Source organism: Coffea arabica, chromosome 2c (genome assembly GCF_036785885.1).
Source record: "Coffea arabica cultivar ET-39 chromosome 2c, Coffea Arabica ET-39 HiFi, whole genome shotgun sequence".
Lineage (NCBI taxonomy): Eukaryota > Viridiplantae > Streptophyta > Magnoliopsida > Gentianales > Rubiaceae > Coffea > Coffea arabica.
In genome coordinates, this window is record NC_092312.1 from 65,819,549 (window position 1) to 65,891,637 (window position 72,089).

General features: G+C 36.1%; 4 protein-coding genes across 11 annotated transcripts; 1 reads left to right on the forward strand and 3 right to left on the reverse strand.

Annotated features, from left to right (window-relative positions):
• The first annotated feature begins 12,010 nt into the window (after positions 1–12,010).
• Positions 12,011–19,204, forward strand: LOC113732683 (guanosine deaminase). Its single transcript, XM_072076149.1, has 5 exons — positions 12,011–12,171; positions 12,592–12,651; positions 13,922–14,112; positions 18,388–18,492; positions 18,590–19,204. The coding sequence occupies exons 1-5, from the start codon at positions 12,156–12,158 to the stop codon at positions 18,776–18,778; spliced, it is 561 nt and encodes a 186-aa protein (XP_071932250.1). The 5' UTR covers positions 12,011–12,155; the 3' UTR covers positions 18,779–19,204.
• A 4,669-nt stretch (positions 19,205–23,873) lies between these two features.
• On the reverse strand, positions 23,874–31,539 carry LOC113732682 (guanosine deaminase). 8 transcript variants are annotated; one of them, XR_003458856.2, is made up of 6 exons: positions 29,784–30,532; positions 29,289–29,363; positions 27,839–28,029; positions 24,720–24,824; positions 24,310–24,617; positions 23,874–24,197 (listed from the first exon to the last, which is right to left on the reverse strand). XR_003458856.2 is itself a non-coding variant. In XM_072076151.1 (5 exons), the coding sequence occupies exons 3-5, from the start codon at positions 27,995–27,997 to the stop codon at positions 24,429–24,431; spliced, it is 453 nt and encodes a 150-aa protein (XP_071932252.1). In that variant the 5' UTR covers positions 27,998–28,029; positions 29,289–29,363; positions 30,552–31,539; the 3' UTR covers positions 24,245–24,428. The 8 variants fall into 8 exon arrangements, 7 of the variants coding, with proteins under 7 accessions (XP_071932252.1, XP_071932251.1, XP_027114403.2 ...); XM_072076151.1 differs by lacking the exons at positions 23,874–24,197; positions 29,784–30,532 and adding an exon at positions 30,552–31,539 and having other exon boundaries at positions 24,245–24,617; XM_072076150.1 differs by lacking the exon at positions 23,874–24,197 and having other exon boundaries at positions 24,245–24,617; positions 30,052–30,532.
• Positions 31,540–31,641: 102 nt separating this feature from the next.
• LOC113732684 (probable transcription factor At5g28040) lies at positions 31,642–33,565 on the reverse strand. Its single transcript, XM_027258610.2, has one exon. It carries the CDS (start codon positions 33,353–33,355, stop codon positions 31,925–31,927), a length of 1,431 nt encoding a protein of 476 aa, XP_027114411.2. The 5' UTR covers positions 33,356–33,565; the 3' UTR covers positions 31,642–31,924.
• Positions 33,566–43,417: 9,852 nt separating this feature from the next.
• On the reverse strand, positions 43,418–44,976 carry LOC113729613 (stemmadenine O-acetyltransferase-like). The gene has a single exon (XM_027253883.2). It carries the CDS (start codon positions 44,826–44,828, stop codon positions 43,533–43,535), a length of 1,296 nt encoding a protein of 431 aa, XP_027109684.2. The 5' UTR covers positions 44,829–44,976; the 3' UTR covers positions 43,418–43,532.
• Between the last annotated feature and the right edge of the window lie 27,113 nt (positions 44,977–72,089).

Consider the following 72,089-nt stretch of genomic DNA (forward strand, 5'->3'; position numbering starts at 1 on the left):
TAGGAGAATTATTCTTCAAACATGGGAAATGAGTGATTATAACTTTTTAGTTTAAATAATCCATTAATCCCTGTAAAAGAAAATTATGCCACGAGTTTTTGCCTCCTGTACCCATTATGCTGCATCCCTATTCTTTGACCACTTATATCTAAATATATAATTTAAGTTTCTTTTCTTTTCTTCGAATTTCATCCATGCATGCTCGTGACCCCTTCAAAGAATTATTTTGGTTTTCGCAATTAATGCGATTGGTATCAATTAAACCTTTGAATGGATATTTTGTCCCTTTTGGATATTTTATAAATTTAGATTTGCATCCATGTAGGAAACATCCAAATGTGATAAAATTAAGGGTTGAATTAGAAAAATTTTGACTAAACTTCGCAACTAGTTTAGACTAGATTGAAAGAGTGCCTTAGAATTGAGTTAATCAAACCTTTTCTTTAACCGTGATTCTCGAACTCATTTTCTTTTGTTTTTCAAAGACATGGAGTTGTCGAAAAGGATTTTATTTTATTTTATTTTTGTCTAAAAACACTTTCGGGTGACTTGGTACACCAAAACTTAATATCAAGTGGCGACTCCTATTTTTCTTAAGAACCCTTTTAGATAAATTTTGGACCCAAACTGTCGCATTCTTTAAAGTTTCATTTTAGGTCCTTTTCACTTATTTTTAGATAAAAATCATATCTTTTGTAAATACCTTTTTTTTTCCATCGCAAAAAATTTGACACGACAAATGCAATAGTGTCACGTGTAATATGTACGTAGTATTAGAATAAAAATACGTCAACCCATTTCATCTTGAAATCCAACGCACACAAATATTTATGTTTACTTAGAGTCTAGATAGAAAATTTTGCCTAACTTTTTTGAGATTTTTTTATCAAGTAACATTCATTATTCTTGGGATTTCAATGCTTCTCTGTTGGTTTTGGTTTACTAATTTGATGAATGCAGATATTCTTCACTTCTTCACTAATATACTTATTTTACTTTATAATATGGATTATTGTCATTTTTTGATTTCATATGTTGGACTTCAAAAGTAGCATATATTCTACTTTTGATTTAGCCAAGAGGATTTGATTTGAACAAGTAACCTTTCAATTAGTTAAATACATTGTCCATGAGAATTTTTTTTTCTTTCTGTATAGGGAATGTTAATTTATTGTTATAAATTTCTTTGTTGCAATTGCTTCACATCACATAGGAACATCATTGCACATTTGCGAACATGGTCATGTTAGTGCTTGATGGAATTTTTTGTGCTAATTTTTTTTTTGTTTTCACCTTGTGGGATATTCATGTCACAGTACATTCATACCTTTTTTCTTTTTTTTTTAATATTTTTTTGGTTGTAAGAAGAATTTGATTCCTAAGATTAAAGGTAGGGTAAAAAATAAAAAAACTCCATGGGGTTAAACTAATACACAAAAAGCCCCTCATAGTTTTAAAACGTGCAAAATGGTACCCATATTTTAAACTAAATTGTAAAGGTGACGATATTCTATAAAATTAATAGAAATGACATAGTGGAACCTAAAAACAAATTTTTTATACCTAATTTTTAGCAAATATTTCCATTCTACTCCTTAGCACCCAATAAAATTCCCAATGAAGTCAAAATCCGACATTTGTGTAGAGAAATCCAAGTAGCTTCTTGAATGAGAGAAATCCAACTAGCCTTTTGGATAGATCAAATTACCACCCAATTAAAGAGGAAGATAATGCTTCTTGAGGGATAAAGTAAACCTCCGAATTGCTACACAATCTTGGCCAAGGTAAAAAGTTTTAATTTTGCATTTTTGCTAACAAACTGTTCTTATTAGGGTATAAAGTAAGAATATTGGAAATAAAATTGGGCTTCTGTCTACTGATGAAGGGAAACTGTACTAGGAAAAAATTTACTCATGTCTTCCTCAAGCTCTTGAGGAGGTAGCGGAGCTAGGGATCTACGATACCAATACAAGATTTGTGAGTGTCGAAGAAAGGCAAATGTGAAAATTGTCAAGTCCGAGAAGCCACGAAAGGGATGTTGTACTTTGTGTGTGAATGGGATGAATGTGACTTTTGGTCATGGTGTTATCCTATTTATAGAGATGAACCGACTAGGGAAAACTCTATTGGGAGGCCAACTATTGAAGAGCATTTGCTGTGCATGACATTGAATGATGAAGTCAAGAACTTAAAAGCACTAGTTAGCTATTGTCTAATGGTATCTGTTTTTTCACTTTTGCTTCTGATGATGATGATCAGATGATGTCTATAAAATAAGACAATGGTTTTCTTATGAATGAAAGTGAAGCAGGTTGGTGGTTTGTTTTGTCCATGAAAATCTTTTGGTTTTTGGGAAATGGCCTACCAAAAACATATGTATCTTAACAAGCAATTGAAAAGGTAATCTACGTCAAGATCTAAGCAAAAACACTTACAGCAACTAAATCCACCACCATTGTGGAATATATTTGGAGCCCTTAATCATATTTGTCTATTAAAATAGTCAATAAGTAGACAAAAGTTTCCTATCAACTATAACGTTTCCAAGTAAAATTGACAAATGCTTCCCAGGAAGCATAAATGTGAGGACTTATAATTTTATTATTTCAAAATATTATTAAATTGGTCATTTTAAAAATATTTCGTACTCGAGTTATCCAAAAAAAAAAATTACTAAAGTACATGAATTTCTCGAAAATAAATTTTACCAATTGGTTCTTTAAGCGCATATTATTTTAATGCCCAAATTTATTCAAGAAGAATTGCTTATCATGATTTTTATTGTTATAAATATTTGGATTATCATATTGTAGAGTTTTAGAATCGAATAAGTTAAATTTCCATGTTCAAACGAGAAAACCCTTAAATTTGACCTTTATACACGAGCGTGCCGAAAAGGCCCCGACAGGCACATTAATTTGATTAATTGGAGATTTTAAGAACATGAGACTACTAGTAATGTACTAGGGAAATTACCTCAGAGGTTTAGTGCACAAAAGTTGTAAACGAGCGCGAAAATTGGACACGCGAAGACCCTAAACGGACCTAGCATGAGTTGACACTTAGACTTAACCATTAAGTCACCAATTCTCTCTATGTTCATTACAAAATCTGATTTCACTCTCTCTCCTCTCTTCACTCTCTATTTGGCCGAAAATAGGAAGAAAAAAAAAGGAAGAAAAAAATCTAGTCAAAATCCTCACAAACTTGCTTCAATCCACTTCCAAGTTTCATCATCCATTAGAGGGCTTTGATCCTAGCTTGGAAGAGGGGGCTGTTCATCGGTTTTCTTGGAGGAATTTCGGTCAAAATTTCTGCCCTAAAGCTGTCCAACTAAGTTTTTGAGGTAACTCACTCACCCACACTTCAATCTTGCAAAATTATAGCTCAAATGGAGCAAAGGTAGCATGGGTTTGCAACCTATGGTAGAATTTGGGTTGATTGGTTGAGTAATTATTTTTTTGCAATTTCATGACATGCTTGAGGGCTTGAGGATGCTTATTGGTGGCTGATTTGATGAATTAACATGTTGTGGTTGCTGATATTGTGCTATGTTACATGTATATAGAATGATTGATGGAATGAAGTTGGAAGAAAGTTAGAAATTTGGAGAAGGTACTGTCCGAAATTTCAAGGACTTGCTGCCCTGTTTTGCTTTGATATTTTCGTGAATATTTTGGCTACAAATATGAGTGATATATGTTGTGTTATGTGTGTGGTGGTTGTCTACATAAAAAATTAGCCAATTTGGTTGGATAAATTTTGAGTTATGGGCAAAGAGGCAAAACTGGACTAGGTCCAGAAATTTTCTGACCAGTGATCTTGTGGAGATCATAACGTTTTTCTCGATGATCAAAATTGAGTGCCGTTTGCGGCATTTGAAAGTAGACACTTAGAGCTTTAAAATGGTACCAAGCTCATTTTCTAGTTCGTCCCAAGCGATTCGTGGCAAGTCTTGAAATTTGGTTGCCTGTTTATTACTGTTCATCCGAGACTATCCAGAAAATCCATTTTGTTGCTTGATTTTGAACCACTTATGTCTGGATTTTGGAAATGATTTCTTCTACACAAATATAGCCTTGTAAACCTAGTTTCTAAAGCCACAACCGTTTCCAATTTCACTGAGAATCGAGTGAGATATAGCCTAATTAGCGAAGGGCATTAAATCTGGAAAATTTCTGGAAAGGCCAACAGTCCAGGAATTTTAGCGAAACTTCAACTTTTATTTCTTGGGCTAGGAACATCGGAATCGAGTCCCCTTTTTTTTTATTTGAAACCTGGATTGGAACTTTACCTGCATATCAAATTTCAAAGGCTGGTTTTTATTCTATGATTTTGGCAAAATTCCAAAGTTATTGGAAAAACTTGGACTGTTTTGACCTATCTTCAATGAATAGTAAATTTTCTTGGAGAAATTGACTTATTTCTGATTTGATTCTTGGAAAGTGACCTTCTATAAAGTTGTTATGCTTCGAATGAAGTTTCTGACGGTGTAAAATTTTCGATTTTTAGACTTTCCGAACTTCCGGACTGATTTTTCCAAGAATGACTCGAAAAGTGAAAATTTTCAATTTGGACCTAAATGTTCTTTTAAGGGCTTATGTTACATTTTTACAACTCTTAGAGCATTTCAAACCTATTTTCATGGTGAACTTGAGTTCACCTATCACTTGAGACCTCATTTGAAAGTCGGTTCCTTATGAACTGAAATACTTTGGAAACTTGAATTTTGGAGTCAAAATTGATTATTTCTTTTCTTTACACGAATACTGTATGGCCTGGAATTTGATATACAATGCATTATTGCATACCTTCAGGATCGCAAGAGGACTTCGAGGGAACTCCCGGCGAAGCGTCTTAGAGCTAATTTCTCAAACTTTGACTTTTGATACTTGGTGAGTGTTAAGTGCATGTTTACTTGTACTTCACTTGAGATTTGTTGCCTACATGAACTCTACGTGAACTTGTTGTTACATGAACTATACTTGTTGAGGGAAGTGTGTACTTTACCGCACTTCATCTCATTTACTTGGATCAATACATGACTTGCTACATGAATTACATGAAATTACTAGATTTTACATGTACATAACCTGAAGTCGAATGCAGAGAAAATCTCATCGACTAAAACTTGATTTGTTTTTGAAAACCTGACCTGTGGAGACGCTCAAACCCAATGGTTAAACCTCGTAATCTCGCAGCCAATCGTGAGGTCTTGGTCGGAAAAACTTGGCAAATCTTGGGACCTGAAACTTGATCTTTTGAGATCTTGCTTGGCATACTTGTATAGTATCGCCTTTACATGTCTGTTGGTTACGGATCCGGGGTAAAATGATGGATGGAGGGAAGTAAGTGGAGATCTACAGATTGAATATTTATTCGGTTGACGGAGTGTCAACCCCTGGTTTGTGGATCGGGACTATGGCAAATAATTTGGAAATGAGCTCCGGAGAGCTCCAGTATCCTTGAATTGTTTGTATTTATGAGTACTTGCTGATACTTGAAACTACATGACAATTACTTTTAATCACTTGATTATGTTACTTGAACTACGTACGCATGTTATATATATATGTATTTTTTTTCCTGGCCTTACTGAGCGATTGCTCACCCCATTAGTTGTTTTCCTTAACAGGAATCCAGATCGGAGATGTTTTGAAGAGATCGACTTGTTTTTGATATTTTAGAACTTTGGAAATGAAATTTAAGGGCTGGTTATGGATTTGTATTTTGGAAATCTGAATGTATATATTGGATTCTTGTGTTGTAAGTTTGAATATATCGAAGCAAACGAATTTTATTTAATTTGTCCTTTTAGCCATTAATTGCTCGTTAGTTTAAGTATAAATGGACCTGAATCCTGGGGAGAACTAGGTAGGCGCTCTGCCGATATCCTTGGGTATGCCCTTGGGAGAAGTGGGGGCGTCACAATAAACAAGCCTTAAAAACTATCCAAAAGTTTTGGCATGGAAGCACAAGCTGCCTCAAAAAAGTACACAAAAGTTTTTTAACAAATAAAAAGTTTGTCCTAAACACAACCATAAAGCTTCTATGCTAAGTGAACTACAGCTGTTCAGATCTTGATTTCTTGGCCCTTAGGTTGTATAAAACATCAGAAATAGTAGGAAATCGGGCGCTTTTGCTGGTGTAGTTGTGTCAGCAACTTTGTTACATCCTTTCTTACTACCACCCATAGGCTGCAATTAAAGAGGAAAACAAAAAAGCAAGTTAAGATGCTGAATGAAAGATGCATCTATAATTTAGAAATCCAATGCACGTAATTGAACTGAGATACAGATTGTCTGCCAAGCATAGTTTTGCCACACTCGCAATTGTTGGTTGTGTATATTATTTTTTAGACCTACAGCTTGTTTTCTGAACAAGTTTAGTAGTACTAGTTCCCTCTTCTTGATGGACAACTAGTTATAGGGGCACTATTGCTGAGGAAAAAAATTGAATCAATTGCTAAATTTGATTCAGCTTTATTGGGTCTTATCATCCCATGTAGGAATACATAGCCAATTAAACTTTATATTTTTGGCAATCTTTTTTGCAATGTTAGGACAAAATTTTCCTTGAAAATTTTGCATTCTAGACTTCTTAACTTGAATTCTTTGCATCAGTCTTCTTCGGATCCACTCAATTATCCCTATGATAGTAGCTTTCTTGCTTCTAAAATTTAGTTATGAATGACTCGCATAGGTTATTCACCAGAATATCATATTTGCCACTTTGTCTAAAATGTGACTGGCTCCATAAAGTTGGGGGGCTTTTTTGCAGCCATTCAACTACATTCTTGCGAGATCTTTCAAGGGTATTCATTGCCGATTTCCAGTCCATTTCATTCCAAACACTTGCAGTTGACCAGAACAAGTCTTTCAGCTCCTTTTCTTTGAACTTTTGCTTGAAATTTTGGTACCTTTGCCTCAAGCAGAACTTGTGTTCAAAATTTGACAATAATTCGTTCACTACATGGACCAACTCTTTCTGTATATCTGAGATGAATGTCTAGAGCATGCTTTCCATACCCAATCCAAGATCAACCATTAGTAGTTCCAAGAATTACTTCCATGAGTCATACCTCTCTACTTCCACCACTGCTACTGCTATTGCAATCATGTTGTTGTTGCCATCTCTGCCAATTGCTGATAACAGCTGACCACCAAATGTAGACTTCAAAAAACTCCCATCAAGACCAATTATTGGTCTGCAGCCATTGAGAAATCCCTGCTTGCAGGTATGAAGGCAATAATACAATCTTTCAAATGTCCCATTTGTACCATCTGCAGGCATAAAAGCTTAAGTTTGACAGTGCTACCAGGATTTGTCTCTCGGATTGTTGCTACATAACTCCAAAGGTATTGATATTGCTCCATGTCTGTGCCAAACATGTTATTTTTTGCCTTTCTCTTAGCTCTGCATTTCTTCACAATGGAAACATTAATCATAAGTTTTTTCTAATATCATTCTGAAACCCAATTAGGCTACACTTTGGGTCACCTCTCATCTTGTCTTGGTATTTCATACTCAAATATTTGGCTGATGCATGCTTGTTGTTGTAATCTCTAGGACAAACATGCTTACTCAATGATTTGATCTGAAAGGTAGTTTCACCTTGGATTGATGTTGCACGAATCCTCCAAAAATAGCCCTTTGCACACTTGGCAATGACATTTTTCGAGTAGTTTTTTACCCAATTAATCTCATGTCCCTCTCTGACCAATCATTCTACCAACACATCTAAACACTTCAAAATTAGAAAACTTATGCCCAATCTTCAACTCAAAATGTGGCTTTCTAAACTCTACCTCAGGGTTAAAGCCAAGGCATTCTTGCTGGGTTTCACCATTAGATCCACACTTGCCCAGCAACTCTTCATCTAAAACCATTGGTTCCTGCCAATTCTCTTCTTGCATACCTGAAGCTCCACCTTCTACTTTTGATTTTTCATCAAGATTTTCACCCTCAGTTGCGATGGAATTTGCTAGTATGCAAATTGAGATAGATTCTAAGATGGAATCTGAGATGACGTGGAATTTCTCCAATAGCATCAAGCTTTTCAGACAGCTTGCTTTTATTGGACTTCTTTTTCTTAGCACTTCCACTTTTGGCAAGGCTCTTCACAGTTGGCTTTGCATGAAAAGAAAACACATGATAAGGTTAAAAATGCTTGGAATGTAAAGTGGACCTGCCTTTTGGTCTGTTGTATTTATCCACATCTTTCTTGGTTTCAAAAATATCCTCATGCTCTATTGTCTCCAACCCATCCTTCAGCCATTCAAGATCATCATCATTAGGAGTTGTTGTCTTTTTTGTTGCGGTGTTACTAACCCTATCATCAGTAGTAGTTGACTTCTTTTTAGCTGTTGTGGTGTTATGTACCCCACCATCATTGATGTCAAAAACTTTATTTTTTGATGTTGAGGCAATATTTGTTGAATTCGGCTCTAGCACGGTGGGCAGTATTTATTGAATTCGGCTCCAGCACAATGTCCCCACCATGTTTTGGTGATTTTTCAAAAGGCTCGTCCCCATTGCAAGTACAAATTATCCTTGTTGCCATTTCTCAATATGCTTTTATTCATCAATTTAACATCATTGCTGTCCCTAATTGGATGTAGGCCACCATTTAAGTCAACTATTGGGCACACAAAATCAAAAGGTCACTCTTGCATGCTTATCCAATTTTTTAAACATTCTACAAAAGCTAATTATGGAGATTTGGTCTTCAACTCTGTCTATAAAGATGGCCATATGGGTTTTTGTGTAGTGGAGGGTAGGAAATTCTCTAAATCTCCCATCAAAATACATATGTATGTTTACTTTTTTCTCAGAACTGTCTTTTTCTGTGGAATACTTTTCTCTCAGAATTGTCGTCTTCTGTGGAATATTTCAAGTAATATAATAAACATGTTTTAGTACCCCAATTAATATACAAATTCAGTCAATTTTAATAACAAGGGATTTTGGACCACTATCACCACTACTTCATATGACAGTTTTAGGTATAGAAATTTAGAACTTCTACACACAACTCTTTATTAAATATATACTTGTGACAATTATTTGAATCGTACTCAAATACATATAGATCCTATGAGAAAGGGAACTTTCACAAATTATTTACATGATTCATAGTCAACATAAACAATCAACCATTAGCAGAGTCATGCTCAAACACAAACAAATCTTCCTAAAAATGGAATAAAATTAAGATAATATCAACTTTAAATCCATCATAACAGTACCCAAACTCACAAAATCATGACTTCTGTGGTCAACACCCAAAGATCTTATCTCATTTAAGTAAATAAATTTTTAGTTTTAAATATTGAAAATCAAATCAGCAAATCACAATTACTAACTCCAAACCCTAACTAACATAAACGAATTATGATATGCATATCTATTTGCTTTCAATTTTATGGAAGAAATTTTCGCCTTGTCATCTTTTTCTTCGCTCTTCCTGATTGATTCAGATCGTAAGTTGTTCTTTCACTTGATTTGTGCTCTCTCTCTCTAGAAAGTCTCTCGCTCTCTCTCTCTCTCTTCGTTAGTTTTGAAAGAATGAAACAAATGATTTTCTTCAACTGAATTTGCTTAGTTTTATCGAGGCATTTTTCTCATTTCGTCCTTCCCATTAATTTTATCGAATTTCATCACTCTTACAATTTAGTTTAAAATATGAAATGTCGTACTGTACATTTTGAAATTACTTGAGGCTTTTCTATATGGGGGGGGGGGGTTTACCCTTAAATGTATTGCATAAATAGGAGGAAAATATAAGAAAAAAGAACATTATACTTGCATCTTATGACGTTTTCAAGGCTGATCTTTCACTTTTGCTTTCTTTGATGAGGAAATGTTTGGGATTTTGCTTTTCCTTACTGTTAACACAATAACTTCTTCATTAGTTTAGCTATTGGTCACCTGATGGGGCAGTGTAAACTATTTTGAAAATTGTTGGCATTTCAAGAATTGTCTTAAGTATTTTGGGTTGTTATTATACTTTTTCCCCTTCTTTTTTTTTTTTATACTTTTATAGCTTGAAAATATTGTTCTGTATAAGCAATAAGCCTATTTTCTTTTTTTTTTTTGGCCTACATCTACGCAAATTACAGTAATGACACAAAAAGCAAACGATTGTGCAAATGAACTATTTAAGAAGAATCTCTGTTTTCTTATTCAAGAAAATTGATTAATTAATCATTATATGCTTTTGTTTAGTATATTTGTCCAATGTATAAAACATCTGTAATTTTTAATTTTTGCATATCCTCTTCAATGTTGGAAACTACTTTTTGATAATTACACTCTTTGAAGAGATTATAAATTTTATCTACTAAATGAATATCATTTTTTTTGAGATTTAATTTGATTATATGTTAAACTAAAAAAATAACCTGTGCAAGTGCATGGGATAAAAACTACTTATAGTTGATTATAAAATATTGAAGTTGTACCATATTGGACTCATTGCCTATGAAATTCCATTTGAATTTGAACCATCAACATAATTCCATTTGAATTATAAGGAAGAATTGAAATTGAATGACTGTACTTTCTTCTAAATTACGTATATTAATTCGCATTATTAGAAGACAATTGCCAGGGGTCAAGATCAAAGCTATGAAATTTTTGAAATTGAAAATATATTTTCCATTATCAGTTAGTATACTAAGGAATATTTGTTTTTCCAAATTAGATTGAGTGGGACTGTGGATGATGTTATTCACACTCCTATTATGTTATATGTACTTTTAATATCCCATTTTCATTTTGACGAGACCATATTATCCCTACCTTAATTACTTTTCCTTACTCACGAGCTAACTTTACTAGAGTTGGTCATCCAATTGTGGTAGGATAAGAAGTTGGAGCAGGGATAATATGGTTTTATCAAAATGAAAATGGAGTAATTGGAGTATAAATGACATAATAGGAGTGTAAATAACGTCACTCTGAGACTTTTATACTACTTTTGATAGTATTTTCTGGTTTCTTTTGCCGTGGAAATCATGAAGTTTATGAAGTTGAAGGGCAATTGCCTGATCAATGTATTGTTTTGACTTTTGAGGTTTACTAAAGACAATATAAGATTTTTGTTGCCCTGCCTTGTGAGGGCTTAATTGGGTAAATGATTATTTTATGCCTTTTAAAGTAAAGATTTGAGTAGTTTGTGTGGCTTTTGTCTAATTCCATACAAAGTAACTATCGTTACACTAAGACCATATTTGATAAAATTGAAGTTTGAAAATTAAAATTTAAAGTTTCTGAAATTTAAATATATTAAGTTATTAAATTATTAAATATTAAATTTGATATATTTGAGTGTATACCATATTAATTAATTTAGATGTTCTATTTTTAGTTTCACACGCATCTGAATATGTTAAGATCTGAACTTGTTAAATTTAAATATTGAATTGGATTATCAAGTAGGGTCTAAATCGTAACTATAATTAACGTAATAACAACCTATAAATAACTTTTGAAGTTCAATAACAGACATGTTGTAGTGGGCAAAAGTTTGCTAATGTGCTTAATATAATCCCCCAAAAAATTTTAAAAAAAATTATTCCCCAAAAAAAAAAAAAAAGACAATTCCCCAAGAAAAAAAAATTCCATTTTCTATTTGTTTCAGCTCACCGCTTTGAATAATGAAATTATCCCAAATAATATTTCGTTTGCATCATAAATATATTTCTCAACCACTTTCTTATCTCACATATATCACATCATAAATAATGGTACAATAATTATTTCAAATAATACACTATCCAAACAAACCAACCAATAGCAAAGCTTGGAATCCTATCAAGATCCCATTTTGTCCACGTTTTCTTTTCGCAGAGTCCCTCCTCTTATCCCTTATTTTCTCAACCACTTACTTATCCCTTTCTCAGATCCTACTCAGCATTTATGTATTGAAATAAATATTCATAAATACGTGGCCGACCTTCTCTCCTCGTGCTCCTTTCCGTCCACGTTTATTCTGCTCTATTATGTTACCAAATCTTCCTTTACAAATGTCATCGCTTTCCTATATATTTTGTCTTCTCATTCGAACCTTTTCTTTAAATCACGAAAGGAAAGAACCCATTTCTTGAAGTCCATTGATTTTGAGTATATTCGTCTCAATTTTCATCTTCGCAATGGAAGAAGCCAAGGGTAAGCCACAGAATAGGCAATGAGATAAATTTCTTGGATTGACTGGTGGAATTACTGATGTTTTCGGTATTATGTTTGATTGGTTGTTTGGAGTTTGATGTAGCGAATGAACTGATGATTTAGTTGGTTCTATGAATATTAATGATACTTCTGTCTGTCGGTGCCATAATTGTCTGCAAGAATCTTGGATCTTATGTGCGAATTCCAGCAACGACGAAAAGTCAATTGGGGTCACTTAATTTTTTTTTTAAGTTGGCCGTTTTTCTATCATGGTTTACTAAGAGACCGTAGAAAACTCGACACGATCATTGGCTTTTACTATCTTGCTTATGATTTGTGATTTATCTGAATTTCTGATTGCTACCTGAAGTTTATTGACTTCAGTTTGTTCTTTGGGATTTTGGCCATTGTCACTTTCAGTTGTTGAGGCAAAGGATGGAACTATTTCTGTTGCTTCTGCATTTGCTGGCCATCAGGAAGGTAATAACATTGGCTCGTTTACTTTGATAATGTCCAAAATCAAGTCAATCTTTTTAGTACCAAAAGGTGTTTTTGATATAGATCTGTAGTTTTAGGCCATTGGAATATGGTAAAGAAACAGTTAAACAGGTTCTTTTTTTTTTTTCTTTTTTTTCCCTTGTATAGATATATCTCGTAATGTGATTTTGAAACTTTCAAGCTGTATCAGCTTTTCCTCTTCAATTTGTCAGTCATTATCCTGAATTAGTGCTTCTGGTCTCTTTTTGCTATTCTCTATAGTATCAGTTAATAGTGTGTCCGCTGCTTAAGCTCGAGCATTGTTTTGATAGGATTCAGGTCTTTACTTGCAAACTCCCCCTTTGAAATTTGTATCCAATATTTCACCAACCAGCTATTTGATAGGCTCAGTTCTGAACCAGTTTTAATTTTGTATCAGTTGTCTCTCCTTCTTTGTAGAAGTTTTGATATTGAACATTCATGATCTTTTCTTGCATAAACAAATGAGACGTTGGCTGTACATTGCTTATCCCAATTTTTCAGAAAATTGAAATAAATATGTTTGAACTAGTTCTTATTATTGAGGTAAGCAGATTTAACTACAACACCATCATCCATCCAAAACCTTTCAGAAGCATTCAACATTTAAGCTGCTTGAGATCTGTAATATGTAGCTTGAGTTTTCTATGTTGATATAACTTAGTGATTTGGATATCTTTGGAAACTTTTTCCAGAAATGTGTTCAGAAGCTGATCTGGATATGTAGGTTCAAGTGTTATTTAGTTAAAGATAAGTCTGAGCATCTTCTGACCACATTTAAGTTCCTTGAAGGGAAAAGAAAACATAGAATAGCATTAACACTGGATTCTTAATTTGATTACAAGGTGAATCTGTTGTGATTAAATAGGTTGACCCAGGCCGTGGAAGTGAAAACTGAACCTTGCCTTGTCAGTTTGCAATTCACATTTTCTTACAGATAATGCTACTCTAGTGAAGTTCAACCTTAATTAATTTTGACACTAACCTGTAAGACTAGTTCTGAGTTCATTCCAGACCACTTCGTAACTCCTATTCCTCCTGTTCTTGTTGAGCCACCTCTGATAACAAACTACAGATTTAATTGATCGTTATCTTTTCCATGTACATTTATTGTTGAAATGGTCAAATTCCATTTGAATCTACTAAGGTAGCTTAGATTTTGATTTCGAAACATGACTGTTATAGTAACTGGTGGGTAGGCTAGCTTCATGATGGGTATGTTATTTCTGATCAGCTGTACAGGATAGAGACCATAAATTCTTAACAAGAGCAGTGGAAGAAGCTTATAAAGGGGTAGAGTGTGGACATGGCGGACCATTTGGTGCAGTAGTTGTTCGCAATGATGAAATTGTTGTGCGCTGTCACAACATGGTTTTAGAAGGCACGGACCCTACTGCACATGCAGAGGTCACAGCAATCAGAGAGGTTAGATATAATTTCTGTGACATTTATCTTTGCTTTTGTACTCTTCCAATTCATTGAAGCACGAATGATCTCCCCAAGAAACAATCACCTAACATTGAGACAGGTGGAATTATTGCAGGAAGCAACCACAGCAGCATAAACTACAATCACACTACTTAATGCATTTCCTCTTTTTAATGCAACACACCTCTCTCTCCCTCTTTTTCAATCACTCACTCATGCCTCTAATTCTATTTCTTGATAAATAAAGAGAAGAAAAAGGGAATCAATTTTTAGCTAATTAAAATTTTCTCCAATGCAGTATACTTATAAGTCTCGATTTTAATTCAATAAAGAATAGGTAGAATGTTACTTTTGATCCTCTTATATGAAAAAAAACTAAGATAAAAAGAAGAAAGAAATGTGTGAAGTATGCATAAGACTTGGCTAGAAGCCTCATTGAAACATAAATTTGTATACATGTATGACGGTGTGTGACTATGTGGATGTGTTCCTAGTCCTCTAATGGTGGTGGATGATGGAGTCCCACCGCACGCACCATTTCTACTTGGGAAGCAGCAAAATGTGAAACAATTTGGCAAGGTTGCCAACCCCATGCACCACTTCTAAATTCTCACCAAAATGCCTTTTCTCTTAACGTCCTCCTTCTACTGTATGACACCTATTAATTGAAAAAATAACCAAATCCCAGACAAGACAAGTTAGTCGCCGCATCCAAAATTTTAAAAACTTTCATGGTCGCCGCATGCAGTGACGTTAGCTCTCTGCAGTCGCCTCATGCAACATTAAAAAAATTTACTTAAGTTTAAAAACCTACTGTTGATCACATTTGATCAATGGTCAATCATATTTCATCGCATCCATTTTGAATGCGGCGTTCTGACACTTCCAAAATTTTTTCTACGCCGATTTGTTATTTGCAGCATTCACAATTAAAAAAAATTTTTTTTTTGTGCAACTTTAAAAACCAACCACTGATCAAATTTGATCAACGGTCAATCATGTTTCGCCGCATCCATTTTCGGATGCTGCATTTTGACAGACTGGAAGCATTTTAAAAAAAAAAAATTTGTTAAGCTGCATTCTAGCATAAAAGAAAAAAGGCAAAAACAAATTGGATTTTTTGTATGCCGATTTTCTCAATTGCAGCGACCCTTATTTCAGAACACACTCCTACAGAACACCACTTTTCTGATGTTTTGGTATATTAACAATATTTGGAGAAATTCGCTGTCACTTGGAGTGTTGGAATTTCTTTTTTCAGATCAAATTTTCAGAGACTTTTGTGTTTCATGATAAAATTGTGTGGATTACTCTCAATTCTTTAGCTTACAATAGCCATGTGCTTTTACTGGATAGACTTAATTACTACTGTGAATTCTAGGCAGTGCTAGCAACTCAGCAAACATGAATAATTGGTTGGACATATGTGAAATTTTTTTGACACCTCTATCCTGTTTCCAATGATGAATACGCATGTTAGAAAGTCTCAGGAAAACAATCAACTGGCCTTGTACCAAAATGGACCCCCTACATTGAGTTTTGCATCAATGTGATGGCCATGGAATACAACCTGTATTAATGTGCCCAACCTGCAATTGAAATAGAAATATAAGTAGTTGTCTGATGATCAGTGAGTTATTGTGTACCAATTTAGATATAGAACTATGAAAGGGATTAGATCAAAGTGTATCACGTCAACAACCCCTCCCTTTCAACCAGAAGCAGAATTTTGAAGCGAGCATCTTGCAGATGTCCTTTTCTTGTAGAAAGATCCTTTTCTTGTAGAAAGATCCTTTTCTTGTAGAAAGATGCATCATGCTGGGAGTTGATAATCGTTTTCTTACCCTGGATGATTGATTTTGTTTTTAACACGTATAAGTTGCATTTAGGGTGTCAAGTATTTTATGCATTCTTTCAAAATATAATATGATCTGCAATCCTGGAAATTGCATGTAAAGATGGCCCATGAGCTTGTGAGACATTAAGTTGGTAAAAACTTTGCAAGTGGCAGATCCAGTAAATGCTGTCTATAGACTATGGATACGTAATCTGATGACAAGCTTACTCTTTGTTGTTGGTTAGAGCTTTAGGTCCTAAATATGGCCAAAAGTAGTGTTCCCTACAAACTTCCGCAGGGAGCTTGGATTCAAACTTTATCTCAAACTTCACTGAGGTAGAAGTTTTAAAAGCAAAGTCAGGCGATAAAGTTAAAACTGCCTATAAAGCTGAAGTAAGTACAGAACCCATTAAAGACTTAAGATTCGATCTAAGATAATAGAAGTATGTGGCAATGAAGTGTACTTACACGTCTATTACCTATTTATTATATGATTTAGGTATAGGAGAGTGCAGTCTGATAACACATGGTCAATTTACTCTCATTTGTTTCCTCTGAAAAGTAGGATAGGCCTGACCCATCAGAAACAGGTCATAACTGAGAAGCATCGGGAGCATCTGGGGAAATGATTTTAAACTGAGAAATGTTGGATAGTGACATATAACAATGTCCACGTGAATTTTGGTCTTTAAACTTCTTTTGCCAGAAAGATTTTAGTTCCCTGCCTAACATTTTTCTTCAGTGGCTCACAAACAATAACAATGAATCTTGAAGATTGAGATCTGTACAGAGCTAATAGTCTTTGAAATTTAGAATGCTTTCTGACCATTGTCCCAGATCCGATATCTTATCAATTCCTGAATGTTAAGCATTTCTGGTATTGTCTTTTATCAGAATTCTTATAATGTTTTTGAGTTAATGATGACAGCTTGGAAACTAAAGTATTAAAATATTAACCATACTTGAGCTTAGGCAGCTTGGATGAATGTGACCATTTATGTTTGACAATCTCAAATTTAAATTATAGGAATGCAGAGATAATATGATCTTTAAGCTAGGATGATTGGTAGAAATATTCATTTGCAATTTGGTAATTTTGCGTATTTTTTCTCCATTTGGCTTCCGAAAATAGTAATGTCATGATGATAATTTGCTCTTGCTGATGATGCAAAGGGACACGACCGGTGCATAGATAAACCTCTTTTCAGTAAATGTTTGCACTCACTATACGCTCCTATAATAACAAACATAGAATCGTAGAACTTCTGATTGAAGTCTTTGTTATGTTATTATATTTGGCGGACAATTTGTTCATTGAAGGTGGTCCCTTGCTGTCTTTTCTCCATCAATTATGGAATCCCTTTGCCTTTTTCTGTTTCTTTAGCTTTAGAGGGTGGAGGGGGGATGGCCTGTGTACTTAGCATGCAACTTTTCAAAATTAACATACTGCTGATCAAACGTGAAATTGTTGGAGTATTTTAGTCTTTTAGATTCAGCTTTGGCCATGCTTTGAGTGGTACATTTGGACAATGCTACATTTTACACAGGCATGCAATTTTGTCTATTTACTTTAAGATTTCAATGATAGAGTTTAATCTAGACTAGTCTTTTTACTTATTTGTAAGAGCACATGCATAGCATGCCATGCACATAATACGTGTTTGCAATTGCTTCCACTTCCCTGCAAATGGTATGGAAGAATGTACTAGTCAAGCATTAGATGCTTCAGTTAGATTGATTCTTCATTTCTTCTTTAAATGTTAATTTCGAATTGATTTTTCATGTTTTTCTTTTTATGTCATATTTCTTCTTGGAATTGCTGGAGTTCCATGGTTGCAATGGTATTTGTGTAGGAAAATGACCAATTTCATCGCTAAACTTTTTTACTAGTGCTGACTTAGTCCCTAACTTTTATTCTTAGCCAATTTGATACGTTAACTCATTTTGCAGTTCCAATTAAGGATCTCCGTGGCAGTGCCACCACCTAAAATCGATCTGGCTCCTAATTGACTAACTAAATAGGGGTATTTTGGGAACGCCACTAATGGTACTGTAATAAATCAACTAAATCGTATAAAAAACCACGAGTAAACTTTAAAAATGTTTATCTGGTGATTTTTTACACAATTTAAAAGTTTTATCTGGTGGTTTTTTATACGATTTACTTGTTTTATTAGTCTCGTAAGTGACGTTTCCATAATACCCCTATTTAATTAGTCAATTAGGAAAAAGATTGGTTTTAGGTAGTGGTGCCACTGCGAAGGTCCTTAATTGGAATTGCAAAATAAATTCAAGTATCAAATTGGTAAGAAACGAAAGTTAGGGACAACATTGGCATTAGCAAAAAAGTTTAGGGACGAAATTGGCCATTTTCCCTAAATATACTACTCAAAGCTGCTGCTTGGCCATTCTCATGTTGGATACTACTTGTTCAGGCATGCAAAAAGCTCAACAAAATTGAGCTCTCAGATTGCGAGATGTATGCTTCTTGTGAGCCTTGCCCCATGTGCTTTGGTGCAATCCATCTTTCTAGAATTAAGGTTCTTTTCTCTTTTCATGTCATCTTTCCTGGTGGGTTCATGATTTACATTTAGGCCCTTTTATTCTAATTCCTGTGTTTTGACACACTTTATGCAGAGACTGGTTTATGGTGCCAAAGCTGAAGCTGCCATTGCCATTGGGTTTGATGATTTTATCGCTGATGCCCTAAGAGGTACTGGTTTTTACCAAAAGGCACATTTGGAGATCAAGAGAATAGATGGTAATGCATCCCGTATTGCAGAGCAAGTCTTCGAGAAAACAAAGGCCAAATTTCCTATCTACTGAGGAAAATGTTGAAATCTGTGATCGCTGATATGGATGCTTTGGAACGATTCACGTTTGCTCATAAAGTAGCTTCTAGCGTTCATTGTTTCAATGATCTCTACATTGTTGAACAATGTCCACGGGAACTGCCGTTACCTTGTTATTTCCTTAACAAGTGTTTATATTTATATTTGTTTCTTCCTCAAGTTCGAGAGTCCCAGTTCGTTGATTTTTCATTATGTTAAATTGTGAAAGGTGGAGATGTTTATGATGAATGTCCTTCACTCTGTGTTCAGTAGATTGGTATCCCGGAAAGGTCCGTGTGTATGTGCTCAATTTCCTTTAAGGTATTCAGTTTTCATGATGAGATATGAGATTCAGTCTTGAAACTTCAGTAGATGACACTTCTGGAAAATACATAGAAATGTGGCAACTATTCCCATTTTACCAATGTACTTCATCTTCTTGACTCGTTAAAGTTTGTAAACCTTGTGCCTTTAACAATTCGTTTAAACTACTTTACAGACAAACAAGCAAAGGTAAGTTTGCTCGTAAGCTGTGGGTTGCATTGTGGCAAGTGGAACGGACGTCTTGAATACATGATACTTGCATGTAGTTAAAGGTCGAGGTACAATTGCTCAACCAATTAATGCAACTTGTGAGGTACAGCAATTATTAGGAAATGATCGCCACCTTGTTCTTCGGATACAATTCGATCCCTCTAAAATGAGGCATGGAAGAAAGCCACTATGAAGAAGTTTCGGGGGTCACAAAGGAAGTTTCTAGCTCATATTGGCCGTGTTGTGAATAGGAATTGAACTCTGAGTGCCTGAAACATCCAACAGTGATGGAAAATTTTATGTTGGGAGCGATTGCAAGGGCCCCGCGTGAATGGTCTAACAGTAGTGCTTCTCACCGGTGACCCTTAAGATCCCAAATTCGAGTCTCCGCTTCGCTGGGTTCCTCCGCGCACTTATCGCGTTCGGGTCGGGTTGGGGCGCCGGGTCCGGGCCGCAGGGAATTAGTCGGGTCCCGTAAGGATTGACCCGGACACCCCTGTGTCGACAAAAAAAAAAAAAGCGACTGCAAGGCATGTGTAGTAATTCTTGAACTAGTGAAAGTGTTTTAAGTGGACATATAAGGATTTCACTTGGTTTAATTTAACATGTCAAGGGACTTACTTAATATGTGAATTAGCAAGTGGGATCTTTATATGTGCGCGGAGCTTTTCTATTGATTCTAGATTAACTACTAGGTATGTTTAGTAGTTACTCCTGATTGAAATAAAACTTCTACAATAGTGATACAGATGAAATGCATGGTAAAAAGTTTAATTTGGGCAGCAAATCAAGTTGGATCAGGAAAAAAAAAAATCATATTTGAACCAGGAGCAAAAATAGCAATAGGAAGCTCGACGAACTGTAGTCTATTTCATGCTAACTTTTAGATGAACTCAAATCTTTGGGAAATCAGTACTTTCACAAAGAATAGTGACATCTTGAACCAAACTAATCAGTACATATTATTAGCCGCCAAAGAAATTTGGAGCTCGCGAAGACAGAAGCAATTTGCAGACAAATCACAGTTTAACAAGTCAGAAAGAGTTGTATTCGGAGCTTCTCAGGCACATATTGCAGAGAGGCATCTGAAGGACATGGTTATTTCACTCTGAGGCGCCATAGGAATAAATGCATTTTGATAAAAGCTGGCTCGTCATTACCCCTACCTATGTCATTTAATGTTATACCAAAAATTCCCTTTGAAGTTAGTTTTCAAAGTCCTCAAATTCCATCTTTTTCTTCATCAACTATCCACATCCAGAGCAGCAAATAAGTCGAGTCGAGTTTCGATTCAATCTTATCAAGTTCAAGTTCGAGTTTGACGATCTCTTAATGTAAAACTCGAACTCAAGTTTGACCTCAAATTCAAATTAAGTCAAGCCCGAAATCGAGCTTACTCGAGTTTAAAAAAATAAAAAATAATTACTCTCTCCATCCCATAAAATTTGTCATATTTGTCACTTTTTCTTGTCCCAAATTAATTATTATCTTACAAAAGTCAATCCATTTTGTTCAATGAAATTTTATCTTTACCTTTATGTGACCCACCACTTATTCCTCAGAATTATTAATACATCAAATAAAAGATGTCCCACTGCTAAGGTATAAAAAGAAAGTAAAACTGCTTTTTCCTATTAATATTACTATACATAAATTGCAAATTCTCCCAAAAATGACAAATTTTATGGGATGGAGGGAGTATTTTGTTTTAAAAAATGAACAAAATAGTAATTTTTCTAAAAATTAATAAAATGGTAGGATATATATGTTATTTTACTTAATTAAAATTAAAATAATATATATATATATATTTGTATATATGTATAATCAAGTGGTTTGCAAGCTCGAACTCAAGCTAGATGTTGGTTGAGTTCGAGTCGAATTTTGACCGAGTTGGCTCACGAGCACTCATAAGTGATTTGATTCGTTTGCAATCCAACCCATATCCTCTTTTTTCTTCTTTACCATGATTTTAACAAGTAATAACTTACTAAATAATGAAAAAAGAGTAGTTTTATAACTTTTGAAAAAAAAAAATACATGCTCTGACATGATTCCACATACAATAATTTATTGTAAAAATAATTAATTTTATAATTTTTTATAATAAACACACATAGGGTGTGTCAAAAGCACTAGCGCATATAAAGAGAGTCGGGTGAAAAAAAGATTGAAACATTAAGGAGTAGATTTAAATTTAATTCATTTCTTCCCAACATCTCACAAGGTTTAAAGTGCCACTCTGCGCTCTATGGCCATAGAACTTTACCAACTTCTCAAGATTCAGAGTGGCCATAGTTTTATAGCGTCCTCAAGATTTGGAGTGGCCATAGAACTTACCAAAATCTCACAAGGCCGAATTTTTATGACATTTTCGTAAGGATTAATTTTTTATACACTAACAGTGCAGTGATCTTTTTATACTAACTATATTTTTTTTTAAACTCATGTTATGTGATATAATTTAAATCTGATAGTGTAAAATATAATATACACTAACGGTGTATAAAAAAGTTATTCTTTTTTATTAATAACGTGGCAAAATTTATATGTCCAAAAAGAAAAGGCAATAACAACCTATAGACAACTTTTGAAATTCAATGACAAAGACATGTAATAGTGGGCAAAAGTTCGTTAATGTGCCTAATATATACTTCATAAAAAAGGAAAAATGCCCCAAAAAAAATTCCATTTTCTGCTTTTAATTAGTTATAGCTTTGGGTTTTTGGCTCTAACCATCAGCACTACTTTGCAGTTTGTATTAGGGATACAAACGAATCGAGTAGCTTGTGAGCTGATCAATCAAACAATTGACTCGACTCGGCATTGACCGAGTTTGAGTCAATCTTGAGCGATTCGTTTAGTCAAACAAGTTGAGTATGGATCGTTTTTAGTTAAGTTTGATAACTTGTCAAGTCTTATCGAGCAACACATGTTATATATGTAAAAAATATATTTATAATATATGTATATGTGTGTATATATACATATATATATATATAATAAATTACATATATAAGTACTAAGTTTTTGTAAATTTTGAAAATACCTCATTTTCAAATCGAGCTCGATTAAGCTAGAGGTTGATACTCGAGCATATAAAAAATCTTAACGAATCAAATTGAATCTGTAGAATTTCAAACTCGATTGAGTCGAACTCGATCTCAAACAGTGCTATATCAAGTTGAGCTCAAACTCGAACATAGTATTACTCGGAATCGACTCAACTCGTTTGCATCGTCACTTTTGATTATGAAAGCAAAACTTGGAATCACTTTTCCTTTGGGAAAATTGTTCAAAACATTCATTACATTTTGTAAAATAACTTTTTTCATCTCTCACTTTTAAAAGTATAATTTTACATTTTTTACAAATTTACATTGATCAAATTTGGTTTCTACCTGGGTTTTCAATTAGTTTTTTTGTCGGAGTCCACCACGCGCCTTGCATGTGATTATTTTTGAAAAGTAAAATTGTCAAATCAAATTTTACATATTTCGATTCATAGTCCCTTACATTTCACAAAATAAAATTTTTTGTCCCTAACATTTTACAAAATGAATTATTTAATTCTTCACATTTCACAAAATGAATTTTTTCATCTCTCACATTTTTCAAAATGAATTTTTTCATCCCTAATTGATCATATGTATGAATAGCTTTTTTTCTTTAAGCCCATATATATACCTATTTGATTTTATCTGAACAGTATGAATATCATGTTATAAGCTAATCGTAATTGTACACGTAACAATTTTATTTTAAACCTATATATATATATATATATATATCTATATGATTTCACCATATGAACCTATTCAATATTTGTGACATTTCTCTTTTGATAATAATTTATTTATTGAATTGTATAATAATGACATCTAATTAATGGGTCTTAACTAGAATTTTATAATCATGCTAATAAATTGCAATTTAAATTTGAAATTTCTACTCACCACTTTTAAGACGAACAGTTGAATTACTTGTCTTGTAATTATTTTAAAATTTAAAAGTGCCAATCACTTACTTTTTTTTATCATACTTTTCCGTTGTTTATTTTTTCTGTCCAAATTTAATTCGATATAAATACTTGATAATATTTAGGATAAAATGTCTTCTTTGTTTTCAATTTTCAAGTAAAAGGAAATGAATAAGAGTGAAAAATTAATAATTTTTTTAAATACATGTATATAGCTATTTGATTTCACTTGAGCAGTACAAATAACATGTAATATATTTCTATTTGATTTAGTCAGGCGAAATTAAGTAGAGATATATTATATGCTTTTGTACTGTTCAGATGAAATCAAATAGATATTTAAAAAAAAACTATTCACACATATGATTAATGAGGGATGAAAAAATCTATTTTGAAAAATGTGAATGACAAAAAAATTCATTTTGTGAAATGTGAGTGGCGAAAAAATTCATTTGTGAAATGTGAGGTACCATAAATTAAATTATATAAAATTTGATTTGACAATTTGATTCTTAAAAATGATCACGCATAAGGCACGTAATATATTCCGACTAAAAACTAGTAAAAAATCTAGATAGGGATCAAATTTTATCAATATGAATTTATAAAGGGTGTAAAATTATACTTTTAAAAATAATGAATAAAAAAAATTATTTTGTAAAATGCGCGAGATATTCTGAACGATTTTCCTTTTCCCTTTTATAAAATCCTTCGTCTTATCCTTTGTATTTTCCAGAACTGTCATCCGCTGAAGCTTCAAGACTGAATCTCATTTCTCATCATGCAAACTGAAATCCTCGAAGGAAATTGAGCACATGCACACCGATCTTTCTGGGATACCAATCTATAAATTTTCCAGCTGGACACAGGAGTGAAGGACATTCATCGAAAATATCTCCACCTTTCGCAATTTAACATATGAAAATCATCGAACTGGGACTCTCAAACTTGAGAAAGAAATAAATATAAATATAAATGCTTGTTAAAGAAATGACAAGGGAACTGCAACTCACATTGACATGTTCAACAATGTAGAGATCAATGAAACAATGAATGCTAGAAGCTGCTTTATGAGCAAATGTGAATCGTTCCAAAGCATCCATATCAGCAATCACAGATTTCAGCATTTTCCTCAGTGGATATGAAATTTGGCCTTTGATTTCTCAAAGACTTGCTCTGCGATATGGGATGCATTACCATCTGCTCTCTTGATCTCCAAATGACTCTTTTGGTAAAAACCAGTACCTCTTAGGGCATCGGCGATAAAAGCATTATACCCAATGGCAATGGCAGCTTCAGCTTTGGCACCATAAACCAGTCTCTGCATAAAGTGTTTCAAAACACAGGAATTAGAATAAAAGAGCCTAAATGTAAATCATGAACCTACCAGGCAAGATGACATGAAAAGAGAAAAGAAGAGAACCTTAATTTTGGAAAGGTAGATTGCACCAAAGCACATGGGGCAAGGCTCACAAGAAGCATACATTTCACAGTCTGAGAGCTCAATTTTGTTGAGCTTTTTGCATGCCTGAACAAGTAGTATCCAACATGAGAATGACAAAGCAGCAACTTTAAGAGGCATAAATACCATTGCAGCCATGGAACTCCACCAATTCAAAGAAGAAATACGACGTAAAAAGAAAAACATGAAAAATCAATTCAAAATTAACATAAAAGGAAATCACGAAGAATCAATCTAACTGCAGTATCTAATCCTCAGCTAGTACACTCCTCCCATATTCCATTGCAAAGAAGCAGAAGTAATTTCAAGCACATATTATGTGCATGGCATGCAAAACGTGCTTACAAATAAGTAAAAAGACTGCTCTAGATTAAACTCAATCACTGAAATCTGAAAGTAAATAGGCAAAATTGCATATTTGTGTAAAATGTAGGATTGCAGTCAGAATGTACCACTCAGAACCTGGCCAAAGCTGAATCTAAAAGACTAAAACACTACAACAATTCACGTTTGATAAGCAGTATGTTGATTTTGAAAAGTTGCATGCTAAGCACACAGGCCATCCCCCCTCCACCCTCTAAAGCTAAAGAAACAGAAAAAGGACAAGGGATTCCATAGTTGATGGAGAAAAGACAGCAATGGACCACCTTCAACGAAAAAATTGTCCACCAAATATAATAACATAACAAAGACTTCAATCAGAAGTTCGATGATTCTATGTTTGCTATTACATGACTGTATAGCAAAGTACAAATATCTACTGAAAAGATGTTTATCTAAGCACCAGTCATGTCCTTTTGCATCATCACCAAGAGCAAATTATCACCATGACATTTCTATTTTCCACAGCCAAATGAAGAAAATACAAAATCACTGAATTGCAAATGAATATTTCCATAGATCATCCTAGCTTAAAGATCATCCTATCTCTGCATCCCTATAATTTAAATTTGAGATCGTTAAACATAAATGGTTACATTCATCCGAGCTGTCATCATTGACTCGATATGGTTAATACCCTAGAATGAGTATGGTTAATATTTTAACACTTTACTCCAGTTTCCAAGCTGTCATCATTGACTCGATAGCATTTTTAAGAACTCTGCTAAATGACAATACCAGATTCTTAACATTCAGAAATCAATAAGATATGGGATCTGAGACAATGGTCAGAAAGCATTCTAAATTTCAAAAATTAATAGCTCATTACAGATCTCAATCTTCAAGGTTCATTGTTATTGTTTGGGATCCACTGAAGAAAAATGTTAGGCAGGGAACTAAAATCTTTCTGGTAAAAGAAGATTAAGACCAAATTTTATGCAGACATTGATATAAGTCACTATCCAACATTTCTTGGTTTAAAATCATTTCCCCAGATGCTCCCGATGCTTCTCAGTTATGACCTGTTTCTGATGGCTCAGGCCTATCCTACTTTTCAGAGGAAACAAGCGAGAGTAAATTGACCATGTGTTATCAGATTGACCTCTCCTATACCTAAATCATAAAAGAAATAGGTAATAGATGTGTCAATACACTTCCTTGCCCCATACTTCTAATCATCTTGGATCAAATCTGAAGTCTTCAATAGGTTCTGCACTTGCTTCAGCTTTATAGGCAGTTTTGACTTTATGGCCTGACTTTTCTTTTAAAACTTCTACTTTGGTGAAGTTTGAGATAAAGTTTGAATCCGACCTCCCTGCTGAAGGTGGTAGGGAACACTACCTTTGTCTCTATTTAGAACCTAAAGCTCTAACCAACAACGAACAGTAAGCTTGTCATCAGATTATGTATCCATAGTCCTTAGACAGTATTTTCAGAATCTGCCACTTGCAAAGTTTTTACCAACTTATGTCTCACAAGCTCATGTTCCATGGGCAATCTTTGCATGCAATTTCTAGGATTGCAGATCATCTTATATTTGGAAAGAATGTATAAGAAACTTGACACCCTAAATGACCGAACTCTTTACAATCGTCCAACAAAGAAAAAAGCAACTTATAAATGTTTAAAAAAATATCAAACATCCAGGGTAAGAAAACAATTATTAGCTCCTAGTATGATACAGCTTTCTACAAGAAAAGGACATCTGCAACATGCTCGCTTCAACATTTTGCTTCTCGTTAAAAAGGAGGGGTTGTTCACTTGATACACTTCGGTCTAATCACTTTCATACATCTATATATAAATTGGCACAAATTGACTTACTGACCATCAGACTACTACTTATATTTCTATTTCAACTGCAGGTTGGGAATACAGATTGTATTGCATGGCCATCATTACATTGATGGATAACTCAAAGTAGGGTGCCTATTTTTGTATGAGGTCAGTTGATTGTTTGCCTGCGACTTTCTAACATGCATATTCATCTTTGGAAAAAAAAAATTCACATATTTCCAACCAATTATTCACGTTTGCTGCATTGCAAGCACTGACTAGAATTCAAAATAGTAATTAAGTCTATCCAGTAAAAGCACATGGCTTGTTGTAAGCAAAGATCCAAAAATGTCAGGGAAGAAGATGATAATGATGATGATGGTGGTGGTGGTGGTGGTGGTGGTGATGACAAGAGACATCAGAAGACACAACTTAGCAGTCCTTGGCACTGAGAAATTAACTTCAATACCACCAACCAAGCACATTATATTTTTTTTCAATCAACAAAGAATGAAGGAAAAGTAAACTTAGGGTCCAAGTCTGAACAAATTTCCATTACTACCAACACAACAAGCAGAATGTTGTCTTCCACATGTTTTATGGTTATTGTTATTGGGAACATGTATTGGGAACGTGTAATCAATAAGTTTCTTCTATCACATACTGACAAGAAAATACTTCCAGCCAGTTCAGTTGCAAGACCACTAAATGCAGCACCACAACTAGTGCAGCGCCAGACTGCATGGAAGAGATACAGGTGCTACACATCATTTATGTCTGCATCAAACAAAAATATATGAAATCACGCAAGAAAATGTTGACAAATTACATCCAAGTGTAAACTAAACCCAAAGAGAGCTCCTACAAAATGCACATGTTATAATTTATACAAACAGATAAATCTCAGAGAAATAATATCTAACCTCTCTAATTGCTGTGACCTCTGCATGTGCAGTAGGGTCAGTGCGTGCTAAAACCATGTTGTGACAGCTGACAACAATTTCATCATTGTGAACAACTACTGCACCAAATGGTCTGCCATGCCCACACTCTGCCCCTTTATATGCTTCTTGGACTGCCATTGTTAAGAATTTATGTTCTCTATCCTGTACAGCTGATCAGAAATAACAAACACATCATGAAGCTAGCCTATCCACCAGTAACTAATATAGTCACGTTTCAAAATCAACATCTAAGCTACCTTAGTAGATGCAAATGGAATTTGACCATTTCACCAATAAATGTACATGGAAAAGATAACGATTTCAATTAAATCTGTAGCTTGTTATCAGAGGTGCCTCAACAAGAACAGGAGAAATAGGAGTCAGGAGTCAGTCTGGAATCAACTCAGAACTAGTCCTACAGGTTTGTCAAAATTAAGGTTGAACTTCACTAGAGTTGCATTATCCATAAGAACATGTAAATTGCAAACTGACCAGGTAAGGTTCAGTTTTCACTTCCACAGCCTGGGTCAACCTATTAAATGATTCACCTTGTAATCAAATTAAGAATCCAGGATTAATGCTATTCTATGTTTTCTTTTCCCTTCAAGGAACTTAATGTTGGTCAGAAGATGCTCAGACTTATCTTTAACTAGAAAACACTTGAACATACACATCCAGATCAGTTTCTGAACAAATATCTGGACAAAATTTCCAAAGATATCCAAATCACTAAGTTATGTCAGCATAGAAAACTCAAGCTACATATTACAGATTTCAAGCAACTTAATGTTGAATGCTTCTGAAAGCTTTTGGATGGATGACGATGTTTTAGTTAAATCTTCTTACATCAAAATTGAGAACTAGTTCAAACATATTTATTTCAATTTTCTGAGAAATTTGGATAAGCAATGTACAACCAATGTCTCATTTGTTTATACATAAAATGTACATGAATGTTCAATATCAAAACTTCAACAAAGAAGAAGAAATAACTGATGCAAGATTAAAATTGGTTCAGAACTGACCCTATCAAATAACCGGTTGGTGAAATGTTGGATACAAATTCCAAAGGGGGAGTTTGCAAGTAAAGGCCTGAATCCTATCCAAACAATGCTCAAGCTGAAGCAGCGGACACACTATTAACTGATACAATAGAGAATAGCAAATATGGACCAGAAGCACTAATTCAGGATTACGGCTGAAAAGTCGAAGAGGAACTGATACAGCTTGAATGGTTCAAAATGACATTACGAGATATATCTAATACAAGGGGAAAAAATAGAAAAGAGAAAAAAGGACCTTTTTTAACTGTTTCTTTACCATATTCCAATGGCCTTAAACTACAGATTTTACCAAAAGCACCTTTTGGTACTAAAAAGGACTGACTTGATTTTGGACATTATCAAAGTAAACGAACCAATATTATTACCTTCCTGATTGCCAGCCAATGCAGAAGCAACAGAAATAGTTCCACCCTTTGCCTCAACAACTGAAAGTGAATAAACTAAAGAACAAACTAAAGCTATTCAGGTAATAAACTAGAGCAGAATTCGAAAACTTCAGGTAGCAATCAGAAATTCAGAAAAATCACAAAGCAGATACAAGATAGTGAAAGCCAATGATCGTGTTGAGTTTTCTACAGTCTCTTAGTAAACCATGATAGAAAAACGACCAACTTAAAAAAAATGAAGTGACCCCAGTAGACTGTTTTCAGTGCTGGAATTCGCACATAAGATCCAAGATTCTTACAGACAATTATGGCACCGACAAACAGAAGTATCATTAATATTCATAGAACCAACTAAATCATCAGTTCATTCGCTACATCAAACTCCAAACAACATATCAAACATAATCCCGAAAACATCAGAAATTCCACCAATTTATCCAAGAAATTTATCTCATTGCCTATTCTGTGGCTTACCATTGGCTTCTTCCATTGTGAAGATGAAAATTGAGACGAATATACGGAAAGTCAATGGTTTCAAGAAAAGGGTTCGAATGAGAAGATGAAATATTTAGGAAAGCGACGATATGAGTAAAGAAAGATTTGGCATCAAACAGCAAAATAAACGTGGAGGGAAAGGGGACGAGGAGAAGGAGAGAAGATAGGCCACTATTACAGAAAAGCGCGCACTCACGCTCAACAGAAAACAAGAAGATAGAAATATAGCAACATTTTCCCATTGTACCAGTGTACTTCATCTTCTTGACTCCTCAAAGCAAAGGCAGTTTTACTCGTAGGTTGTGGGTTACATCGTAGCAAGTGGAACGGATGTCTTGAATAGATGATAAAAAAACATTGACTGAAACAACCAATAGTGATGGAAATTTTTTTGTTAATTCGGAGCAACTACTAAACATGTGTAGTAGTTATTTCTGAACCAATGAAAGAGTTTCATGTGAACGTATAAGAATTCCATTTGATTTAATTTAACGCTCAAAGGAACCCCACTAAATATATGGGTTACTTGATTTTATTTAACACGTCGAGGAACCTCAGACATAAAACTTCTCCAATAGTGATACAGATGAAAAGCATAGTAGAAAGTTAAATTTGGGGAGCAAATCAAGTTGGATCAGGAAAAAATTATCTTTGAACCAGGAGCAAAATAGCAATAGGAAGCTTCACGAACTGTAGTTTATTTGACGCTAATTTTTAGATGAACTCAATTCTTTGGGAAATCAGTACCTTGACAAGGAACAGTGACATCTCTAGCCAAACCAATCAGTACATATTATTAGCCGCCAAAGGTATTTGGAGCCAGCGAAGACAGAAGTGAGTTACATTCGAAGCTTCTTAGGATCACATCGCACAGAGGCACATGAAGGAATCAGTTAATTCACTCTTGAGATGCCATAGGAATAAATGCAGTTTGATAAACGCTGCCTCGTCATTACCCCTAGCTTCAACTTGGTGGACCTTATACAGCAGTCAGAACAAACCAACATAATTCAACCCAAAAAAAAAAAGGTAAACAGAGAGAGGAAAAAAAATAGCAAATTATGTGTACACTTTGATAAACCAATACAGCCCGGATGGAAAAACTAATGAACCTTTTTGTTGGTCAGTTTTCATCGCCATAAAGGTCCTCAATACCATGATTCTTAAAGACTGAAATTAATGACTTCTTCCTCTAATCAAAACATAGAGACCATCCATAGCAAATTGAATTAGATGCTTTAATATATTGACACTGGGCAGGTATTCAGTAAAATCAGGATACTGGCAACGCCAAACAGAAAGGACTTCCATATGCAAGACTTCAGGATAACAATGGATGGTGGAAGATCAATAATCCTCTCCAGACACAATCGCCTAGAATAATCAACCTTATCTCATTTTTTTAAGGTTCAGAGTCCTTGGAACAGAAAACTGCACGGATGCATACTCATTTTTCTTTACACTTAATGTTTCTCTGACATGTTTTAAGGGCAGCAGAGAGGACAGAGGTGTTTCTTTGTTGGCAGCACTCACTACTAAAGCAAAACTTTGCATCTTCCAAACATGATTCTCCAACAATCCTCAAATAAATTAAACTCTGCATGTTTCAAACATGAATCTGCCTGACTAAAGTTATCGTGAAAACATTGCTTGAGCTCCAACACAGATGATTTTGCCAGGGAAAATCCAGAAGACGTATGATTACCAATTGGTCCAAGCAGATAAGCTGTTCCAAAATAAAGTATTTCTCGCTCGCTCAATCGATTAACTAGCAGAACAACAAGAAGAATAGACATCAATCCAGCAAAAAAAAAAAAAAAAAAAAAAAAGATAAGTATAGATATCAAATAACAAGTTACCGAAGATTGTCCATTCTCATGTACATGTCAACTAACTATCTGCACAAATATTAGGAGTCCAAACAAGCCATCAGGGCTGAATATATAGGACTCATTATTCCACAATGTAAGTTAAAATCCTAGACTATTAATCAATTACCAGAAGAAAATTTATCAACTAAGATCATATACTGGATAATGGAAAAAGCACCAAGCACTTACTACTCCTCGAATCCAAGTCAAGACCTGCCTACTCATCAACCCTCCAGCAATTCCTAACTATCAACTTCCCAGGGATCTTAGCTCCTCCAGCTGCGTCTTTATTTGATCCTGCACCAATTCTAACCTCTTCGAATACACCTCCAACTCCAATATCTGTTGCTTCCTCCACTTCTCATCCGCCACCAAATCCCCATTTAACCCTAATGGCATTGGACTCAATGCAAAGCCAAATCCTCGTGAACCACCCATCATTGGCCCATTCAAACTCATCACAGTGTTCAACAATTCCTTAAATATCGGTGATAAACAGCTCCTCACTGTCTCCTCAATCAAATTCGTGGCCTGCCCCGACCCTGCTGAACCAGCTGCAGCCGTCACCGGCCCAATTTGCGTTGCTGTAGGCGTAACCACGCCCACATTCTGCATATTTTGCACATTCTGCACGCTTTGCTGCTGGTTTGAATTTTGCAAAGTTGGAACACTAGTATACCCAAATGGTTTCTCCTCAATTTTCACCCCACCTACACCGCGTGGTCTTTTCCTAGACCGCGGAGTTTTCTTCTCTAACTGATCAATTCCATTAGGGTTAAGGTTAAAATTAGGGTTAGGGCTTTGATCAATAAAATTAACACTAAAATTAGGGTTACCGTCATCATCGTCAAATCCACCTTCTTCCATCACAACACCGCTGCGTACGGAAGCACCAACGCCACTGCCGCCCCAAATTTTACGAGAAATTTCAAAAGTAGCCTGATCATGAGGGCTTTTGAAGACATACTCCTTACCGGAGCTCATCTTGTTCATCACGTTCCGGTATTTTTTCTTCAACCTTCGGAGTTTTTCGACCAATTGGTTCTTGTTGAAGTCCAGCTGCAATTTACTCTTGATCTGATCATAAAACGCCGTCGTATCATGATGGTGCGACGAGTTGATCACGCCTCTCGAGGTCGTATACTCCAAAAACCCCTGTAAAAGTTCGATCTCATCCTCGTCGGTCCAGAGCCGTTGAAACAACCGCCTCGACTCATCGTTCGGAACCGGCTTCTTCTCCTCCACGACGGCGCTGGCCACGGCAGAGACCGAGGCGACCGTCACTTCATCGATTCGCTGTCGTTCAGCGTCCGGACGGAGAGACTGATCGGTTGGGAGAGCGACGGTAACATCTCCCGGGGAAAGAGAAGGAGGCGGAGGCAGGTGGATGTGGTGGTGGTGGTGGTTATGGAGAGAGGAGGGATCATGGTGGTGGTGGTCGGCAGCGGCGAGATTGGAAGAAGAGGTGGAGTCGTCGACGTCATCATCCTCGTCTACGTCCACGTCGACATCCACGTCATCATCTTCGTCGTCCACAACGACGTCGTTCTCAGGAGGATTAATATCATTGGTATTATTACCGGGGTTATGAATTAAACCTCCGATTCCTTCTTCGTCTTCTTCGTCGTCGTCAAGGTCTTCCGGGTTGTAAGCGTTACGGTCTTCTTGAGAGGCAGCCATCGGATTTTTGAGGAGGAGGAGGAATCAAAATGGACTTAATTTTGCTGGGATTTATTTCCTAAAAAGGCAAGGGGCAGCTGACCTAGGGCTTCTGGTGGTGGTGGTGGCGGTGGTGGAGGATGCGTAGGTGGTGGTGGAGTCGTGTGGGAAAAGGTTTGGCTACGAAGGGGTTGAACGGTTCCGTTTTACCAGATGGGACTTTGGAGGGATGTATTGCACGTGACTTGGTGGCGTCATAATTTATCACACTCATACTCACGTGCTGCTTAGTTTTTGAAAGGGTTAATTACATTTATCTCCCCTGAGATTTGACCATATTACCAATCAATCCCTGTAATTTGTCCAAATAACGGTCTCACTCTTTGAATGATCAAACATTTAACAAAAACCCCCTTAATGTCGAAAATGCCCTTATTGAGGCCATGCTGCATTAAAAAAATAACATATTTTTATTTTATTAACCCTGAAACAATCCAAAAAAACAGAAAAAATTTTTGCTTATTATTTTATAAAAATCATATCTTTACTTCCATAAATAGTTTTGAATCAATAATTATTTTAAATCTTAAAAATTAAAAATTAGATAAATTGAAAAAAAATAAAAAAAAGAATAAATTATTTTAATTCCTGGAGTATGGTTCAAATTGAGGAAAACATGCATTGTACTCTCCGCAACATGCCTTGAACCACAAATTCGAACCATACTTGAGGATTTAAAATAATTGCTTCTTTTTTATTTTTCTTTCAATTTATCTAATTTTTAATATTCATTTTTAAGATTTAAAATAATTATTGATTCAAAACTATTTATGGAAGCAAAGATATGATTTTTATAAAATAATAAGCAAAAACTTTTTTCTATTTTTTTGGATTACTTGAAGGTTAATAAATAAAAATATGTTCTTTTTTTAATGCAATATGGTCTCAAAAAGGGTATTTTTGGCATTAAGGGAGTTTTTGTTAAATGTTTGATCATTCAAAGGGTGAGACCGTTATTTGGATAAATTACAGAGATTGATTGGTAATATGATTAAACTTCAGGGGAGATAAATATAATTAACCCTTTTTGAAATATTCAACAACCTAAAAAGGGTAAAATCTAACGATTTATAAGATCTATCTACACTCGTTAAAATGGAGCTCGGGCATTGATATTTTGGAAAGGTCGTTTTACGCAGGGAAAAAATATATAAATGGAAGGTAGAGTAATAATCATTAGTATGTACATCAACATTGTACTTTATATGCATTCACACTGGAGTTAGGTGTATTTACATTGAATAAGAGGGATTTTGATGACGAGTTTCATTGAATGATTTTTTTTTGGTTAAACGTTAACAATTATCTTAAAAAAGATGCTTAATACAGGTGACAAATTTCAATTTCAATCTCCAATAATATAAATTTAATTGTGAAACATTAATGACTTTACTAACTCAAGCCAATTCTGTGAAGTCATTAATGACTCGCTAACTCAAAGAGCATCTCTTTGGTTGAGATTTTGGATAAAAAAATAGAGGAATATAAAAAAGTTGGGGTAATAATTGTTAATGTACAGATGTAGCATTTGTTCAAGCATGACAATATATACATTGTTATTGTATAAAGAGATTGAAGTAATAATTATCAATGCGCTTATGTGGCATTAATTTAAGCATGATAGAATGTACACACTATCATTATATAAAAAATTAATCACACACACACACACACACATATATATATGGATTAATCTTTTATACACTAATAGTGTATACACTTTTATCATTAGATGCATGACACATAATTTAAATTTGAATTTGAAATCCAAATTCTGCATATATATCGTGTATTCAATTGTAATAGTTTATACACTGTCAATGTATATATGATATTCAATTCCGATTTTAGTAGGTTCCTAAGTTGGCTATTCCTATATTCTACCAAGACATGTTATCTTCATGCCACGTAACAAATTAAAATTGTATGAAACAGTGTGTTTATATTTTTGTGGATTTTATTCTTTTTAACAATTAATTATAGTCTTTTTTACATTTCCTTATTTACCTTCAATTTCATCCATTCTATTGATGACCTACCTTATATGAGTTTGTAGTAATTGTAAGTTCTTTATTTTTTTTTTTGTCAATCAACTCATATATTTCCTTTTAATCCTCTTCAATCACATTTTCTATTCTTCTTATTAGCTTGCTTATTTATTATCATTACTTAAATTTGGACAAAATATGCTATATAGTTTTTCTCATTTGTACGTTACTAAATTGGTTATGCCAAATTACTAAAGTATAGTTTCACTATGATGCTCTTTTGGCCAGTTTTCAGTATTTTGGATATATCTTAGCATTTAGGACTCCAAATGACATGATTCTTGTGAAATTGGAAATTTAATTCAAAGAGTTTCATGTTTTGTACGTGTGTAGATTCAGCCTCCTTTATAAGTAATTTGGCTTCAAATATGATCCACGCACGGATCCTTGTAGATCCACCCAAGGATCCCATGTCCTACGCTGAACATTGAAAGGGACTACACGTCAAACTTTCTCGGATTCTGATGGTTCGTGAGCATCGAAACAAGCTCAGGGCTGGACTTAAGGTCAGTCTTTGAGCTAGACTTTATTGGGAAACATGCACAAACTCTATTTTTGGCAGCTTTTCAAAATCTAATCCTACCATACTTCGGTCACAACTTTAGGAAATTATAAATAGGAGCACTTTAGGTCATCTTTAGGTTAGAAAACACTTTTCTAAACATTAGTTCTAGGATTTTCTCTTCGAGATTCAAGAATCAAAGTTGGAGATCTAGGCACGAATTTAGAGTTTCATCAACTGGGAAGTTCTACATGCTCTTTATTCTAAGTCTTGTATTTTTCAATATTGAATTCTTGTTTACTCTTTACAATTATGATGAACTAAATTGTTTCTAGGGTTAGACTTTTGTGAAGGAGTTTTGATTATTTATCCAAGTTAAATTCTTAACATTTTTCTAGAATTATTTATCTTAATTTAATTACATGTTTGTGTTTGGTCACCATGGACATGCTCTAAGGGTTTGTATTAAACTCAGAGGGCATATGCAATTGTGTACTAAATAAGTAAACATACTTAGTCTAATCACAAGAGTAGATTACAATTTAAGATTTTAAAGAGTTTAATTAAACACTTATGATCTTGAAAGAGGCGTGAAATTTAATTAGGTACAATTTAGATGTATTGAGAGATAATCTAAAGTACTTGTGTCTGATGTATTCTTAGATTATTAAGAAAATAATTGGATAATTAATTCTAACTCTGGATCAAGATCTAATACCGTAGTCTCTTGCCAATTATTTTCTCAACCCTATTTTGTTCAATTTGACTATTTGTTTTTATTTCTTCCTTAGATATTAAAGCTCTTGAATTTGGATTTCATTGCTTTCTTCTCATAATAATTAAAGTAGATAAAATTAACTCGTCCTTGTGAATTCGGCCCTGAAATATTCCAAGTAACCTATTACTACGTGCTTGTAGGAATTAGTAGATCAGTACTAAATCCACAATTGTCACGAAATCATAATAGGATCATTTAAGATCGTTTAGAATTTCATAGAATCGTACACGATTGTAAAATTTAGATAGCAATTCGATTTAGGTTTGTTACTAGTTATAGCTCTGCTATTGAAATTTATAATTAAATATTGTCTGAAATTAAGCTTACCATTGAATAACTCTTTTTAAAAGGTTTACATATTAAAATAGAGGCCCAAGGAAAGTACTTGCAAATCCATGTTAGAGAAAGCACAAAAGAGCCTTACACTTGATGTAAATAATCCCAGCAATTTAAAAGCAACAAAGGCTCAACTTACTGAATTCAATCTAACTCTATCAAACTTCATTCAGAATGTGAATGGATAGGAAAGAAATCCAAATATTATGGATAAATGTATAGTAAGTGGCATGAATAGGAAAACGTCACAGTCTAGTTTCATGGGGATTGATCATAAGATAAAAAAGATGTCAAACTTAGTCTAAAAGGAGCTTCTATAAATTTTGATTTAGATACCAGAAGCAGCTATCCCTGTCTTGGCATCAATTGAACTGTTTTCCAGACAAATTATTTAATAAGAGTTAAAAAGTTGGTAGTTTGTTACAATTTCATTCATATACTACTCTCATATGGTTCGAATTTGTTTACATGTTGCATTGTCAATTGGGAATCCAATATAGCTCAGTGGTTGAAGAAATTTTGCCCCTTTTTTGAGTTATGTCTCTCTATATTTATAACCAAATAATTACAACTTTTGACTTTATGAACCTTACATTACCCGAGAGAGAGAGAGAGAGAGAGAGAGAGAGAAACTATCTTTGTTGCAACATCTATGACTGTAATTTTCCGCTGGAAATCAGAAATTGATAATAATGGAAGGTGGAATTTCTAAACATTAATCATCCTGCACTAAAACAAAAAAATTTACAGAAGGATTGTTCTGCTTTCAAAATTTGCTATGTGTGCCCCAATTACATCTTATTATGCTTTTTGCATCATAAAAACGGATATTCATCAGAAAACAGAGCAAAAACAGAGTATTAATGAACCATACGCGCAACAGAATTCCTTTGATTGGGAAGCTTTCTACATCATCATCATCATCATCGTATTGTTCAACGAAATGATCAGCTCTCAAACTAACTAGTACGCAAACAATCAAACAGACTAGGAAACCTAAGTATTATCGAGTTTAGAACTCATGCAGAGCTTCAATCCAGCAACAAGAAAATGATCCACTAGGAAACCTAAGTATTATCGAGTCCTTATGGCCTAATTGAACTGCTCAGTCAGGGAAATGCATGATGTTATAGCAATAGTAGAACCATCAAACTGGCTAATTCAAGAAATCATTTATCATCATCAAAGGACTGAAGCCATCCTTATGCTGGCATCAAATTCTTCCATATCAATGGTCTTCTTGAAAAAGGGTTGCTCCAGAATCTGCTGCACTGCAGTCAGATCAAAATTATCGTGGCACATCAACACTACTTCCAAGAAATCCCTTGAGAATTCTCTCTCATCAGCATTATCATCCGAGAATTCTCTCTCATCGGCATTATCATTCTTATTCTTGGGAATGACCTTCAAATCCTTCTTGAGTTTCTCTGTCAGCACTACTATACCTTTCTTCTTCTTCTTCTTCTTCAATTTTTCCTCCAGGTGCTCACCACAACAAGGCTTCACCAGCTTCTCCAGCACAGGCAATTTGATTGTCGATTTCTTCAGTTCTTCATCAGCAATTCCCAATTTTTCCTTCCCTTTCTGCATGGCTTCTTCTTTTAATTCTTGATCATCAGAAACTTCCAATTTTTCCTTCCCTTTCTGGTTGGCCATTTCTTTCCCTTTCGGATCATCAGTAAGTTCCAATTTTTCCTTTCCTTTCTGGCAGGCCTTTTCTTTCGTTTCCTGATCAGCAGCAATTGCCAATTTTCCCTTTCCTTTCTGCATTGCCTTTTCTTTCATTTCCTGATCGTCATCAATTACCAATTTTCCCTTTCCTTTCTGTATCTCCTTTTCTTTCACTTTCTGATCGTCAGCGCTTTCCAATTTTTCCTTCCTTTTCTTCTTGGCCTTCTCTTTCCCTTTCTTATCAGGATTGACCAATTTCAGCTTAAAACTCTGGTCATATTGTCGGTAAATCTTACCCACTTTTGAAGCCCATTGCAGTCTCCTGGTAAAGAACCGTAGCCCATCTCCAAAGCGGCAATCCCCAAACCCCATATGCCATTAGTGGGAGCTTCACCTTCTTTCCATGCAGGTCCACCTGCTTTCCCTGAGTGCTCCGTCAGATCAGCAACAAGCTTAATGGTGATGGGATCTTGCTCAGCATCAACACAGATTTTACTGGACTCAACGGGATTATGAAAACTGGACTTGGAGACAGGGAGAAAATAGAGAGCTGTCAGAACGTCTCGCATAATGATGGCTATGGAATCTTCAGGCATCCCATTTGGGAATCCTGTACGGATTATGTGTCTCAGGGATCGCTCTTCCGGAAAGACTTCACCAGTAGTAAGGAAAAGGATGTTCTGGCAGTCGTCTGCCCCTGACGAAGTTGCCATTTTCCTTGAGCTCCTGATCAATGTTCTTGTTGCCTTTTTTTTTGTGTTTCTTGGAATTTCTGGAGTTGATTCCTTTCACTTTCTTGATAGAAAACTTGGAAGAAGAAACTATGATGGGAAATGGGTAGTGCGAATTGAAAAAATGGGCTGGGAGGGAAAGAAGTGGGATTTGATGGTCGAATATATAGAGAGCATTGGGAGATGGTTTGCGCTCTTGAAAACCGTCAGAAGGCGGTTAGAGGATGGCCCCAAAAACTAATAGATACATTGAATAGAAAATTATTATTATTCATTTACGGCCCTATGATGAATGATGTCAGGCATTCCATTTGAGAATCCTATACGGATTGTCACGTGCTGTTTATTTAAATTTCTTTTACCATCGCATGATAAGTGGAATTGACACTGAATTTGGCACCAAGTAGTGCTTAGGGGATCCCAATTGCCAACAGTTTCAAGTTTAAGGTTACAGCAAGAAAGGTGCCTCATTTTCCACAGGAAACAATAAATTCTAAAATCCTCCGCAGGCTTCCAGTCAAATCACTGTTGAGATTCAGATGCGTAAACAGGCTCTGGAATTCCATGATAACTAATCCGAGATTCAATCGTCACAATTCTAGATATATGGCACTTTTTATGTCGGAAAGCCATCGCACGAACTTATCCTACTAAAAATTGCCTTGGTTGCAATTCATTGATGAGGAAAGGCTCCATCCAACGATTCCGTGGGTGAAACCCGGGAGGGGTTGTAAAGGGCTTATTGGGGGTTCATGCAATGGTTTATTGCTTATGATTCTTGGAACTTCTTTCTTTTTGCGGAATCCATCGATTGCATACTTTTGCCACGTGTTTGAACTGGATTATCTATCCGGTCCTGAGTCTGTAAACCTTGCAGGGTTTTGCTATGACTCGTCCTCCGAGGATTATAAAGTAGGTGTAAAGCTTCTGTTTCTAGTGGAGAATTTTGGCAAATCTGTCTTGGTAGCTACCTTGAAAGACAAACCTTGGAAAGAGTTGAAGCTTCCTCATAATGGTTGGGAGCGAGGAAGGGCAGTTTTTTTGCAACGGAATTCTGCACTGGGAATGGGATGCTTATGACACTGATGTGGTAAATCATGGACTTAGTAAAAGGATTATTGGTTTTGATCCAAAGACTGATGAAATCGCTGAGGTTCCATTGCCTCAGTGCAAGAATAGGAAAGACATCCATTGCCTCAGTGCAAGAATAGGAAAGACGATGTCATACTTGGTCTGGGAATTATAGAATGCTGTCTTTGTATGGTTCGTTGGGATAATTTTAGTTCTTTTAAGGGGAATTTTCAGTTAATGGTGATGAAAGAGTAAGGTGTCGAAGAATCATGGACTCTCATGTTTGAAATAGTGAATCTATTTCCTGAAGTATCAATTTCCAGTCAGTTGATCCCTCTGATGCTTAATAAAAATGGTGAACTGTTAATGATCATCAACTACCAAAGGATTGTTAGTTACAATCCACAAACAGCTGAATACAAATCCATAATACCTTGCATATGTTTTGTAACGTATTCAAGTGATGTATTTATCGAAAGTTTAATTTCCCCTACTGGCTATAATTGGAACAAAAAGCAACATCAATGCTTTAAGCAGTCCATAATCTGGTCGGTCAATTATCTACAGAGATTATGCAGAGGAGCAGTAACGAGAGTTGTTAATTTAGGAAAGCGCAGTAGCTCATATTCAAGTGTTTGATGATATAAAATCCTCCATCTATATGTGATTATCTTCTATTTGGTAGTTTATTACAGCATACTAGCTAAATACTTGGACAAATTTTCAATGAGCTTAAGTAGATCGTGGCAATATATGTCATTTTTCTCCAACTGCATGTTAGTATTATTCATCCCACCACTTTGTGGATTGGATTATAGTATTATTGAGTTGTAACTAGTTTGGATTAAACACGTAGAGTTGTCTAACCAACTGTACTCTGTTGTATCTGAGACAATTTTGATAGGTATTAGATCTTTGCATGTTTTGACTTTGTTTTTGCAACAAATCAGATTCTGATAACTCCTAAATTCGCTTTCTCCTATGAAAGCAGGAGATGGAAGTGTTGTCTATATTCCTTCATGTTATTTCTTTAAGAGAGGCCCCCTAGTAGAATTAATGGAGCAACTTTCTTTCTTTCCACCTAAAGCCAACTCTTCAGTATCGATTCAATCAAGTTAGCCATTTTACAGGCTGAAAAAATAGCCTGAGATTGAGATGGAACTAAATCGTGAACTGTGTGTACAAAAATATGAAACTGTATATTTGAGGTTCCAAAGATGAACAATGGGAAACATAAGGAACTATCTGTGCAATTTTTGACCGACTGTTCTCTGTTGTTGTTGAGATGGTTTTGGAAATTTTTTTTTTTTTTGTTGACGAGGAAATCCGCAACTGCTACCCGAAAGTGCGCATTAAGTAAACTCCGCCCCGTGCAAATAACCCAGCACCCACACTAGGCTAGCCTTTTGTGATGAACAGATGTCACAGGAGAGGTTCAAACCCAGGTTGGGATTTTAGTTTGCTCGTTGAATTGGTTAATTTTTCGTGATTTTTTTTCTTTTAGTTAGGCCAAGTAACAGATTAGAGCAACTTTTCCCCATCCCAAAGAGTAGCCTGAGATGAATGTGAGAATAAAACAGTGCATCAAGAGACATATTGTATTGTTAACAAACTGTTTCTGTTGTATTTGAGACAACTGTGATAAGTGCTGTTAAGCTTTAGCACGTTTGGATTTTTGTTCGCTTGTCCAGTTGATTAGTGTTTTCGTGTTTTTTTCTTTTAGTTGGCTACGCAATAGAATGAAACAACTTTCGTCCCATCCAAAAGTCAAATTGTTTCAATTTTAGAGACTGAGAAGAGCAATGCAAAACTCAAGGAACTATTTTTGTAATCTTTACTCCATAAAGAAACTGTTTTCAACTTATTGATTTTTTTCTGCAAGTGTTTCTTTGGTTAGTTTGCCTATCCTTACAAAGCGATTGGAATTGCAAACCCCCAATGGAGTTTGCCTATCCTTAACAAGTCATTGTACATAATTGCTTCACCTTCGGCATTGCATCTACTTGCATTTAAAATCGAGTAAGGATTAATTTATTCGGCGATGGAAAAACTAAGAATATGTAAGAAATCACATTTGCCAAGTAATTAAAGGTACTTTTTGCAATCCATATAAATACACCTAAATACAACAACAAATTCCATGTTCTTAATATTAATCTCATACAAAGATTGACATTATGAGTTTCGCGACGTGTAACCTTATATATACATGGGGTGACAGAAGGTTCTTGAGAGATGAGAAATGGTATACAAGAGTTAGACTTTGGTTCAAATTATATTCTTGCATAGGGTTTTCTTTTCATAATAAAGAACAGATTTCTTTTCGCAAACGTAGGCTCAATAATAAAGTCGAACGATGTTAAACCTTATGTGTCATTTATTTTTTATACTTGTGACTTGTTTGTCATTAAATTATTGTATTTTTTATGTCTCAATAGTCGTGTATTTCGCACTTGGATGCCAGCAATAATTTTGTAATCTTTGCTCCTTAAAGAAATTATTTTCAACTTATTAATTTTTTCTGCAATTGTTTCTTTGGTTAGTTTGCCTATCCTTACAAAGTCAATGGAATTGCAAACCCCCAATGGAGTTTGCCTATCCTTGAGAAGTCATTGTACATAATAGCTTCTCCTTCGGCATTGCATCTACTTGCATTTGAAATTGAGTAAGGATTAATTTATTTAGCGATGGAAAAACTAAGAATTTGTAAGAAATCACATTTGCCAAGTAATTAAAGGCACCCTTTGCGATCAATATAAATACACCTAAATACAACATCAAATTCCATGGTCTTAATATTAATCTCTTACAAAGATTGACATTAAGATTTTGGGGTTGGAACAAACTTATTTGCTAATAACATCATATATCAAGTCAATTACACTCTTTTAGGATGAAGTAAACACAAAATATGTCTTCTAACATTGTTTTTAAACATGAACAAGAAGATCAATTTCAATACCATAAAACCAAACCATCACATGGCAATGAAACTACTATGTTAGGCGTTGAAATCTTTGGCTGCAACGGAAAGGTGCCTGTGATTGCTCTGAAAACTAGGCATATCATCTTCAAGCATGTTAAGCCATGCTTCTATTCCCTCCCCACAACTTGTACTCATCAAAATCACAACATTCTTGAAAGGAAAGGCTGTAGTAGACACCCATGTAGGCTTACCCCAACCAAAATCCACCTCATACATGGGAAATCTACACCAACTACTAAAATTGCACAACTCTACATCTCCCTTAGAAGCGAATTCCACACTTTTCTTTAGAATTTTTAGATACTCATCTCCATTTTGCAGTTTCTTTACATAATTGCTATTGATATTTCTTATTGCCTTCCTCAAATCACCGACAAGATTCTCGTACCCTTTCTCTCCCTGGAGCATTGGAATGGCTACGGTATGCGTCCATATGTTTCCAAAGGCGTGATCCTCAAGGGCTGGATTCATTCTAGGTCTCATGTTCACGGCATGGACTGCTGCAACCGCCTTAGCTTTGGATGCATCAATGAAATGCCTCCAAATAAAGGCTGAAACAGCCTCAACACGTGTAGGATCCTTCACAAGAGATGAAGCAGCAGCTTGTTTAAGTTTTGCCAGCTTTTCTTTGTCAAAGACAAACCGTTTAGTAACGATTTTTTCTTTGGTCATGCCGGTTGTTGGCTTGAAACCAAAGCTGGACATGTCTCTTGGTGGAAACAAACTAGCCAACTCAAAACTAGATGGTACAATTTCAGAAACTTCGCTGCAGCTTTTAGCCCATGCATTCATGAAAGTCACCAAGGACGTGCCGTCAGCTATTTTATGCGATAATTGCACTCCAATAGCTATGCCTCCACAATCAAAGAAATTGATTTGGATAGCTAGAAGGATAGTTTTAGCCTCAGTCAAGCCAGGGCCTTTACTATTAAGCTCAAGTGGCAGACACTGTTTCAGCTCCTCCATTACAGGTTTTTCTATGACCTGCAAGAGGTTAGAATGGACTTGAGCCTCAATACATAAAGCACCATCATCATTGCAATCAATTGAAAAATTCTTGCTGCAAATCCTTCCTGCTAAGGGATAAAATTGAGTCAAGATGTTGGATAAAGATTGCTTTAGCAATTGAGAAATTTGGTCACGGTCTTGGAAAGTTTCTAGTTGATTGGTTTGATAGAAGAAAATAAGAGGGATAAAAACAGGTGGTGCAATCTGGTCTAGGAAGGATAATTTGTGGTCTCTAAGGTGATGAGGTGTTGGAGATGAAGGTTTGATCATCGCCTTTGATAGTATCTCCAAATTGGCCACCATTTTTTCTGGTACTTTTTGAAGCTTCTTATGAGACAATCTTTGAAGACACAAGAAGTCAATGTGAAATGAATTTTGGCTTTACTTGTGTTGAGATTCATCTTGTGGCTTGCCCATATATAGGACAAAAGGTAGCAACCATCAGAGCCTAAAAGTCGGAAAGCTTACCAGCAGAAAAAGGTGCAAGCTAGGTGATTGTGAAGAAAAAGAATTACAATGAAGCATTATTTTGCAGAATAAAACATTCAAATCTATGATTTCAATATATATACACAACCGATCTGTTTGTTGAAGATTTAATGTCCCCCCCAATTGTCCTAATTCTCAAGGGACCAATAACAACCTAGCATTGTTGAAGAAATATGCTAGTTCAAGTTTGAACTGAAATGTCTATTTCTCTCCACCTACACCACATTAATAACTGAAGGCTAATTATTGCATAAAATTTCTTTACTTGAACGGCAAGAGTTCTATTCTACCATTGCTATGGTCGACCAAATCACTTCAGCCTTCTAAAATAATCTTGAATTTGACTGGCAAGATAAACTTGAAACAAAAAAAAATTGCTAACATATCTGAATACAGCCATGTCTGTGTTTCTTTAAATAGTTTTCAGTGAAATTTAAAAAAAAAAAAAGAGGAGTGAGTAAGATCATTGTAGTGAGATATCAGGTAACAGTCAGATTACTAACTGATTATGTTATTGCAGATTCAACTTATATGCACCACACTGCAAAAGTAAAATTTACACAACAAACTTTTCCAAATTTATATCAACAATTCTACTCACTTTATCTTGATTTTAGGGTATCCAGCAGAATTTTAGTCCTGCACCTTCCTTGACAGAACAAGGAAATGCGAAAGGTCTTTTTATGGTGTACATTAATAATACTTAACACTTCACCGCTAACCATTAATAATACTTTACCCAAATATAGCAATAATACAACAACAAAAGGTCTTCCTTCACAAGTTCCATGCATAATTATAACTACAATAATAAATTAGTTCAGCACCGCCCTGCATGGCAGGCAGCCTGGCACAAAATTTCAAACTCCAGCAATCCACCATTGATTTTTGCAGCCAATGCAAATCGTATCCCATGTGGAAAATCAAATTGCCAGCCAAAATTCTTGGAGCTATACTACAATCACTTTTGGCAACTTTGTCAACATTGAAAAAATTCTGCTTCTGCTTTCATATTTTTCATATAAGCAAGAATATGAAATCTTAATGTCATATATCAATGTCACTTGCATTTCCCTTTTAATGAAGAAATATAGAAGTCAACAGCTATGTTCTGTCAAACTAAGGATGAAGAATTTCTTGTACGCGTGGCTAGCCCAAAGTCTGTAAAGGGCTGTGAGTCATCACCAAAAACTTCGATCAAAAAGCTTTGACCAGCCTGCAATAAGATGCAGAGAGGAAATTTTGGCCAATACAAGTTCTTTCAATTAGTAAGTACCGAATGCTAATATAAGAACTACACTGATGAATAATTTATAAATATTCTCTGAACGATCTATAGTTTTAAGAGTATATTCTGATTCATAGTGATAACTGGATCCGAAATCACCCAAAATTTTTTCTTATAACAATAAAACATAGAGGAAATTTTGCAAATAATTGAAGCTAGTAAGGTTTTATCTTGTGTTTGACATGATTGATCTTTGAAGTGAATGATAGGATGAAGCTTCTACCAAAGCATTTCCTAGCTGCAACAGCAGGCGGCAACAACCTGAATGTCAACGTCACATGAAATGCAATGCCGACCATTCATGTTATACAGAGAATATTTTGCTTTTTTGGTTCCAATTGGAATGGATATCTTCTATCCTGATTAATGTATTATCCTGACCCAATGCATATTGCATGAATACGAAAATGTGGGTCACAAAGGCGATAAAGAATTCTTTTCGTGTACAAAATTCCAAATTTTTTGCTTGCAGAAGAAACTTCAGTCCAAGGGAAGTTGACAATGCAGTAATGCCAAAAAGTCTTTTTGATAGGTTTGATCAAGAATCAGAGGAGCCCAAACAAAATCAAAAGGTGGAGAGTACAGGCAAATTTACCTGTGTGGAGAGTTAAAGTCAACCAATTATTGTTTACAGGGACAAAAGTACATCGAATTCAGGTAGCTAGGCATGTTCACGGGATAAGGGGCGTCTTGCAATTAGTAGTGTAGAGTGAAATAGATTAATTAAGGGGATTGGTTTGTTTTGAAATTAAATAAACATATATAGTCGATTATGGGACATAAAAAAATTCATTAGGTGTTAAAATTTGTTATATATATATTTTTTGATAGGATGATATTATTTGTGCTTTTGTTATGTTATTTGCAATGTCATTACCCCTTTTTTATTTTAATGAAACCATATTACCTCTACTTTAGTTTCTTCTTCGACGCTAATTGGATAACCATATCTAGTAAAATTGGCTCATGGGTAAGAAAAAGAAATTAGGATGGGATAAAATAGCTAATATGGTCTCATCTAAATTGAAATGAGATAGTGAGAATATAAATAACATCAACGTCACCCCTTTTGATATTGTTGTATTAGTGTATGCATCATCGGACGTTATTGTTGCTTCGCATTCCCATGTCAATTTCTAGGCCATTAGGCTTGTAATTCCCTATTCAATGGAAGGAGAACCCACAAAGGATTGCTCTGGGCAGCTGCCTAGCCAATGGGAAGAAGTTGGCTAGTGTACTTTGGGACCAAGGAAATGGCACATCCGCGGGAGGGAGGACCACTTTTACTCCTAAAATGTGCATTTGTCTTTCAAGCTAAGAAGAATTTTAGCCCCACTGATAAAGGAACCCACGGGCTGGGCATTTTCGGGGCACGAATCATTATGTATTACTTAAGAAGTTGAATTTGCCGGGTCAAGGATCATTTGTTCAATAATTGAACTAATCATTATCGACCCGTGATATCATAATTACATAATAAATATTTTTTACATTAATTATGTTATCATATAATTTAATGAAATGACCTTCGTATATACATATTTGGTTAATTAATTAAATTCAAATTCAAATTGCTTTGATTTAAAAAAAACAAAACAAAACAAAACAAAGACAATGACAATGAAGTGCTTTTATTCAAGTCTAAAATAGTTGGAGGGAGAGATGACTTGAGTGGTATAGAGAGGAAGGAGTGGAAGTAAGAGGTTTCAAGTTCGAGAAACCCATTTACACTTAAATAAAAAGTCTAAAATAGTTATGTGGATAACAAACATGAAATTACATAAGTTGATTTGAAATTTATGAATATTTGGAGCTAAAGTATAATTTAAGAAAAACAAAAAGGCAAAAGTAAAATTTCACAAAAGAATAGGATAGGTTTGAAAATTTAGAAGGATTAGAGGATTTAATACCAAAAAGATAACCATGCTCCAGTGGCCATCCGACCCCCTCGTCTTTGCTTTTAATGCATTGGACCCCCCCCTTATCTTTATTTAAGAATCAACAAAATGGACTAGACCATGAACCGAACTGGTTCAATAAAAATCATTCTGGTTGGATAAGTTAGTGGTCCAACCGAATGATTCAATTGATTTTCAAAATTTATTATGATTCTTTATACCTTTTGGGGTTCAAAGCATAACTTAACTCGGACTGCAATTCAATCGACGATTCAACCGATTCGATCGAACAGTCCAAGCTGGATTTCAAAACCATGGTATTACTCAATGGGATAATTCCTCGCACACAGCCATGGCAGCTATTGAAAGGTAACTATAACACCAGAAACAGAGAGTATCCGAGCTAATGACAGAAGCAAGAATAATTTCTGACTGAGTCCAATTATTGATGATCATGACATCCTCGAAATGCAGAGGAAGAGAATCACCCTGATACAAAACCAAATCGTGCCCTGGTCTTGGGTCTAAGTTTTGAAAATTAGATTGTATCCAAACTTATAATACGATTGGAAAGATTGTAATATGATTTTATTATTTTTGGAATCACTCACATAATAATACAATTTGGGTTCAGGAATAGTTATCTATCTTTAGATGCTCAATGCTTTGGAGAACTTTTCATGGCCTATCAAGATGATGCTACCGGAATTTTCAGCACTTTTATGGGTTAATAATAATTCCGCTTTACATTACAAAGATGATACTAAAGACTTGACTACTTACTCTTTTTTTTAGTGATTCATATTAGCTTTTCGGATTAAAAGGAATAAAACAGCTAACCTAAAGTCAAAAAAAAATTAAAAAGAAACTAAAAAATTTTAAAAAGAACCCAAAGGTAACCCAAATCACTAAAAGAATAGTGATTTTATGTAAATGTATTATATTCTATTTAGAACAAAACGGTAATTTCACAACCAAATCAGCAACTTGAGTCCCTTATTGGGTGTAGTCAAAGATTCAAAACTCCCAACTCGCATTTCAATCCAAAATTTACTAGAATTTTATCAAGGCAGGTGCATTCTGCATCCTCTTAATTAGAAGATGGTTCAATCCTCTCCATGTTACTATTGATTACTTTGAGTCTACTTCCTCCCTTAGTGTAAAGTACTAGAAGGAATAGATTAAAAATTATCGAATGCATAATGCACTCGTCTATCATAATGGGGACCGGCTCAAATTCAGGATTCATGTAATTTACCAATATCAATAACAACATACATATGATACAACTTATTAAATTAGATATAGAAAGTAATATAATAAATAGAGGCAAAATATTAAGGTAATAGTATGAAAAATCATAATAAATTTTATCATTTATTAGACATTTTATCTTGCAATTAATCACATCCATCAATTGCATGATTGTATTATTATGCTGGCAAAGTGACAACAACGGAGAATGCCTTCCTTAAAAAGGAGTTCCAGCAAGTGGTACTAGAGATGGAATTAAAGAGGTTATTTAACATGGTAGTGCGAAATGCAGCTATTCCTTGGAAACTTCTGCGTATCAACAGAGATAATATTAAGTATTAAACTTCCTAATGAGCAATGCTAATTTTTTTTTCCCTGTCACACTTTCCTGCAAGCAAATTCAGTGGCAGCTGATGATGCTCTTGCAACTATGGCAAGTTCGACCAAACAGAATTTTGGAATATGGTTCTCCACCGCCAAGGCATATTATGAGTCTCTGTTCACCTGTACAGGATTCAAGTTCCATTTATTCATCGAGAATGTTTTAGTTTGGTAGTTAAAATTGAGGTTTCACAAATTAGGGGTCTTAAACTCAATTACCATCGTTCACCGCTCCTGTTTCTTAAATTCATTGTTCGCCGACCTTAGAAAACAAAAACTTCTGCACATTTGCTTTACTTTTTTTTTTTTAATATATTCACTTTACTTAGTATTATTATAATGAGATAATTTCTTTCTCTTTTGATTTTAATTTAGTGGAAAGGTACATGTCGTCCTCCTCCTTTCATATTAATAAAATTAAGGACTATCATCCCTACATCGTAAATGAGGTTTACCATTAAAAAAAAAAAGAGACTTTTCTTCTTCCCTAATGGTCCCAAAGTCAATTGATATAAACATTTTGTGACTCATTTTAGAAACGGTTTTTCCACAATCCAATAGCATGTGACAACTGCTAACTCTTCCATGAAATCTACTGGAAATATCATTATATCATGTATGTGAAAATTTTTGGTTTAAAAGCAAAAGGAATAAAATAATGCACAGATTTTCTGAGCCACCCCCCAAAAAAAACCAAATAAAATAAAGAATAATACAATGGTTTCTATTGTGTCAATAATCAACTTGTATGTATTAAGGGAAAGATGAGTTGGGTGATATAGAAGATGAGTGTAAATGAGAGGTATTGGTTCAAAACTTCCTAATTACAATAAAAAAATAAAAAAAAAGGGAAAAAAACTAGTATGTACATTTCAGTTACATGCATCTTTCCATTACTTATGGAGAATGCTTTTATCACATTGTCCATACACTAACACGTCTTCAATTGGACCACAAAACCTATTATGTATATCATAGTATTGTTGTGTTAAGAGGGTTTATGAGTTTTCGACTGTAAAGCTGAAATCTTCAGCCTTACACATTTAAAAGACAGTATAATAACTTGACCTCAGCAATTTATGAAATATGACTTGCACGTCGTGCATTGAATCTTGATTATGTCCAAGTATAAAAGAACACAAGCACAAAAAAATTATAAAATTATTTACCAACCGTATTATATAAGGATTAATGCCAAACAATGTGGTATCTTATCCATTAACACGTAGTTTCAAAAAAAAAAAAAGAAGAAGAAGAAGAAGAAGGTCCATTGAAAATTGATAAAGCATATACCTAAATATTTTCTACAATGGTTAGGTTCAAGAAATAGCTCTGAAAATGAGGTAAATCTTCTTCAAGCAAGTTAATCCATGCTTCAACCCCCTCCCCACAGCTTTCAGTCATTAATATTGCGACATTGCTCTAGTGAAAATTGGCAGTGGATACCCATGTAGGCTTGCTTCAGCCATAATCCATCTCATACACAGGGAATCTACACCAACTACTAAAACTACAGAACTCAACCTCCCCTCTGGAGACTAATTCCATTGCTTTCTGAAGAGAATATAAGATATTCCTTATTGACTTCCTCAAACAACCAACAAGATCGGGATACTCTTTTTCTCCCTCAGCCATTGGAAAGGCTGGCGTAGCTGTGTATAGGTTTCCGGCGTGCTCTGGAAGGGCTGGATTCATTCTAGGCCTTAAGTTTACTGCATGAGGAGCTGCAACCACTTTTTTAGACTTAGAATCCATCTTAGCATTGGATGCCTCCATGAAATGCCTCCCAAGAAAAGCTGAAACAGCCTCCACCTGCGTTAGATCTTTCACTTGTTATCCAGGAGCTGAAGCAGCAGCTTTTTTAAGCTTTTCTAGTTTTTCCTTGTCAAACCCTAACCTTATAAATCATTGCAGAAAGATTGAAGCCAGTTGTTCCACTCTTAGTCTCCCCGGCTCAGACAGCTTTTATGAAAGGACGGAGAATTTCTGATAATGCATTTCTCTCTCAGGAGCTATTTAGAAATTACCACAAGGAAAATATCAGTCCAAGGTGTGCCATCAAGGTTGATTTGATGAAGGCATATGATATGGTCAAATGGCACTTTGTTTTGAATGTATTTGTAGGAAATAGTTAGTGATGAATCCCACATTGAAAGTGTGTGAAGAATGGAAGAAGTTCATAATCAAGTGCACAATTATTCAAATAAATTTGGATTGTGGAAAATTTTGGAGGAAAACTTCAAAATTGCACATATATTTGTCATGTTAACTATTGAATTAGAATATAAATTTAATAGTCAAAAGATTGCCACTTGGGCACTTAATATTTCTTCTTAACTAAACGGTTTTCTTTTAGGTGTTGTATCTAATGATACAACTCTTAAATGTCCGTTAAGTGTCCATTCATTTTAAAAAGGTGTCTATTCATGAAGAAATATGTTTCCAAAAGACATGACATTTCTTTTGGAGTATTTGAACATTATAAATAAGGATGATCAGATGTTAAGAAGTCTTACTTTTACTTTTAGTTTTACTATTCTTCTACATCTTTCAAAACAATATTCTCTAAATCATTTTGGGAGAATTTCTGCATACTACTGTGTAAAAATTCTAGTTGGCTTTGTTATTTTTGGAGGGAATTGCCGCAAACCCGGTAGTAGAATAGTGAGGACAAATTTCCTTAAGAAAAATGAATCTTCACGCCATAACCATTTACTATAATTGTAGTTATTACTATTTCCTAACAATATTAAGGTGCATGAATATACCTTTTATTATGATTACTTGGATTGAAGCCTGCATTTCTTCTCCAAAGTTTTCAATAAATATTAACGGTGAGTTGAATGGATATTTTGCTGGTGGAAGGGGTCTTAGACAGGGTGACCCGATGTCTCCATATCTATTTGTTCTTTGTATGGAAATATTTCATGGCATCATGGCAGAATTTACTAAGGATAATTCTTTTGATTACCATTGGAGATGTAAGCAAGACAAGATCACTCATTTGTGCTTTGCTGATGATCTGATTTTATTCTCTAAAGGTAATTGTAGCTCTGTCAATGTCATTAAAAAAAGTCTTGGATATGTTTCAGAGGATTTCAGGTTTGACGCCAAACAAATCCAAAAGTGAAATGTTTTCTGCTGGCGTTACTGGTACTAAGAAGACGACTATGTTACGATGCTTGGGATTTGAAGAAGGGAAACTTCATGTCAGATATTTAGGCACTTCTTTGATAACGTCTAAATTGAAAGCAACTGATTGTAAAGCTCTGGTTGACAAAATAACAGCTCGAATTAAGTCATGGACTAATAAGAGCCTTTCATATGCTGGGCGACTTCAATTGATACAATATGTGCTGTTCCGTATCCAAGTTTATTGGTCAGGTTTGTTTATTCTTCCGAAAAAAGGTCAGTGCTGAGATTGACCAAATCTTTCGAGCCTTTCTTTGGAAAGGTACTAAGCTTAAAAAAACTATATATGGCACATCTTGTCCAAAGATTTAGAATCAATTTGGACCAAATGGGTTAGATCTAATTTTCTTAAAGATCGAAGATTTTGGGCTGTTAAACCACTTTCTGATTTCTCTTGGACTTGATTAAAATTACTAAAATTGAGACAAGAGGTGAGATGGTGTATTAAACATGTTATTGGAACCGGTGAATATACATTTCCTTGGTGGGACAATTGGCATCTAGTAGGAACTAGCCTTGGGAAGATTTGACAAAGTTGCAAAAATTATACACGCTGATATTTGGAGTTGGCCTCGACTTCCACAAATAAACATGAGAAGTTTGGCTAACAACATGGATAATTATGAGCCTTCAAATGGTACAGAAGACAACGTGGTGTGGTATGTAGAGAAGGAAGAAGAATTCACTATGCAAAAAGTTTGGAATTTCCCTAGATCGCGTAGGCCGATTGTCACTTGGCATAGCATTGTTTGTTATCCAAAAGCTATATCACGTCATTCCTTCATCCTTTGGTTGGCTGTTCAAGAGAAACTATCAATCCAAGATAAACTTCTCAATTATGGTGTTATTGTATCAGTTTCATGCGTGTTTTTTCAGGCTAATCAATGTTTTAAAACTCAAACCGGTGAGCGACTTGGTTGAGTTACCGGTTCCGGTTTTTTTTTATTCAACCAGTTTAACCGGCCGGGTCAACGATTCAATGTTTTTATATTTATATTTTAAAATTAAAAATTCTAGAAATAATCTCTATCACCATCAATGACCCCCATCTGCAGTAGTGACATGATCTACGGCGACAAGTGTATCACATCAACATCCCAAATATATCCTCATGATTTACAAAGAATAATCACATTAAACAATTTTACAGAAATCAGCCATTAATTGTCCTCTTCACCAAAACCAAAAAAAAAAAATTAAGTACATATAAATAAATTTCAAATTTTTTGAGGAAAGGTTTCAAACTCCCCAAAACACAAACGAAGAAAATAAGAAAAGAGCCAAAAAAAGCCAACATCTAATTGGGAATTACCTTTGACTGAAGTTGGAGGTGCATCTCCACCACCACCTTGAACACCACCAGATCTGGAGACATTGGTCTTGGAAAGCAACAGTGATTGACAAAACACTTTGATCTTTGATACCTAAGCACATAGTGTAGATCTTCTTTTAAGTATCTTTTGCCGCTAATGATGATGCAACTAATCTTCTTCTTGGTCTTGTTCAAGAAGACAGAGAAAAATCTTGATGTTGGATTCTATGGTCTTTGCCTTGAATGACGTGAATGAAACCAATATGAGAGATTGAGGTTTAAAAGATGAAGATATAATTGTTGGACTTATCCTAGATGATTTAGACTTCAATAAGATAAAGATAAGGTTGTGGAATTTGGATGATGGTGGAAGTATGGTAATGGAGGACTGGTATTCTCAATTATGTTCATGGATGTCGGGTGTGCAAGAGTAAATTCAGGAGCAAATGTATTAATTATTTAGTAAAGTGGGCCATATTGGTAAGAAAACTTAAAACCGAACTTTTAAGTTTCAACCAGGTTTTATCGGTTTAACGATTTTTACCAGTTTTGACCGGTGCTTGAAGATCCTTCGGGTTTAGCATACAATCGGACCGGCAGCATTGGCGGTTCATGGTCGAACCGATTTGACCGGCCAGTCCGGTCCTGTCTTAAAAACACTGAGGCTAATGTTGAAAGTCATGATCATCTATTTTTCTCTTGTCCATTCACTTACAAATTATAGCAATATTTATTGTAGAAATGCAATATCATATGGTTTGAAGGAAGTACTATTAGTTGGGCTACCACAGCTACGAAAGCCAAAAGTTTCCAGAATTTGGTGCTTAAACCGGTGCTAACTGCTGCAGTTTATTATGTTTTGAATGAAAGAAATCAAAGGATATTCACAAACTCTTACATTGATGCTGTAAGTCTATAGAAACAAGTGTGCTCCTTAGTGAGAAGTAGGCCAATGTGGTTGATAAGGGTCACTATGAAATTTGTCTCAATCCATATTTCGGCCTTAACTGCTATTTGATTGTAATTTTGGTTGTTCATGTCTCTTTGTTTTGATAAGGCAACCCTAGGGGAAGACCCTCCTAGACCCTCCCAACCTTGTAATTATCAGAGTTGGACCTTTTTTCCCAATGGAAATTGAACTCGATTGTTCTCATGAACTCAAGACCTCTGACACACAAAGGCAATCAGCAACCTTAAGCAAATAATGATGGATGAAGAGACACCACGATTAGGGAACAAGCTAATCGATAAAGTCAGATTTGAATCCTAAGCCATGAACTCAAGAATTCAAGAGTAAGTTCGATTAAGAACTTGAAGGAAAATTCCTCACGATTTCTGGTTGTAAAATATTCTGTGTCTTTGCTCATACAAGAGGTACCTTTTTATAGGTTAAAACTAGGGCAAAATCCGGCCCACATAAACCTGGAAGAAATTCGGTCCGCATAAAGAGCTTAAAGAGCCAGCTCTTTAAGGCTTTCCGATAAGGCCCAATAAGTAATAAAATACTCAACGTCTAACAACTACTAAACTAAACAGTCTTAAAACAACTACCAACTAAGCTAACAAGTATGAGATCATTCTTTCACTTCAAACGTACAAATGAACAAGGTAACTTCATGGTCCATCAAATCTTCAAACTTAGCTTGCTCCTTGCTTGTATGGTGAATGATCAAGGTTTGTAAAGCTTCCTTCACTTTCTTGGATCTTGATCTTGTCATCGGGCCACCAATGTTGATAAAAGGATCCTTGACCCAAGGCTGAAGTTATTTATTGCACACCCGTATCCGTATCATTCCCTCTTTCCTCGAAAAGATTCATCCTCGAATCTTCAAAGTCTCCTCTTGAAAGTGATTTGTCCACAAATCGATGGTGCGCTTAAAGGACAGCAATGTTGGAAATAGATGAATGACTACGAGCCATGTTGCATGTCATTTGGTCAGCTTCGGGAAGCTCTCAAACAATGACATGCGCCAAGGTAGGAAAGAGCTTGTGTAAGACGTGTGAAAATCCCAAGTGGCAATCCAAAACTCTCTAATTAGCCTTTGGTCATGAATCTTCACATTGACACCTTGATTGTGCAAAGGTGTAAAATCCAACACTAGTTGACATTGACTTGAATCATCTTGCATGGATAAATTGGGAGCAACTTGTTGCATGGATGAGCCACGAAACAACTCGTGGAGGACAGCTTTGGGATCTTGCGTGACACACAATTTCTCATCTTCCAACATATAAGGTAGCAAACAATTGAAGTCCACTTCATGAGGGTTACTCGAACTAGCACAAGTTGAAGTTGACAAATTGAGCACTTGGCTACCAGCTTTTGGCTGTGTGAATAAGCATGAAAGATTACCAGCTTTAGTTAGAATAAGCACGAAATCAGGTTGTAAGTCTTTAATCAAAACTGGAAAATTTTGGACAGCTTTACAACCTACAAAAACAAAATAACCTTCAATTTGAAACAAATTAGAAATTGGGTAAAGAAGTAATGGTACATCATCAACTAAATGGTAAGAAGGTATAGAACAAGTTTTAAGTGTGAATACTCCCTTTGCCACTTCATTATTCCTTCCACCAGTTGATTCAACTTGAGAAGGCATTGCTAGCCTTTTACACTTTCCTTCAAAATCTGCATCAGAAATACAAGTGTTAAGATAGAAATTATACTCAAAAGAAGGTAAAGATGATGAATGAACCATAGGTAGTAAATAAGGGTCAAAGTTTGGAATTCTCCCTTCATGGTTGGTTTGAATTGATTTCCCTTTGGTATGGACAAATTTGAATTGAAATTGTTCCATGAGGTGATCCCAAATAGATTTAATTCCTAAAAGACAAACTCCATGGAAACTAGTGAATTGTACAAGTGACTTTGGAATGGAGCATGGCATGACTAACTTCACTTGACTTTGCTTAATCTGCACAAATGAAGAAACACTAAATAAAGCAAAGGTAAGTTCGTTAGAAAAACAATAAGCCCTCACATTTTTGCTCAAAATCAGCTCACTTTCTCTTTTTTCTTCCTTTTTACCACTCATCTCATCAGATTTTTCCATCTCTTTATCTAGCTTAACGCTCTCAATTGTTTTCTCATTATCAACCTCCTCAACAAATGGTTCAATAGGATGAGATACTCCTTTGTTGGGAATAGGGTCAGCTACCTCTTTCTTAGGAAACTCACTTTGATAGCATCCATTTGACTCCATTTGTTTTTGGTGTAGAAGACGTTGATATGTCTCCCAAAGTGACTCCGCATGAGGTGGTTCAACTCTTGGTTTAGTCCTAGAAAATGTTGAATGAACTTTCTTGTCATCTCTTGTATAAACCGACTTTAAAGAGGTAGATTGCATGGAACCCCTCCTCTTGAGAGATTCGTTCTCTCGTTGGAGCCGATCGTACAAGTCCGTAGTATAATGGGAGGGTACAAAGCGTTTTCTCATCACTTGCTTCATTTCAGTCCAAGTGTCAATCGGTTGTTCCCTATTTCTCCTCCTTGTGGCACATACTTGCTCCCACCAAATAGTTGCATAATCTTGAAATTCAATAGCTGCAAGTTTCACCTTTTTCTCTTCAGAGTAGTTGTGGACTTCAAACACCTGCTCAACTCTCCTAACCCAATCTAAATAAGCTTCAGGATCATTTTTTCCATGAAAGGTAGGCATCTTGGTCTTGATGGAACCAAGATTGTCATCGGTTCTCCTAGGTCGTTCTCGACCTTCCTTCGCTCCTCTTTGGCTTTTCCTTGATCGAATTGAGGTGTTAGGATGATATCCCTCATCATCCGCATCATGATCAGCACTCTGAACACTCGAAACCCTATTATATGTATCTCCAGTACCTCGCATCTCAATGGCAGCCAGGCTGTCGGATATTTGTGTCATCACAACTTCATGTCTCTCCGCTTGTTTTTGAAGAGTTTGGAGCACCAGTTTGAGTGACATGTCAGTCTCAGACGGCTCAGGCATGTTCCCCTCTTGAGACATATTGTCAAACCTGCAAAATAAATGTATCCTAGTCTACTTTGCAAAGCACTCGTGTATCACTCAAGAAAACACACTCACTCTCAATTTTCCTTTTCGAAGTTCTTAAAACAACTCAACTCTCAAAAATTTCAGAATTAATTACCCTATAAGTAATAAGACACAAAGCAAAATTGTTACGAATCCTAGAAAACAAAAAACTTTACCTGAAACTAGAACTTTTTTTTTTGAGCGGCTGTTTTGCTGAGTTTCTGGTCAGTATTTTGTAAGGTAAGTGGTGCTTTTGGGATGTTCAAATAACGTACAAACCAGTCCTCAAATTTCAGGGAAATCGGCTCGCAAAGACTAGCTCAACCGATTTTAGAAACCCAAGAATTGAAAGGCGGTGTGGCTAAGGTGTTGGTGGCGGTTTAGGTGTGGTTTTGGAAACTGATTTTGGGGTGCTTGGGGTCTGGTTAGGTAGTTTGGGGTCGTTGAAATTCAATTAAGATTGGAAACTCAAGAATTGGAAACCAATCAAGATTTGAAGACTCAAGTTTTTTTTTTGGGAAACCAATCAAGATTTGGAGACTAATCAAGAATTGGAGACCAATCAAGAATTGGAAACTCAAGATTTGGGAAACTTGATTTCCTTTGTGTGAGAGCCAATTCCTTCTCTTCTTCCTTTTTTTTTTTGTTCTCTTTTTTTTTTTTTTTTTGCTTCGGCTCTTCAAGGAACACAAATTCAGGTCACACCAACAAGTTCAAGAAAAATGGATGAAAGGTTATGCAAATTTCAAGAAGGCCCTAATTCTTGATTTATTGTTCAAGAACTTTCAAAACAAGACTTGGTGGTTCAAGAACTTCAAGAATTTTGTTCAAGGAACTCAAGAACTTCCCCAAATTATGTTGTGGTGTCTAGGGTTTGCAAGAACAACAACCAATACTCAAGAAATAGGCAAAACAAAATTTCAGCAATACTCAAAAGAAAATTCCAGCAATACTCTAGCAACTTGGACACTAAAAACAATATAAGGTACGTGACTCTTTTTTTTTTTTTTTTTTGTCTTTAAACCCTAACAACCCAAACAAAAGTATAACAGACTCAAGAATAAAAGTTGGACAGAAAACACAAAAAGACAATATCCAACAGTTTTTTTTTTACTCGGATGAACAGTAACGTGAACACTACGCTACAGTAACGATGAACAGTAATCACTACAGTTTTTTTTTTTTGACAAAAGACACAAACTAATAAGATATGAACAACTTCAATTGAAAGAGAATTAACCTGATGCTCTGATTACCAACTGATAAGGCAACCCTAGGGGAAGACCCTCCTAGACCCTCCCAACCTTGTAATTATCAGAGTTGGACCTTTTCTCCCAATGAAAATTGAACTCGATTGTTCTCATGAACTCAAGACCTCTGTCACACAAAGGCAATCAGCAACCTTAAGCAAATAATGATGGATGAAGAGACACCACGATTAGGGAACAAGCTAACCGATAAAGTCAGATTTGAATCCTAAGCCATGAACTCAAGAATTCAAGAGTAAGTTCGATTAAGAACTTGAAGGAAAATTCCTCACGATTTCTGGTTGTAAAATATTCTGTGTCTTTGCTCATACAAGAGGTACCTTTTTATAGGTTAAAACTAGGGCAAAATCCGGCCCACATAAACCTGGAAGAAATTCGGTCCGCATAAAGAGCTTAAAGAGCCAGCTCTTTAAGGCTTTCCGATAAGGCCCAATAAGTAATAAAATACTCAACGCCTAACAACTACTAAACTAAACAGTCTTAAAACATCTACCAACTAAGCTAACAAGTATGAGATCATTCTTTCACTTCAAACGTACTAGTGAACAAGGTAACTTCATGGTCCATCAAATCTTCAAACTTAGCTTGCTCCTTGCTTGTATGGTGAATGATCAAGGCTTGTAAAGCTTCCTTCACCTTCTTGGATCTTGATCTTGTCATCGGGCCACCAATGTTGATCAAAGGATTCTTGACCCAAGGCTGAAGTTATTTATTGCACTCCCGTATCCGTATCATGTTTATTTGATTAATTTCACCTTGTGGATCAATTTTACTGTACTAATGGTAACGTACATTTTACTATTTGGGAATAAATTTTAACTTACCAAAAAAAAAATGCTAACCTTATAGTAGTTCTCTTTTCGTGTCTGATAGATGTGATTACTTCAGAACCTAAGCTGGAGATGTCTCTGGATGGAAATAAAGTCGTCAAATCAAAACCAGACGCACAATTTTAGCATTGCCATGGCAGCTTGCAGCCTATGCAGTCATGAAAATTACCGAGGACGTGTCATCGGCTATTTGATAGAAATTTGTAAACCTATAGCTATGCCTCCATAATCAAAGAAATTGGCTTGGATAGCTAGAAGGACAGGGTTGCATTCATATGGCAAATACTGTTTCTATCTCTTTCATGCTCGGCTCTTCCATAACCTGCAAGAGCTTAGAATGAACTTGAGCTTCAATGAACAAAGCATTGGCATCATTGCAATCAATTGAACAATTGTCACTAGAAATCCTTCCTGCCAACGGTTAAAATTGAGTCAAGGCATTGGATAAAGTTTTCTTCAGCAGCTGAGAAAATTGGGCACGTTCTTTGAAAATTGAAATTATCTAATTGGCTAGCTTGAAAGAATAAATAAGAGGAATGTAAACAGATGGTGCAATTTGGTCTAGGAAGGAAAAAATGCACTTTTCATCCTCAAAGTTTATGTTCTTGACCAATTTCATCCCCAAAGTTTCACTAAAAACACATTTCATCCTCAAAGATCCTTCATTTTGGCCAATTAAGGACAATTGACAGGCAATTTGCATGTGAGTCGTCAGAACCAACTTTATACCCAACAAAAAATAAGTCAAACCAAATTGAGCCATTTTTTAATGGACTAAAATTTGTAACGGACAAAAACCAACATTCTTCTCCCTCTTTCCTTTCTCTCTCTGTAATCCTAAAACTTTTTGCCAATCCCACCTTTATAATTTTTCCCTAATTCAGAGCATCTGCCAACGACAAGTTTAGAAGTAGTGAAGTTTCCATGTCAATGAGAAGCAAAAGTTCTGAAGTCTCTAAGGGTTCATCAACACCATTCTGCAACTATGGCTTGAGAACAAAAATGAGCACCTATTGGCACTATGAGAATCCAGGAAGAGATTCCTTGGTTGCTCTATGTGGCCAGTAAGAAATATTTGTCTATAAATATTGGTCCTTCAATGTGTTAATTTAGCTAACTGATAGGGTGCATTTTAGTGGGATATTTTGGACATTATTGCACAATTGTTTGACTAAATATTTCATTAATTGGGTGGATTTTACTCAGATATGATTTTGGTGCTAATTACAGGAACTGATGCTAAAAAGTGCTTAAAATCAAATTTTAGAGGATTCGTCATACGTGGGGCACTTCAAGCAGTGGGGTCCATTTTTTAATGGACTAAAATTTGTAACGGACAAAAACCAACATTCTTCTCCCTCTTTCCTTTCTCTCTCTGTAATCCTAAAATTTTTTGCCAATCCCACCTTTATAATTTTTCCCTAATTCAGAGCATCTGCCAACGACAAGTTTAGAAGTAGTGAAGTTTCCATGTCAATGAGAAGCAAAAGTTCTGAAGTCTCTAAGGGTTCATCAACACCATTCTGCAACTATGGCTTGAGAACAAAAATGAGCACCTATTGGCACTATGAGAATCCAGGAAGAGATTCCTTGGTTGCTCTATGTGGCCAGTAAGAAATATTTGTCTATAAATATTGGTCCTTCAATGTGTTAATTTAGCTAACTGATAGGGTGCATTTTAGTGGGATATTTTGGACATTATTGCACAATTGTTTGACTAAATATTTCATTAATTGGGTGGATTTTACTCAGATATGGTTTTGGTGCTAATTACAGGAACTGATGCTAAAAAGTGCTTAAAATCAAATTTTAGAGGATTCGTCATACGTGGGGCACTTCAAGCAGTGGGGTCCGCTTGAGAAGCTGAAGAAATTAAATTGTAATAAATTTTATTTTATTTTATTTAAGGAGTCTTGTTTATTTTGAATGCCAATTCCGATAAAAGGGAATCCTTTCCTTGGATTTCGGGGCTACCAAAACTAAAGAAAGGAAGTATTAGACTCCAAGGGGACTGCTTGTTTTAGAGAGAATTTCGTTTTGGCTGAGATTGGGCCCGTTCTTTCTTTTGGGGAGTTTTTGGTTGGCCGTGGCTTTGGTAGGCAACTAGGAGACAAAAAGGCCATCATTGTTGACCTTGTGATTGTTTTCTTATTTTGTTGACCCAATTGAGAAATCAAGCAAAAAACTACTCTCGTATGTCTTTGTAAGCAATTAGGGAGAAAAGGCAACAAAGGCCAGCCGCCATTGTTGACTTGTAGTTAATGCTCTTCACCTTTGTTCGACACAATTGAAGGGAGCAATCTGACTCCATGTACGTTTGGGTTTTTGGAGACCACTGAGAGTAATCAAATTTCTTGTTCTTGCCTTCGGTTGCTGACCGAAATTGAAAGGTCCAATTCGGAAACCTTTCCCAATTCTCCACCCGTGATTTGTCCTCCATTAATGGAGGGCTAATTCTCTAATTCTAGTCAAGGGGGCAACTGACAAATTGGTTCGGTAATTATTGTGAGATCTAAACCGCTTATAATTATTTCTTTCATTTATTGGTATTTATATGTTTCCTACTTTTAATTGTTATAACTCGTATGTATGATTGATTAGTGTGTAATAATTAATTATTCATATAGGCTACTTTGCTAATTATGGGTAATTGAATTCGTAATTGTTCAAATATCCCTATCTAAGTAGCAACTAGCGTAATTGGGTTTATGTCAGGGAAACGTATGATCTAACTAGAACAAACGCTCGTAGCATGTTTGTTGGTTAGGATTGAGTCTTTCTAATTATTAATGCAATCTAGAAATTAAATCCTACCATCGTACCTAAGGTTGTTTTTGGGTTAGAGAAATAGTTAACGGTCGTACCTTGACTATCGAGAAATTAAGGAAAGGTTGGTTGTTTATCGCGTGTATGACAACTATAACCAATCTATTAATAAATGTTGAAATTATTTTTGCATTAATAATTAGTACATGAACCATTTCTAAAGTGTACCCTTGACTAGAGCTCTCTTCATTATTTCTTTTAATTAATTATTTTCTGCAGTTAAATTATTTAGTTAGCTTTTAATTCTAAAACCCCCTATTTGTTTTAATTTGAAAGGAAATAAATTTCTCTCCAGTCCTTGAGGAGACGACCCTGCTTGCCACTGTCTACTAGTTAGTGAATTTAGTCAGATAATTAATTCGGGTATATCGAATTAAACAAATTCTTCGGGAATATGGTGAATCAAGTAATCCATTGCACACCTAGAATCCCTGATCCAGTACCTAAAATTGATTATCGGCTACTTTTGGTGGTAGTTAGGTTTTATTTATTATTATTGCACAGGTTCGGCACCTGTCAATTTTTGGCGCCGTTGCCGGGGGCTCGCGTTTGAAATATTTATTTCTTTTTGAGTTCAGTTTTTTTTCTTGGTATTTTTGCTAGTTTATGCCCCATTCTTCTCGCACAGGTAAATTAATATACGATCCTGAGATTGAGAAGGCAGCATGTAGGCGAAAGCAAGAGACTAGGAGACGAAAAGAAGGACAAACATCTACTGCAAATGAGTCAGTAGAAGACGAATATAGCATGGCAAACACCCAAACACTAAGGGAGCTACCTGCCCCGAAGTTGACTCACCAACCCTTGTGCATCACATTCCCCACTTTGGCTGAGAATACCACTTTCGAGTTGAAGTCGGGGTTGATTCACCTCCTACCCTCGTTCCATGGTCTCTCTGGTGAAGAACCCCACAAACACGTCAAGGAATTCAAAATGGTTTGCTCGAGCATGAAATCTCCTGGGGTCACTGAAGAGCAAATTAGATTAAGAGCCTTCTTTTTCTCTCTAAATGATGCAGCTAAAGATTGGCTATACTACTTACCCGCAGGTAGTATTATCACATGGGCACAATTGAAAAAGAAGTTTTTAGAAAAATTCTTCCATGCATCCCGGGCCACGAGTTTGAGGAAGGAGATATGCAGCATTAAGCAGTATCCCGGAGAGTCCTTGTATGACTACTGGGAAAGGTTCAATAAGTTGTGCACTAGATGCCCGCAGTATCAAATTAATGAACAACTGTTGATCCAGTACTTCTATGAAGGGCTCCAGTCTACAGACAAAAGTATCATTGACGCTGCGAGTGGAGGAGCACTGGCAAACAAGACACCGAAGGGAGCATGGGAGCTTATCGAAGCCATGGCAGAAAACTCTCAGTAATTTGGCTTCCACGAGAGCAACCCCACCCGTAGAGTCAACGAGGTAGAGACTTCATCTATACAGCAGCAATTGTCAGAGTTGACGTCAGTTGTTAGGCAATTAGTCATGGGGATTACGCAGCGAGTGAAAGCATGTGGAATCTGTACAAGCATGGAGTACTGTACGGACACATGTCCCCTTTTGCAAGACGATGGGGCGGAACAGGTAAACATGGCCAGAGGCGTGCCCGTGCCTCGCAGGCAGTATGACCCGTACTCCAACACGTACAACCCCAGTTGGAGATACCATCCCAATTTCAGCTATGAGAAGAGGCCACAAAATTCATTCTCAAATCGTCCACCAAGTTTTCAGCAACCATGGCAACCAAAGCCTCAACCTTCATCCTCCAACTCAAGATGCTCTTTGGAGAATATTGTCAAGAGTCTGGCCATGACTACCATTCAGATCCAGCAAGAGACTAGACAGCTCCAGTAGGAGATCAGATCATTGATCACGAATATGGCTCAGCTCCAGTAAGAAACTAGAGCCTTAACCACGAGCACTACTCAGTTCCAGTAGGATACCAGAGCAGGCATGAAAGATATGGAGGCTTGAATAAGTCAAATGGCAACCGCCATCAGTCGCCTGGAGTCCCACGTTTATGGAAAATTGCTATCGCAATCCGAAGTAAATCCCAGGAATATAAGTGCCATGACACTGAGGAGTGGCAAGGAACTGGAGGGACCTAAAGTGGAAAATTCGAAAAGCAAAAGTGAGGAGGAAATAAAAAAGGAGATTAAAGAGGAAGAACGCATTCGCGAGGATCCTAAGGTAATATTCACTCCTTCACCCCCCATTAAATCTAACTTACCTCCTTTTCTTGACAGATTAGAAAAGACAAAGAAGATAGAGAAGGAAAATGAGCTTTTGGATGTGTTCTGGAAAGTGGAGATCAACATCCCCTTATTGGATGCAATCAAGCAGATACCTAAGTACACCAAGTTTTTGAAAGATTTGTGCACCCACAAAAGGAAGATAAGGGGTGACGAAAGAGTGGCGGTGAGAGAAAATGTGTCAGCTATACTCCAAAGGAAACTCCCACCAAAGTGTGGGGACCCAAGTATGTTCACAATTCCCTGTAAAATAAGAGGTACCCCAATTAGGAAAGCGATGTTGGATTTAGGGGCATCAATAAATGTAATGCCTAAAACTATTTATGCGTCTCTTAATCTTGGGCTATTAAAAGGTACAGGAATTATAATCCAATTAGCAAATCGTACCAATGCCTATCCAGAGAGGTTAGTTGAGGATGTCTTGGTACAGGTTAATAAGTTAGTCTTCCCAGCAAATTTTTCTATCCTAAATATGAGGGATGAAAAGTCATTAAATCTGTCACCGATTTTGTTAGGTAAACCATTTTTAAGCACTGCAAGGACAAAAATAGATGTGAATGAAGATATTTTGTCAATGGAGTTTGATGGTGAAATTGTAAATTTCAATATTTTTTATGCGATGAAATACCCTGAGAAATCTAACTCTGTTTTTGTTTTAAGTGTTATTGAGTCTCTTGTACCGGAAACATTTGAACTGGATGGGGAGGACGCATTGGAAGTGGCTTTGGCAAAGCACATTGAGTTGGGAGCAACTCTCAGTATGGAAACAAGTGATGAACTGTATCGTACAGTTGAAGCACTACACTCACTTCCACCAATTTCCTCAAGGTATGAAATCTCTTCTGTATTTGTACCTGAAATTCAGACGAAATTGTTGCCTTTCGTAGTACAGGCACCTGAGCTGGAGCTTAAACCCCTCCCAAACCACTTAAATATATGCATTTCTTGGGGACAAGGAGACACTACCGGTGATAATATCTGTACACCTGTCACCGAGCCAAGAAGACAACCTAGTTTGTCTTTTTCGAGATCATAAGAAGGCGATTGGGTGGAGCATTGCAGACATCAAAGAAATCAGCCTGTCATTATGCATGCACCGGATACGGCTTGAAGATGATGCAAAACCAGTAAGACAAGCGCATCGGAGATTGAACCCACTAATGATGGAAATGGTAAAGAAGGAGATACTTAAACTCCTACAAGTGGGAAACATCTTCGCCATCATAGACAGTCCATGGGTGAGTCCAGTTTAAGTGGTCCCGAAAAAGGCGGGAATAACGGTGGAAGAGAACCAGGAAGGTGAGATGGTTCCAGTGAGAAAACCCACAGGATGACGCCAGTGCATCGATTACCGGCGATTGAATGCAGTGACGAAAAATGATCACTTCTCTCTCCCTTTTATTAATCAGTTGATAGAGAGGTTGGTTGGTCGTGTTTACTATTGTTTTCTTGATGACTATTCAGGGTATTTTCAGATTGCGATAGCACCAAAGAACCAAGAGAAAACTATATTCACCTGCCCATTTGGCACGTTTGCCTACCGGAGGATGCCTTTCAGCCTCTGTAATGCTCCAGAAATTTTTCAGAGGTGTATGGTAAGTATATTCTTCAAATATGTAGAAAAAATTATTGAGATGTTTATGGATGATTTTAGTGTATATGAAAATAGTTTTGAAAAATGCCTTAATAATTTATCTTTAATTCTGAAACAATGCATAGAGACAAATTTAGTTCTTAATTGGAAAAATTGTCACTTCATGGTGGAGCATAGTATTGTCTTAGGACATAGTAGTGTCGGCTAGGGGCACAGAGGTAGATACAGGCACCTGAGCATCGAAGCCGTTGAACGGAGCTCAATTTAACTACTCTACAATGGAGAAAGAATTATTAGCTGTTGTTTTTGCATTAGAAAAGTTTAGACCTTATTTATTGGGTGCAAAAGTAACAGTTTTCTCTGACCATGCAGATGGATCCAAGGCTGATGACAAAGAATGACGCGAAACCAAGGCTCATCAGATGGATCCTACTCCTTCAAGAGTTCAACTTGGAGATTAAAAATAAAAGTGGTGCAGAGAACTTGGTTGCTGATCACTTGAACCGCTTGCTTTACATAAGAAGGAGCAACCATTGAGAGAGACATTTCCAGAGGAGCAACTACTTGCTTTTGATTCGCCTGCACCTTGGTATGCCGACATCGTGAATTTCTTAGTAACTAACCAATTGCCTGTAAGTCGGCCCGAGACTAGGAGAGACAAGTTAAAAAGTGATACCAAATACTACATTTGGGACAACCCCTACCTGTGGAGGTAATGTTTGGAACAGGTACTAAGAAGATGTGTAAGTGCAGGTGAATTCCACTCTATTTTAAATTTTTGTCATTCGTTTGCATGTGGAGGGCATTTTGGGCCTAAGTGAACAGCTCGTAAGGTATTGGAGAGTGGCTTTTATTGGCCCACCCCTTTTAAAGATGCATACTTGTTTTGTAAATCTTGTGATAAGTGTCAAAGGGTGAGAAATATTTTTCGTAGGGACCAAATGCTCCAAATCCCCATGTTGTTTGTTAAAATTTTTTATGTTTGGAGGATAGATTTTATGGGGCCTTTTCCCTTGTCTTTTGGTTTCGTATATATCTTAATTGCGGTTGATTATGTCTCTAAGTGGGTGGAAGCAAAAGTCACGCGTACTAATGATTCTAGAGTGATTGCAGAGTTTCTAAAGTCTAACATATTTGTCCGCTTTGGGATGTCGAGAGCTGTGGTAAGTGATAGGGGCACACACTTTTGTAATAAGATTGTGGCTGCCCTATTTCGAAAATATGGCGTGTTCCACAAGGTATCCGCACCGTATCATCCACAGACAAATGGTCAAGCCAAAGTGTCAAACAGGGAGATTAAATCAATCTTGGAGAAGATAGTACGCCCGGATAGGAAGGATTGGAGTTTGAAATTAGAAGATGCACTGTGGGTATACCGCATAGCGTATAAGACGCCGATTCGGATGTCCCCGTACAGATTTGTCTTCGGTAAAGCTTGTCATCTTCCCGTGGAGTTCGAACATAAGGCGTTTTGAGCAGTGAAGCAGTGTAACATGGACCTGAAAGAAGCGGGGGTTCAAAGGTAATTGCAGCTACAAGAATTAGAAGAAATTAAGAATGAAACATACGAGAATGCCACGATTTATAAGAAGAAGAGCAAAATCTTCCATGATCAGCAAGTCTCAAGAAAATTTTTTGCAGTGGGGTAAAAAGTCCTCTTGTATCACTCGAGACTAAAATTTTTTCCTGGTAAGTTGCGTTCTCGTTGGATTGGCCCCTTTGTCGTTTCTAATGTGTTTCATTATGGTACAGTAGAGATTCAAAATTTAAAGACGGAGAAGAAGCTCATGGTGAATGGCCATCGTCAAGAAGTTCGTGGTGAATGGCCATCGTCTCAAACCTTATTATGAAGGATTCTCTATTGAAGAAGTGGAAGTTATATACCTCAAGAATCCAATTTATCTTGTTTGAGGGTTCCGGCCGTGTCTAGCCAAAGACATTAAAGAAAGGTGCTACTTAGGAGGCAACTCAAGGCTATTTGTTTTAGTTTTCGTACATTTTTTAAGTTTTTGTTAAGTGTTGATGTCTTTTAGTAGTTTGTTATTTTGTGGCAGGAAGTTGGCAATTGGACGTGTCCACGGTAAGTGGTCACGTCTAAGGAAAAGAGTTGGAATGCGACGGTCAGAAGACTCTATAGCAGTTAAACGTGCCCACGTCAGGTGGTCACGCTTAAGGGAAGAAAATTTGCGTCGACGGTCAGAAGACTCTATAGCAGTTAGGAGTGCCCACGCCTAATGCAGGGGTCCCTTGTTCGTTTTATTAGAAAAGAAAAAAAAGAATTTTGTGAAAAGACGAAATTGCCCTTACTAAAAAAAAAGAGGGGAAGTGGATAACACCACGATTGACCTATTTCTTCTTTCTTTTCTTTTTCTTCCTTCTTCTTTCTTTTTCTTCTTCTTCTTTCTTTCTTTCTTCTTCTTCCTTTTCTTTCTTGGCCGTCGCCGCACCATAGTTGTCCGCTGCCGCAGCTCGACACGATTCACCGCCGCAACTCCCTTCTTCCCTCGCACGTCACCAGCGCGCATCAGCCAGGAGCACCGCGTGCGCTACGCCCGCCATCGCAGCGCACCAACGCCGCCCTCCGACCACAGCGTGCGACTCCCTCAGTGAGGCCCTGAACGAGCGCGACAACCAGCCCAACCGGCGGCCTCGCCCCCGCGCTCCACCACCACCAGCTCCAGATCGAGTGCAGCAGCCTAGCAGACCCCAGCGGCGTCCTTCTCGTGCAGCAGACCCCAGTGGCGTCCTTCTCGCTCAGCAGTAGCAGATCCAGCGGTGACCTCCTCGCACACACGAACACCAGGCGACCCCGCACGCCTGCTACCAGTCGTGCTGCCATTCACGGGCGCTACCCCCACCACCGTGCCGTCTCTGTTGCACCACCGTACCCACTGCTTGTTTCCAAACTCCGATGATCTCTTTCTTTAATTTTCTGTCACTATAGTTGAGGCCAAATTATTAATTTTTGATTAGCTGAGGACATATTATTAATTTCGTAGCTGAGGTTAGATTTTTTATTTGCTAGTTGATGACAGACATTTTATGCTTAGTTTGGGTGCTGTAATTTTGCCTGTGGCTATTGTGGACTATTTGTTAAATTTTGGGATTAAACCAGTGGTATTTGGGGGAATTTTTGCTGTTTTCTTCTGTTTAATTAGTTTTTAGGAGTTTGTTGTCTTTTTCTCTGATTGTTGGTGTTTGAGAGATGTCGTTGGTAAACCCTACCTTGTTGGCTGCCTGTTCACATATTTCTAGCACATTTCCCCTATTCAGCAGACCAAATGACTAAACCAAAGAATAAAGGCAAGAACAAATCTTCCATCTCCACGCCACAGCCTACGGTCCCCTTGGGTGGACCTATCCCAGCGACTGCTCCGGGAGGGCCCCGGACCCACCTTGGAAAGTTTATATCTCCTCTCCGGCCCACTTTGGCAGTCATTTAACCTTTACCCGGGCTGCCGACAAGGAACGGTACGCCGCGGCTTGCACAAGGAAGATAATTCCTTGTAAATATATCCACGGCCCTACACTTGATATATTGAATCTTAGGGATGAGGTCACGAAGCATTTAGCCTACAAAGGGTGGACTCGTTATGCTGCTATCATTTTACCTACTTTTACTGAGTTAAGTTGGAAATTTTATGCCACTTTTGAATTTAATGTCCCTGACAAATTCTCTATTACTACTCCAGGGGTTGTGTGGTTTAGGTTAATGGGTAGAGAGTTCACCCAATCTATCACTGAATTTAATTTGACCCTTGGGTTCATTGACATTCCCTACTCCCAGAGCGAGGAATATATGCACAGTCTGTGTGAATACACGGAGCCATTTTTCTCCCACAACACTGGTTACTAGAAAGAGTTGTCGATTGACCGACAACACTATGATCCTAGCCAGTCCAAGGCATCTTTTCTCAAAAGCCCCGCATACCGTTATTTGCATAGATTTATGGCTTACGGTTTTTCTGGTAGAAAGGATAGTTAGGATATTTTGACCAAACTCGAATTCTTTTTTCATTTGGTACATGGTTGATTGGATTAAGGTCAATTTGGGTTACTGGTTTGCTCTCCACCTCCGAACTGTCTTAAGTAAGAAAAATAAGCCATTAATCTTGGGCTCATTTATCACTCAATTGGTTGGAAATCTTGGGGTTTTGGATTTGAATAATCATAATCTGCATTGAGCTTATACTATGGAACCCCTTGATTTGATTTTTTTTTGGAAAAGATGGACTTAGTGCAACAGGTGAATGGCGTTTTCCAATTTGCTCCACCGGGTCCGATCCAGGTTCCTCCGAAGCGCAGAGCTTCAAAATTTGCCACCTCAGAGGTCGGTGGTCCTTCTACGGATGCTCCCGGACCTTCCTCTGTGGCACCTCCACCTTCTTCCTCCGTCAATAGCCAGTCTTCAGCCCTTCGCTTCCAACTGCACCAACTGGATACTCGATTGGAGCGAATGGAGCGTCAAATGGCCGGAATGGCACAAAACTTGGCCCAGTAGCTCCATCACGTGGGTTTTCGACCGCCCTTTCCTCTAGAGTTTTAGTTCATTTCAGCCCTCCTCCATGTTAAGAGAAGTATCGTTGCCCATTTACCTCTGTTTTGCTCTTTTTTTGCTTACATTGGGGGTAATGTAAGTTTTAGGTGTGGGGGAGGATTAACTATGCTTTTAGTGGTGCTTTTAGTTGTTTGATTAGATTTTTCCTTGCCTTAGTAGTTCTTTGTCTTAAACAGTGATGAATGCACTTGAGATATGAGTATAAGTAGTAAGTTCATGCCATGGGGTGTTCTACTTTTTCTCGATAATGAATTGATTGATGAATATGCTGAACTTGACATGAATTTGACCACTTGTGCAATTTTTTAGCCTAATTTTTCGTTTGTTGAGTGATTAGTGCACATGGTTTGTCATTCTAGAACTTGCTCGATTATGCATGTTAATACCACATTTAAATGAGTTTAATGCATTAAAATGA

Bases quoted from the DNA above. Each gene is read 5' to 3' on its own strand.
- LOC113732683 (XM_072076149.1), top strand. The intron at 14,113-18,387 runs GTTAGATATAAT...CTACTTGTTCAG, and splicing joins AGGTCACAGCAATCAGAGAG to GCATGCAAAAAGCTCAACAA. The intron at 18,493-18,589 runs GTTCTTTTCTCT...CACTTTATGCAG, and splicing joins TCCATCTTTCTAGAATTAAG to AGACTGGTTTATGGTGCCAA.
- LOC113732682 (XM_027258602.2), bottom strand. The intron at 28,030-29,288 runs GTAATAATATTG...ATTTCTGATCAG, and splicing joins ATTGGCTGGCAATCAGGAAG to CTGTACAGGATAGAGAACAT. The intron at 24,618-24,719 runs GTTCTCTTCTTT...CACTTTATGCAG, and splicing joins TCTACCTTTCCAAAATTAAG to AGACTGGTTTATGGTGCCAA.
- LOC113732684 (XM_027258610.2), bottom strand. From the start codon at position 33,355: ATGGCTGCCTCTCAAGAAGACCGTAACGCTTACAACCCGGAAGACCTT.
- LOC113729613 (XM_027253883.2), bottom strand. From the start codon at position 44,828: ATGGTGGCCAATTTGGAGATACTATCAAAGGCGATGATCAAACCTTCA.